Here is a 72,089-nt window from a genome sequence, read left to right as displayed (position 1 = left end):
TAGACAGAGTGCCTGAAGAACTATGGGCGGAGGTTTGTGACATTGTAGAGGAGGCAGTGATCAAGACCATCCCCAAGAAAAAGAAATGCAAAAAGGCAAAATGGTTGTCTGAAGAGACCTTACAAATAGCTGTGAAAAGAAGAGAAACAAAAGGCAAAGGAGAAAAGGAAAGATATACCCATTTGAATGCAGAGTCCCAAAGAATTGCAAGGAGAGATAAGAAAGCCTTCTTCAGTGATCAGTGTGAAGAAATAGAGGAAAACAATAGAATGGGAAAGACTAGAGATCTCTTCAAGAAAATTAGAGATACCAAGGGAACATTTCATGCAAAGATGGGCACAATAAAAGACAGAAATAGTATGGACCTAGCACAGGCAGAAGATATTAAGAAGAGGTGGCAAGAATACACAGAACAACTATACAGAAAAGATCTTAATGACCCAGATAACCACAATGGTGTGATCACTCACCTAGAGCCAGACATCCTGGAATGCAAAGTCAAGTGGGCCTTAGGAAGCATCACTATGAACAAAGCTAGTGGAGATGATGCTGTGAAAGTGTTTCACTCAATATGCCAGCAAATTTGGAAAACTCACCAGTGACCACAGGACTGGAAAAGGTCAGTTTTCATTCCAATCCCTAAGAAAGGCAATGCCAAAGAATGCTCAAACTCACACAATTGTACTCATCTCACATGCTAGCAAAGTAATGTTCAAAATTCTCCAAGTCAGTATGCTAACTGTGAACTTCCAGATGTTCAAGCTGGATTTAGAAAAGGCAGAGGAATCAGAGATCAAATTGCCAACATCCGTTGGATCACAGAAAAAGCGAGAGTTCCAGAAAAACATCTACTTCTGCTTTACTGACAATGCCAAAGTCTTTGTGTGGATCACAACAAACTGTGGAAAACTCTTAAAGAGATGGGAATACCAGACCATCTGACCTGCCTCCTGAGAACTCTGTATAGAGGTAAGAAGCAACAGTTAGAACTGGGCATGGAACAATGGACTGGTTCCAAATTGGGAAAGGAGTATGTCAAGGCTGTATATTGACACCCTGCTTAGTTAACTTATATGCAGAGTACATCATGCGAAACGCTGGACTGGATGAAGCACAAGCTGGAATCAAGATTGCCAGGAGAAATATCAATAACCTCAGATACGTAGATGACACCACACCTATGCAGATATGCATATGACACCACACTTATGGCAGAAATCGAAGAAGAACTAAAGAGCCTCGTGATGGAAGTGAAAGAGGAGAGTGAAAAAGCTGGCTTAAAATGCAACATTCAGAAAACTAAGATCATGGCATCTGGTCCCATCATTGCATGGTAAATAGATGGGGAAACAATGAAAACAGTGATAGACTTTATTTTGAGGAGCTCCAAAATCACTGCAGATGGTGACTGCAGCCATGAAATTAAAAGATGCTTGCTCCTTGGAAGAAAAGTTATGACCAACCTAGACAGCATATTAAAAAGCAGATAAATTACTTTGTCAACAAAGGTCCATCTAGTCAAAGCTATGATTTTTCCAGTAGTCATGTATTGTGGGGAGCAAGCTCCGCCCGTGGCAAAGGTCATGAGGAAGGAGGCTTGACATACGCAAAGGCGGGATCAAGCCTCAGGAGTCTCCCTGGAAATTCTCGAGCAATCTACCCCCAAAACCAGAGTCTGCCTACTTTCTGCTTTGTGCTTTCACCTACACCTCTGACTTTACGGGGGGCTGTCCCCCACTACCTCTCTGAAAAAAGAGTTAGCTTACAGCTCCAGTTAATAATTCCTGGGTGTGACAGTGTTTAACCTACAAACTCCTTTGGAAATCCTCTAGCCTGCCTGAATAGGTTTTTCCGGCCACATGTGATTGTTCAGAGCCTCCCAACTGTGAGAGGCAGGAGATGTTCTAAACTGTCTAAACACAGATTCTTTTGAGTAGTTAAAAGATTGATTAGAAATTGTATTGGTGAAGGGATTTTCACTTGTTGAGCCAATGTTTGCTGCTAAGTTTCCATATCCCTTACCTGCTGTGTCCCTGGCAGTGTATTGATTAATATAATTGGTGTAAGTAGTAGCTTTAATGTTTGTAACCTGGGACCCTTGAGTTAATTCTTTTTCTTGTTATAGCCCACCACACCTTTGCTCTGTAGGAATGCAACTTTACCTAATGCTTTTGGAGGGTGGCTCCTGACCAATCACCTTTAGAGAAAAATAAGTTTTCTGAAGAAAAGGTCTTAAAATGTTAACAGGCCTCCGGGCCAGAAGATGATGCAAATCACCTAAGCTTTTGCATATGATAAGTTTGCAGGAAGAAAGCCTGGTTTGCTGCAAGACTCTACCCCTTCCCCCATTATCCTCTATGCACAACTTAAGGTATAAAAACTACTTTGGAAAATAAAGTGCGGGCCTTGTTCACCGAAACTTGGTCTCACCATGTCGTTCTTTCTCTTACCTTCTGGCTGAATTATTCAGCCTCTTTTCTCCACTGAATTTCCTCACTGAGCTATCCTTATTTCAGCCTCTTTTCTCCACTGAATTTCTTCACTGAGCTATCCTCATTCTATTACTCTTTATATCCTTAATTAACATTTAATTAAGCAATTGTCTCCTGATCTTCGCCTACGCCGTCTCTCCTTCGAATACCCTGGATCAGCCGGGGCTGGTCCCCGGCAATGTATGGATGTGAGAGTTGGACCACAAAAAAAGCTGAGCGCCACAAGAAGTGATGCTTTTGAACTGTGGTGTTGGAGAAGACTCTTGAGAGTCCCTTGGACAACAAGGAGATCCAACCAGTCCATCCTAAAGGAAATCAACGCTGAATATTCATTGGAAGGACTGATGCTGAAGCTGAAACTCCAATACTTTGGCCACCTGATGTGAAGAATTGACTCATTTGAAAAGACCCTGGTGGTGGGAAAGATTGAAGGTGGGAGGAGAAGGGGACAACAGAGGATGAGATGGTTGGATGGCATCACTGATGCAATGGACATGAGTTTGAGTAGGCTTTGGTAGTTGGTTATGGACAGGGAGGCCTGGAGTGCTCCAGTCCATTTGCTCAAAATGAGTCGGACACAACTGAGCGACTGAACTGAACTGATGTGTGTGGAGAAGGATGTACTAATTCTTCAAGGTGTATCTGTGATTGAGATGAGACTCTGTAGTTCACATAGTTTAAGAAGGGAGTTTATCATATAACAAAGCAAGTCACAAAGCTAGTAAGAGACAGAGTGTGGATTTGGTTCCAATGCCTGGAATCTTAGCAACTGAGCTATCCTGGGGCTATTATGGGTACAATTTTTATATTTTCACTAATGTTTTTCTGATTATACTATTAGTTAATAAGAAACTTACATTATACTTTCTTACTGCAGTCAAGTATTTTTCTATTTGTCCTGTTATTCTGATTTTTATTTTTTGCTTTATGTCTTTAGGTGCATATAAATAAAGAATTAGTATACCTATTAAATGTCCCTTTTTATCTGTATGAATGTCCATTGCTTTGAATTCTACCTTGTTTAATATTTAAACAGCAGTATCAGTGTTCTTATAGATACAATTTGCATAATATACCTTTCAGTATTCTCTTAGGTTCACCCATTCTTTGTTCTTATATTCAATGTGAATCTTATAGAACCATCTCATAAATCTTTTTACTGGAACACTAAGGGACAGAATGGAGATTTAAACTCAACTAGAAGTGACAACTTTTAACACTTAGACTTTTAGAGCCTGAGCTATATTACTTCCCTGAATACTGCAAGTCCTCTCTCCTCAGTCTCCATGCTCTCCTTGGCAGATCCCATTTACTACAATTCCACATGTCTAGCTGGAACTACCCTTTGGCCCTACAGACTTTTGTCCAATCTCAAGTGGAACTCTCCTCCTGAATGTCCCAAACTTACCTCAGTCTCAACAGGTCCAAATTTGTTTCACCATTAATTGAGATTAACTCTGTTTGTCCATGAGGTTGCAAAGAGTCGGACAGGACTGAGCCGCTAAGTTCACACTGTTTCTCTGTCTCAGGTTTCCTGCTCAGTGATTTTCTAGTTGCAATGTTAGTTCTGGTCACAAGGTGACCCTGTACTCTACTTTTTAAGTTTCTTCAATAGACATTCAAATTTTGTTAAAAGAGAAAAATAAATCTGCCATTATTAAAAAAAAAAAGTTAGGGGATATTCTTTACCTCACAATACCTATTCACTTTTGAAAATGTGTATGAATCACAAACACAGACAAAATCTACTTGGCACATTTCTTTCCCACAAAATATGCATTCATGCAACTAGTGCCTCTCTTCACCCATTGCTGACAACTGTCTTAATTTTCTACTTAATAGCTTTTCTCTGTGTCCTAGTTTATACTTATGCACAGTTTCTGTTTTCCCTAATTTCATCTTTCTCACAAGCTGGACTTACTATGATTACTTCTCAAGTCCTCAATATTAGGGACTCCATTTTTTTCCATTTTGCTTTGTTTCTTTTTTGATTCCCAGCATCAACAGCCTGATTATCTCCCCCATCCCCAGTTTTATCCAATGAGAGGGAAACATGGCTCCCTTTAGAAGAAACAATAGGATTGGAATTTGCCAGTATGAAAATATCTAAAAAATATATAATTTTGAAATTATATTTAAGAAAATAGGTGGCTGTTACAATTATTGCTTTAATGAATGTATTATTTGTTTTATTGAGAAACTGAGAGCACTGATTCTGGACCCAACAGTTTGGGCTATATCCTGGATTTACAACTTACTAGCTATACAATTTTAGGTAATTTGCTTAATGTCTATATGCTTCTGGAGAAGGCGATGGCACCCCACTCCAGTACTCTTGCCTGGAAAATCCCATGGATGGAGGAGCCTAGTAGGCTGCCGTCCATGGTGTCGCTAAGAGTCAGACACGACTGAGCGACTTCACTTTCATTTTTCACTTTCATGCATTGGAGAAGGAAATGGCAACCCACTCCAGTGTTCTTGCCTGGAGAATCCCAGGGACGGGGGAGCCTGGTGGGCTGCCGTCTATGGGGTCGCACAGAGTCGGACACGACTGAAGTGACTTAGCAGCTATATGCTTCAATTTCCTCCTATGTAAAATGGGTACATTGATAGTACAGCCCTCACAGATTCCTTATGAGAAATGGATTGATTAGTACCTGTAAATAGGTGATAACACTGTCTTGAATATGGTGTACATTAAAAGTATGTTATGAATATTTTTATTATTACTATCATTTTCTGTGTTTAACATGATGACATATATATATATATATATATTCAGAATTGCTTTAATGGCAATAATATTATAACTGTACAAAAAATTAACATCTAAAACTTGGATGTTGAAGTAAATAACAATAGAAAAATTACCTCTTATCACACATCCATTCCCAAATGTCTTTTGTGGTGAATTTCTTCATGACCTTTTCTATTGTGTATGTACATTCCTATATATATTTATGCACCTTACTTTCTTGATTATTAGATTACAGCATTAACAACATACACTATTGATTCATTAACACTTTTTTAAGAAAAAATAACATTATCATATAAAATCTACACATTTTTTATGATATATTCAAATGTGAGAAATGTTGAAAGATTCTAAGAACATTGATCCTAACAGAATAAAACAATTTAGATCATGTGATATATGCATTGCTACAATCCTTGATATTTTGATGTACTTCCTTGTAGTCTTTTTCTAGGCCTAATTTTTGTGTCCCCTTGAAATTCATATGTTGAAATATATCCCTGCTGTGATGTTAAATGGAGGTTGATGGAGCCTTTATAAATGGGATCAGTGCTACTATAAGAAAAGACACTCCAGAAATCTCCCTTGCTTTTTCCAAAATATGAGAACACACAAAGGATATTGCAGTCTATGAATGAGGAAGTTGGCCCTTTCCAGAAACCAAACGTGCCAGTGTTTTGATCCTAGACTTCCTGCCCCAGAACAGGGAAAAATAAATTTCTGTTATTTAATCCATCCATTCTGTGGTATTGTTACTGTAGCCCAAATGAACTAAGACAGTGCTTAATATAATTGTTTCCACTATACTACCAGTGGTTCTTCCTTGTTAGTACATGATCAAAATCATGTTAATAATATATGTTCTGGGGCCCAGTTGAAAAATGTGTTTGATTTATGTAATCCAGGGGAGGACGCCAAAATTTACATTATTAGTAAGACAGAGTGTTACCAAGTCCAAGCTCTTACTGCTTGCCACGGACCAGGTCAATAAATTAAAAGACAAGGCATTGGAGCAAAGAACAGCAACCTTATTTAAAAAGCCAGCAGACCGATAAGATGGTGGACTAGTGTCCCAAAGAACCCTCTTACTAGAGTCAGAATTCAGACTTCCTTTATACAAAGAGGAGAGAGGTTGTGGTTGGTTGTTGCAAACTTATTGGTGGTCACCAGACCCCAGAGGGGATGTAATACTTTGTTCTTGCAGCTATCCAGGTAGGTCTGATCACAATATTCCTGTAAACCTCCAACAAGACAAATGTTATTCTCTGTTCTACAACTTTGAACTCTATATGAATAGAAAGTGTTAGACCTTTAAAGGTCAAGCCTGGAAGACAGAGACTTGAGAAAGAACTGTAATGTATATTTCAGGCTACAGGCAACATTCCTTTACAAAGGTTCAGAGCAAGCATAACTAAGCACAGGTAATAGAGAACAAAAGTTAGAGGTAAAGGAATAGACCCAATATTGAGTCAGGTTTGTTCTTCTCTTTTAAAATAGGAGATTTTAAAACAAGTAGTCTGTATGAGAAATTATTTGTGTTTTGATTTAGCATGCCACCTGGTCTCTACTGGGCTTCCTGGTGACTCAGTGGGTAAAGAATCTGCCTGCAATGCAGACAGATGTGGGTTCGCTCTCTGGGTTGCGAAGATCCTCTGGAGGAGGGCATGGCAACCCACTCCAGTGTTGTTATCTGAAGAATCCTATGGACAGAGGAGCCTAGTGGGCTATAGCCCGACAGGGTTACAAAGAGTCAGACACTGAGCATGCATCATGTCGGTCTCTACTAGGCTCCTTAGGAAATACATGTCTTTGCCTCTAGAGAAATGAAATAACTTACCTGCTGTTCTTTAGTCAAGAGTAGAACTGGGTAAAGGACTTGAGGATCCCCACAGAGTCAAAATGGCTTTATTAAACATTTATTCAACATTTACAATATGGCAAACATTGTAATAGACATTTGGAATATAAGGGTGATAAAGAAACTGTATGTGCTAAGAGAATGGCACAGTTCTGCAGAGGAGTTATTGCTAACACTTTTAGGATTTTTTTTTAATCTTATAAAATATTTTAAACTCTTTTCATGTAGTGATAATATCAGATTTGGGGAATGTTACATAGTTTTGATCAAAAAAGTGAATATCTCTGTAATTTATATATATGTTGCCCTAGTGAATGGGTCTGCCCATTTCTGTGAGAGACTGTAGAGCACTCTGAGAGAGAAGTCACCTCTGGAAATAACATGGCAGGCAGAAAAAGTCAATGTTGTCACCATCTGGAGATTATTCTTACAAATTTTCACTAGTAGAAAAGAAATACAGTCCTTATTATAATTAAGATAATAAGTGGCTGACTCCAAGTGTTCAATTCATTATTTTATTTCATTCATCATTTATGTTATTAATGAAATCTCATATTCATGTTTTAACCCAGAGCTCTCCACCCAAATAGAATCATGTCTGAGTCCCTAGAGAGCAGAGGACCTATAAATAAAATAGGAAAGCCCTGTTTTTACTAAAACCTTTACTAAAATCTGCTAAAAAAAAAAAAAAATAAGATTTTATCTGCTGAGGCACATTTGTGTAGTATCCACCTTCATAAGTGTAACAATAATCTCCTAGAAATCAGGAAGGCTTTGTCATCTTGAGGACTCCAACACGTCAACCACTGTCAGCAGAAGGAAAAAAAAAAAAAAAAGGAGAAATGACAGTAGGGTCTAAGAGACATGGCAGTATCCAGAGGAGGGTGGAACCTACTTCTTAGTTGCCTTAAATTGTTCTTGGGCATAGGTAAGATATCCCTCAGGCTTCCTAAATATCACTGGAATTTGGGGTTTGGAAAGAGCAAGGGAGTTGGGTAGGGTCCAAGCCAACAAAGATTACACACACAGTACCTCATCTGATCCACTCAGAGGCCTTGGACACAAAGAGTATTCCCTTTTCCACAGATGACACCCTTTAAGGGAATGTCAGGGTAATAAAGGTGGCTTCCCTGGTAGCTCAGAGGTTAAAGTGTCTGCCTGCAATGTGGGAGACCCGGGTTCGATCCCTGGGTTGGGAAGATCCCCTGGAGAAGGAAATGGCAACCCACTCCAGTATTCTGGCCTGGAGAATCCCATGGACAGAGGGCTACAGTCCACGGGGTTGCAAAGAGTCGGACATGACTGAGCAACTTCACTTTCACTTTCTTTCAGGGAATAAATACCAGGGGTTTTATTGCTAAAACAGAAATTCTAAACAAAAAATACACCCTTGAAATGTATTTTTTTGTTCTTTTAACAAGTTTAAAAAGCTGATTGACACATTAATTACTTTTATTACACTTAAGGGCACAAGTCATAAATACAAATTTGGGGAAAATACAGTTATCACAGAGAAAGAAATTAAATAATTCATAATTATGCCATCTAAAGATAAACACTCACATTTTAGTATATATATTTTGACTCATTGTTAATATATGTAATACATAAATACATAAGCATTAAAATGAAAGAATGATAAATTTACTCACTGCTTTCTAACTTTTTTTTTTTTTACTTTTGAAACACACAATGAACATGTTTCTATTCAAATGAATGAAAACACCTCTGCTGACTAAGAAAAGCTTGTTGATTTGGTCTGAATTCAAATAGATGCTGATAGTATTCAAAGTTTTGAAGCAACTGAATGAGTAAAATTACACCAAGAAAAGGCAAATAAACAGAAAACAAGATTGAAAAGTATTAACCTCAGAGAAAACCTCAGTATTCAAGGGGTAAGGAAAAGTTCATCGTGATGATGAGGGTGATCCTGCACCCATGCTAAGTAGCTTCAGTCTCATCCGACTCTTTATGACCCTATGGACCATAGCCCTCCAGGCTCCTCTGTCCACGGGATTCTCCAGGCAAGAATACTGGAGTGGGTTACCATTTCCTTCTCCAGGGGATCTTCCCAACTTAGGGATCGAACCTGTGTCTCCTATCTCCCGCATTGGCAGGCGGGTTCTTTACCACTAGCGCCACCTGAGAAGCCATCCAGGGTGGTCCTACTAAAGCTAGATGGACTATACTTAAACTTCAGGGCCCTGAGTTGAACTCTCTCATCTCTTCCGTAAACATTTCCGTATCATCTGCATCCCTATCACGTTATTTACAAACCTAAAATCCTAGGAAAGCAGAGCCCAAGCCCCTCTAATATTGCCTTCAGGCGTCTGGCTTTCTTTCCCTCCTAGAGCTTCCTCTCCATTCAGCACAGGGGCAGGATCCCTTCCTTTTGTGTCTTCCCCCCTCCCCCAGGGAACATTTTCCATGTTGAGATCCTCCCCCCGCCCCCCCATCTTTGGACTCCATTACTTGTAGGAGACAAAATGGGAAAGAAAGGACTGAATGCTTGAGGCAAAGATCAGCACCGAGGACAGAGATCCTACTATACGCCTTTCAAGAATCAGATTTCTGTGGTTTCTGAAATTCTGTTTTTCACACATGAGAGGACTACTGCGCCCTCCAGGAGGCCTCCAGACGGAGCTCCGTCTTCCCGCTTGCTTCTCTTCCCCCCACCCTTTTAAACTCACCAATTTTTCCTTTACATAGACCCTTCCCCAAGCTTCTGAAGGCACAAAAGGGGAGGCTCCGTAGGGGTGCCTCAGATTGAGCTCTGTTCCCGCCCCCCCCCACCCCGCCCACTGTCCCTCGCATAGACTGCGCCTATCTTTGCTGTCTCTGCCGTGTCGCATTCTCACCTCCAGGCGCGCGAGGTGCTTGGTCCTGATCCGAGGACCCTCACACCTGATGGTTGGGGTCAGAGAAGCGGGAGGTGCCGTAGCAAAAACTCGGTGCGGATCTGCCCCTGCCGGGCCCTTCCTGGCCTCTCCCAGCACTGTATTTCCCAACTTTGTCCCTCCTTATCCACAGCCATCCTCAACTTTTGGTACACCTCCTCTTAAATACTCCCAATGGTGGAAGAGGGGTGACTATTTAAAATAAAACTCATTCTCCGTGTGTCTTTGTTTCCTCCTCCTGTGATTCGTTTCTGCACTCCTATGACCAAGATGTTTTGCACCAAAATGGGCGTGGGACATGGGAAGCAGGGGTTGAGTGGAAAGCTTTTCAGCATATTCCCATACTTATGTACTCATAAGAAGAAAAGCTATGACCAACTTAACATACAAAAAGCAGAGACATTACTTTGCCAACAACGGTCCCTCTAGTCAAAGCTATGGTTTTTCCAATAGTCATGTATGGATATGAGAGTTGAACTACAAAAAAAGCTGAGCACGGAAGAATTGATGCTTTTGAACTGTGGTGTTGGAGAAGATTCTTGAGAGTCCCTTGGACTGCAAGGAGATCCAACCAGTCCATCCTAAAGGAAATCAACCCTGAATATTTATTGAAAGGACTGATGCTGAAGCTGAAACTCCAATACTTTGGCCACCTGATTGGAAGAACTGACTCCTCAGAAAAAATCCTGATGCTGGGAAAGATTGATGGCTGGAGGAGAAGGGGATGACAGAGGATGAGTTGGTTGGATGGCATCACCGACTCAATGGACATGAGTTTGAGGAAACTCTGGGAGTTGGTGATGGACAGGGAGGCCTGGCATGCTGCAGTCCATGGGGTTGCAAAGAGTCAGACATGACTGAGTGAACTGAACTGAAACTACTTGCCCCCAGCTCACCCAAAATAGACTTTGGGTAAGGAAGCTGTGACCAGAAAGCAGACTCTGATCCATTTGAGGATTCTGCCCTCAGTCCCCAGCCGTCCTGGTGCCAGGGTTATCCCAGGCAGCTTCAGTCGGAACACAAGCTTACAGTGTTGCTGAACCATTGCTTCCCCATGCCCTCGCGCCTCCCCACTCCACCCCCCACCCCTCCCACCCTGCCTCGTATTCCTTGACCAGAAGCTTTTCCTCCTCTGCCAAGAGGAATGGACCCAGGGCCCAGGTAGACTCCCATCTAGTGACACTGTTGCAGGAAAGGGCACCCCTTCCAGGGCCGTAAAGTGGGCTCTGGTCTAACACTTGGAAATGATTTGAGCACCTCTTCTGGGGCCTGAAAATGGGCTCTGGTCTAACACTCAGAAGTGAATTGTCCGAGGAGACACACGTGCTGACAAAGCAAGAGATTTTATTGGAAAGGGTGCTGGGGTGGAGAGCAGTAGGGTAAGGGAACCCAGGAGAACTGCTCTGCCACATGGCTGGTAGTCTCAGGTTTTATGGTGATGGGATTAGTTTCCAGATTGTCTTTAACCAATCATTCTGACTCAGAGTCCTTCCTGGTAGTGCAAGCCTTGTTCAGCAAAGATGGATGCCAGAGAGGATTCTGGGAGGTGGTTGGACATGTGGTGTCTCCTTTTGATCTTTCCCAAACTCTTTCAGTTGGTGGTGGCTTATTAGTTCCATGTTCCTTACCAGGACCTCCTGACATAAAACAACACATGCAAATGGTTACCACGGTGCCTGGCCAGGGTGGGCAGTTTCAGTCAGTGTGCTTGCCCTAAAACACCAAAAGAGTTCAGGTTCCTAATCCTCCTTCCCACTCAAACTGGGCAGCAGGAACCCTCAACCCTTGATCCTCCTGTCACCCTGGATCTGGAATGTCTGTTTTTCCACCTCAGCATTTCAAGAAGCCAGATGTACTATTTGGCTTTCTCCAATAATGGGTGAGGGGGCACTTCCCAGGTGGCGCTAGTGGTAAAGAACCCACCTACCAATGTAAGCAGACATGGGTGGGTTAAGAGAAGAGGGTTTGATCCCTCCGTAGGGAAGATCCCCTGCATGAAGGCATGGCAACCCACTCCCGTATTCTTGACTGGAGAATCCCAGAGGAGCTTGGCGAACTACAGTCTATAGGGATGCAAAGAATCAGCCTGACTGAAGTGACTTAGTATACAATCATAAGGAAGAGACCACTTAAAATTCTTGTCAGGTTAGCCCTTTCCCTTGTTCTAACCTCTCCTCAACCTGCTCCTTCTCAGAACCTCCTCTCGTGGTATTCTTTTCCCCTGAAGCCCTTACCTGCACCTAAATGGCCAGAAAGCTAGGTATCAGGAAAGAGTGCTGGAAGTGGAAAGTGAAACATTATCTTTCTTCTGTATATGTTCACATTAAATTTTTTAAATTTTAAATGCTTTGTTTTTGCATTTCAGAAAAACAGTACTTACATTTGTAGGGGAGGAAGAATATGGGTATTTATCCTCAGATTTCTCTTTTCGTTGTAGTGCTTTACTATTTGGCTAAATTAACATGTATCAAATAGAAAATATTTTCCATCAGCTACAAAAGAAAGAGCAATTTTTAAAAACATGCTAATTGTTCACAATCTTTAAGACACACTCTTTGGAGAGTAAAGTAACACAATAAAAATAAGATTTTCTACTAAATAGGAAATTCTTCATAACTTGGTCATGTTTATCATTTAAAGAATGCTTCTGGTGATACTTCCCAAATAGTTTTTAAAAATTGGGTGAATTCGTTTGAAATTTTTAAACCTAAATTTTTCTAAAAGAAATCCACATTTTAGATGTTCAGCAAATTAATCCATGTAGAGCCTAGTAAATGTCCTATTTCTGTCTTGTTTTAGAAAAATGAGCTATCTCTTCCACTTTGAGGCATTTTAATCTTTATAAATGTGAATTAGTTCAGTTGTGTCCTGTCAGAGGGATGCAGCCTGCTAGGCCTCTCACCTCTGGCCTCTTTACCTCCAGGAAACCCAGGAGAAGTCTAGCCTTGCAGAAGGGTTGCTGCCTGCCAGCCCATCCCCACCTAGATGGCTCTTCAGCCAGACTTCCAAAGAACTCTCACCCACTAACCATATTAATTAACTTAGACAAGGTGTTCTCAACAAGAGAAGTCTGTGGACCACCTGAAATTCTATGCAAATTTGTACAAGTTTGGGCTAGTGGGGTACATGCACTTTTGTGGGAAGATGGTTTGTACCTTAGGTACCTGAGAAAGCCTATACATTAGCAGGGCAACATGATGGGGAAACTGAAGCTGTGAAGTAGAGACAAGACAAAGGAGGAGAAGGAGATATGAGGGGAAGGGAGAAGAGACTGAGTCCAAAGCTGAGCCAAGTTAATAGTAAAACACTACAGTGCTCAGGTCCTGGCTCCCAGAGTTCCATTCAAAACTGGCTGTCAATTCTCAGATCCCCTTAGGATCCTAGTCTTCTCTCACTTCAGTTCAGTCACTCAGTCGTGTCCAACTCTTTGCGACCCCATGGAACTGCAGCACACCGGGCTTCCCTGTCCATCACCAACTCCCAGAGCTTCTTCAAACTCATGTTCATCAAGTCGGTAATGCCACCCAACTATCTTATCCTCTGCCGTTCCCTTCTCCTCCTGCTTTCAATCTTTCCCAGCATCAGGGTCTTTGCCAATGAGTCAGTTCTTCGCATCAGGTGGCCAAAGTATTGGAGTTTCAGCTTCAGCATCAGTCCTTCCAATGAATATTCAGGGTTGATTTCTTTTAGGATTGACTGGTTTGATCTTGCAAGTCCAAGGGGCTCCCAAGAGTCTTCTCCAACACCAGAGTTCAAAACCATCAATTTTTCAGCACTCAGCTTTCTTTACAGTCCAACTCTCACATCTATACGTGATCACTGGAAAAACCATAGCCTTGACTAGATGGACCTTTGTTGGCAGAGTAATGTCTCTGCTTTTTGTATGCTGTCTAGGTTGGTCATAGCTTTTCTTCAAAGGAGCAAGCGTCTTTTAATTTCATGGCTGCAGTTACCATCTGCAGTCCTTCTGGAGCCCAAGAAAATAAAGTCTGTCAGTGTTTCCATTGTTTCCCCATCTATTTCACATGAAGTGATGGGACCAGATGCCATGATCTTTATTTTTTGAATGCTGAGTTTTAAGACAATTTTTTCACTCTCCTCTTTCACTTTCATCAAGAGGCTCTTTAGTTCCTCTTTACTTTCAGCCATAAGGGTGGTGTTATCTGCATATTTAAGGTTATTGATATTTCTCCTGGAAATCTTGATTCCAGCTTGTGCTTCATCCAGCACCATTTTGCATGATGTACCCTGCATATAAGTTAAATAATCAGAATGACAATATACAACCTTGATGTACTCCTTTCCCAATTTGGAACCAGTCTGTTGTTCCATGTCCAGTTCTAACTGTTGCTTCCTGACCTCTGTACAGATTTCTCAGGAGGCAGATCAGGTGGTCTGGTATTCCCATCTCTTTAAGAATGTTCTACAGTTTGTTGTGATCCACATAGTCAAATGTTTTGGCATAGTCAATAAAGTAGAAGTAGATGTTTTTCTGGAACTCTCTTGCTTTTTTGATAATCCAGTGGATGTTGGCAATTTGATCTCTGGTTCCTCTGCCTTTTCTAAATCCAGCTTGAACTTCTGGAAGTTCATAGTTCATGTATTGCTGAAGCCTGGCTTGGAGGATTTTGAGCATTATTTTGCTAGCATGTGAGATGAGTGCATTGTGTGGTAGTTTGAGCATGCTTTGGCATTGCCTTTCTTAGGGACTGAAATGAAAACTAACCTTTTCCAGTCCTGTGGCCACTGCTGAGTTTTCCAAATTTGCTGGCATATTGAGTGCAGCACTTTCACAGCATCATCTTTTAGGACTGCAAGCAGCTGTACAAGACTGAAGCAACTGAGCACAAGTGAGCACATAAATGACATATAACACTATATTAGTTTCAGGTGTAAAATATGGTGATTCAATATTTGTATATATGGCAAAGTGATCACCATGATAAATCTAGTTCACATTCATACACTATTTTATAGTTTCAAGAACACTTGTGAATAGATGATATAGCTGGAAAAGCAGAATCCCCATCATTGAGGCCTTTCAGAGAAAGGGCTTATGGAAAGGGTAGACTGCCAGGTCAATAGGAGCTCAGAGAAGGCAAAGGCCAGTTAGTCCAAAATAGTCAGAGGAAGCCTCATGGAAGTAAAAGACCTTGACCTAGGCCTCACAGGGTGGGCAGGACGTAGATGGAGGGTGGGAAGGGAAGAGACCAGTCTGACTGTATCCTGACCCCATGTCCTTACCATTACCCTGGCCTGTTTTAAGCTTCCTTGCTGGGTCAGGTTCATTGTTCCTCTTTCTGGGTATTTATGTCTATTGACAGTGTCTATTGTCTGAAAGCAGGTACAGTGAAAGCACTTTTTGACAAGCTCTGCACTACCCCCAAGGACTTTCTCACTTATTTCCAGGTTATAGACTCTGAATTGGTCAATCTTTCTGGATAGTTCTTGAAAGTGAAAGTGTTAATCACTCGGTCGTGTCCAACTCTTTGTGATCGCATGAACAGTAGTCTACCAGGCTCCTCTGTCCATGAAATTCTCCAGGCAACAATACTGGAATGGGTAGTCATTTGCTTCTCCAGGGGATCTTCCCAGGTCTCAAGCACGTCCCAGGTGTCAAGCACTGCAGACAGATTCTTTAAGGTTTGAGCCTTCAGGGAAGCCCTTTAGTTCTTCAGTTCAGTTCAGTCGCTCAGTCGTGTCCAACTCTATGCGACCCCATAAGTCACAGCACGCCAGACCTCCCTGTCCAACACCAACTCCCGGAGTTCACCCAAACTCATGTGCATCGAGTCAGTGATGCCATCCAGCCATCTCATCCTCTGTCATCCCTTTCTCCTCCTACCCCCAATCCCTCTCAGCATCAGGGTCTTTTCCAATGAGTCAACTCTTCGCATGAGGTGGCCAATGTACTGGAGTTTCAGCCTCAGCATCAGTCCTTCCAATGAACACCCAGGACTGATCTCCTTCAGAATGAACTGGTTGGATCTCCTTGCAGTCCAAGGGACTCTCAAGAGTCTTCTCCAACACTACAGTTTAAAAGCATCAATTCTTCGGTGCTCAGCTTTCTTCACAGTCCAACTCTCACATCCATACATGACCACTGGAAAAACCATAGCCTTGACTAGACGGACCTTTGTTGGCAAAGTAATGTCTCTGCTTTTCAATATGCTATCTAGGTTTGTCATAACTTTCCTTCCAAGGAGTAAGCGTCTTTTAATTTCATGGCTGCAGTCACCATCTGCAGTAATTTTGAAGCCCAAGAAAATAAAGTCTGACACTCTTTCCACTGTTTCCCCATCTATTTCCCGTGAAGTGATGGGACCAGATGGCATGATCTTCATTTTCTGAATGTTGAGCTTTAAGCCAACTTTTTCACTCTCCACTTTCACTTTCATCAAGAGGCTTTTGAGTTCCTCTTCATTTTCTGCGATAAGGGTGGTGTCATCTGCATATCTGAGGTTATTGATATTTCTCCCAGCAATCTTGATTCCAGCTTGTGCTTTTTCCAGCCCAGCGTTTCTCATGATGTACTCTGCATGTAAGTTAAATAAGCAGGGTGACAATAAACAGCCTTGACGTACTCCTTTTCCTATTTGGAACCAGTCTGTTGTTCCATGTCCAGTTCTAACTGTTGCTTCCTGACCTGCATATAGGTTTCTCAAGAGGCAGGTCAGATGGTCTAGTATTCCCATCTCTTTCAGAATTTTCCACAGTCTATTGTGATCCACACAGTCAAAGGCTTTGGCATAGTCAATAAAGCAGAAATAGAAGTTTTTCTGGAACTCTCTTGCTTTTTTGATGATCCACTGGATATTGGCAATTTGATCTCTGGTTCCTCTGCCTTTTCTAAAACCAGTTTGAACATCTGGAAGTTCACAGTTCATGTATTGCTGAAGCCTGGCTTGGAGAATTTTGAGCATTATTTTACTAGCATGTGAGATGAGTGCAATTGTGCGGTAGTTTGAGCATTCTTTGGCATTGCCTTTCTTTGAGATTGGAATGAAAACTGACCTTTTCCAGTCCTATGGCCATTGCTGAGTTTTCCAAATTTGCTGGCATATTGAGTGCAGCACTTTCACAGCATCATCCTTCAGGATTTGAAATAGCTCAACTGGAATTCCATTACCTCCACTAGCTTTGTTCGTAGTGATGCTTCCTAAGGCCCACTTGACTTCACATTCCAGGATGTCTGGCTCTAGGTGAGTGACCACACCATCGTGATTATCTGGGTCATGAAGATCCTTTTTGTACAGTTCTGCTGTGTATTCTTGCCACCTCTTCTTAATATCTTCTGCTTCTGTTAGGTCCATAAAATTTCTGTCATTTACTGAGCCCATCTTTGCATGAAATATTCCCTTGGTATCTCTAATTTTCTTGAAGAGATATCTAGACTTTCCCGTTCTATTGTTTTCCTCTATTTCTTTGCATTGATCGCTGAGGAGGGCTTTCTTATCTCTCCTTGCTATTCTTTGGAATTCTACATTCAGATGCTTATATCTTTTCTTTTCTCCTTTGCTTTTTGCTTCTCTTCTTTTCACAGCTATTTGTAAGGCCTCCCCAGACAGCCTTTTGCTTTTTTGCATTTCTTTTCCATGGGGATGGTCTTGATTCCTGTCTCCTGTACAATGCTATGAACCTCTGTCCATAGTTCATCAGGCACTCTGTCTATCACATCTAGTCCCTTAAATCTATTTGTCACTTCCACTGTATAATCATAAAGGATTTGATTTAGGTCATACCTGAATGGTCTAGTGGTTTTCCCCACTTTCTTTAATTTAAGTCTGAATTTGGCAATAAGGAGTTCATGATCTGAGCCACAGTCAGCTCCCGGTCTTGTTTTTGCTGACTGTATAGAACTTCTCCATCTTTGGCTGCAAAGAATATAATCAGTCTGATTTCAGTGTTGAGCATCTGGTGATGTCCATGTGTAGAGTCTTCTCTTGTGTTGTTGGAAGAGGGTGTTTGCTATGACCAGTGCATTCTCTTGGCAAAACTCTATTAGCCTTTGCCCTGCTTCATTCCATATTCCAAGGCCAAATTTGCCTGTTACTCCAGGTGTTTCTTGACCTCCTACTGTTGCATTCCAGTCCCCTATAATGAAAAGGACATCTTTTTTGGGTGTTAGTTCTAAAAGATCTTGTAGGTCTTCATAGAATCGTTCAACTTCAGCTTCTGCAGAGTTACTGGTCGGTGCACAGACTTGGATTACTGTGATATTGAATGGTTTGCCTTGGAAATGAAGAGAGATCATTCCGTCATTTTTGAGATTGCATCCAAGTACTGCATTTCGGACTCTTTTGTTGACCATGATGGCTACTCCATTTCTTTTAAGGGATTCCTCCCCACAGTAGTAGATATAATGGTCATCTGAGTTAAATTCACCCATTCCAATCCATTTTAGTTTTCTGATTCTTAGAATGTCGACGTTCACTCTTGCCATCTCCTGTTTGACCACTTCCAATTTGCCTTGATTCATAGACCTGACATTCTAGGTTCCTATGCAATATTGCTCTTTACAGCATCAGACCTTGGTTCTATCACCAGTCACATCCACAACTGGGTATTGTTTTTGCTTTGGCTCCATCCCTTCATTCTTTCTGGAGTTATTTCTCCACTGATCTCCAGTAGCATATTGGGCACCTACCAACCCAGGGAGTTCCTCTTTCAGTATCCTATCATTTTGCCTTTTCATACTGTTCATGGGGTTCTCAAGGCAAGAATACTGAAGTGGTTTGCCATTCCCTTCTCCAGTGGACCACATTCTGTCAGACCTCTCCACCATGACCTGCCCGTCTTGGGTGGCCCCAGACAGCATGGCTTAGTTTCATTGAGTTAGACAAGGCTGTGGTCCATGGACCACATGTGGTCCATGTGGCTAGTTTTCTGTGATTATGGTTTCATTGTGTCTGCCCTCTGATGCCCTCTTGCAACACCTACCATCTTACTTGGGTTTCTCTTACTTTGAACGTAGGGTATCTCTTCATGGCTGCTCCACCAAAGCACAGCCACTGCTCCTTACCTTGGACGAGGGGTATCTCCTCACAGCAGCCCCTCCTGACCTTGAACGTGGAGTAGCTTCTCTTGGCCCTCCTGCACCCGCGTTTAGTTCTTAGGCAATTGCTAAGCACTTAAATATGCATTCCCTTTGAGCCTGTAAATCCATTCTTAGGTATTCACCCTGAGGTGAACCCACAGGGGATAGGGCTCACTCTCAAGAGGATAGACCTGAAGAAAAGGCATAAAGCAAGTCTTGCATTTCCTCTCCAGGTCCTTTGGACAGAATACTCTAGGGTCCTAGATATCTAGAACATGGTCTAGAAGGATAGAAGTGAAGGTTCCAGGTTGGCATATCTTCTTGCTCTTCGGCTCTTTGGTACCTGGGGAAGACAGCATCCAGAGGAGCAAACTGATTACTTCCTGGCAAATATCACCACTGAGAGAGTCAGTTCCTAGGCAGGTTGATAAGGAGTCTAGGGGTCCCCAAAGAGAGAGGAGTCTGGAATTCTCAAGGAGGAAGAAAGGACAAACTTTTTTTCTTTCTCCACATTCCTTATGATTATATAACAATAATGTATCCTGCCTAAGGACAGTCTTTGGATTCAACCTTCTGTTATCTTAAAATGTAAATTATGTGAGTAGACCTGGTCTTTACAAGGATGTATCTTGCCTGAGGACAGTGTTATCTTAAAATGTAAATTATGGGAGTAGGTCTGATGAGGTCTTTACAACCTCCAGATATTCTTTGGATTATATAACTTCATTGTTAACACTAGCAAGCGGGTACTCTTTCTGCCCCCTTCTGATGCCTATGTCAGAAGCTTTCTCTATCTCCTTTATACTTTAATAAAACTTTATTACACAAAAGCTCTGAGCGATCAAGCCTCGTCTCTGGCCCCGGATTGAATTCTTCTCCGGGGGCCCAGAATCCCAGTGTATTCGCGTGATTCAACAACAACTTTTCACCACCAAGACTCTGGAGTCAAACATGATTTTTTTTCATTTTGAATCCTTTTCCCCAAATGAAATCCTAATATAATTATTTTTAAAAATATAAATATAATAATAGTTTGCACTTCTAAAGCACTTATCATATGCCAGGCACTATTCTCAGGACTGTAAACATACTAACTTAACTAAAGTAATTCTGTCTTTGTTTTTTCCAACTATAAAAGACATGAATTTGTTTAAAAACAAAAAAATAACACAGACCCCAAACTTCATCTCTTGTGCTAAAGCCAATGATACCAAACTTAGACTTAATATCCCACCTAATTGCAGTTTTAGCCTCTTCCCAGAAATGTAATCTTAAATCAACCAGCCTGGAATTTTCTGGTCAAACAACAGTAAGGTAATGTCACATAGGCCCTCTCCATTCCCCAAAGAAAGAAGTAATCTGCTTCATAAAACCCTCGCTGCTCCCTTCCTCTGCTCATGCCAGACTCTATGCAAATCCCTGGACTGTAGCCCACCAGGGTCCTCTGTCCATGGGATTTTCTAGGCAAGAATACTGGAGTGGGTTGCCATTTCCAACTGAGGGATTGAACCCACCTCTCTTGCATCTCCTGCATTGGCAGGCAGATTTTTTTTTTAATTGAAGGATAATTGCTTTTCAGAATTTTGTTATTTTCTGTCAAACCTCAACACGAATCAGCCTAGGGTATGCATATGTCCCCTCCCTCTTGAAGCTCCCTCCCATCTCCCTCCCAATCCCATCTCTTTAGATTGATACAGAGCCCATTTGAGTTTCCTGAACCATACAACAAATTCACATTGGCTATCTATATGGTAATGTAAGTTTCCATGTTACTCCTTCCATACATCTCACCCTCTCCTTCCCTCTCCCCATGTCCATAAGTCTCTTCTCTATGTCTGTCTCCATTGCTGCCCTATAAAATAAATTCTTCAGTACCACTTTTCTAGATTCCATATATATAACAGGCAGATTCTTGACCACTGGGCCACCTGGGAAGCCCGTCCCTTCCTCTCCCCTCCCCCCAAAATTATCCTTGTCTAAAAATAATCTTTTTATTTATTTATTTATTTAAAACTATATCTTTACTTTTTAACACCAAAACATTTTGGCACTATTTTAAATGTAGTTTTTCACTTTACTCAATACTTTCCTATAGTTTTTAAAAAGTAACTGAAAAAACAAAATTCGGCTGAATAAATGTGAGGAACTAATTCGCTTTATAGAACAATTCATGAATAGGGCAGCAACCCACCTAGCAGCTAGCAGAGCGCTGTCAGGGGTTGTATAAAATGGAAGGTTTCTATAGGCTGGCGAGTCGGGCAAGGGAGCCATTAGCATAATAAAAGAAAGGATTGAAGCTATACCCCAATAGAAAAGTATTAACAGTAAAGTTTAAAACTACATTAAAAATAATACTTCTGTCCCAGGCCTCCCCAACTCAGCTCTTCTTTTTTTAAAACAAAAACAAAAACAAAAAACAACCCGCTGCCAAACCAAGCCTGTTCCACAACAGCCAAGGAGCAGATTGCAGATGAAATGGAAGCTGAGGCAGGGGCAATGGATGTAGGTTAGTGTTCTTAATCCTGGGAGCAGAAGGCAAGAAAAAATTCTTGAAGAAAGTAGAAAAGTTTAGGAGCTCCAGAAAAAAAATGCAGCCCCTCCCTAGTAATCAGAGAAAGGCAAATAACATTTCCCCCCTCTGGGATAGGCGAAAAAGATGGACAGGGCAAAATGTACAAGAGGGGAGGGAGCAGAGGACTAGCCCACATCTGCCGCGCTTTTGTTGGGAGTGGAAATTGAGGACCAGAGATCACTGATGACGTAGACCTCATGTGACCAGGAGTCGACGTGTGCAGAAGTCCTGCTAGTCTGGTCCTTGTTCCCTTCTGGGTACCAGCTTCCTTCAGCAGCGGTAGCCGGTGGGGCCAACGGTGGGGAAGGAGAAGGAGTCTACTGGCTGAAATTTTTCAGGTTGGTGGCAAAATAGATGCTGCCTGGGAATTTCTAGGGTGGGGATGGCCTAGAAGCAGAGATTTAAGGGAGCCCTGAAAAAGTCCATCTCTCCACCTCCCACCTTCAGGTCTGCAGAAAATGATGACCCTTGGGAAAGGGACTAGGGGTCCCGGAAGAAAGACAAGGAGACCTGTGATAGTTTAAAAATAATCATCCTTTGCCACCTGAGACCACTTTCCCAACCCCTCCCCTCCCCCCACCCCCAACCCCCAGTTTTAATGATAGTTTGGAAATTTGCTTTTCCGACTCCCTGTCTGATGGAAAATTCGAGCTAACTTGCACTATGGAGAGGGAGAGAAATGAGGGAAACAGAAGGCAGGAAAGTTTCCATAACCGAGAACCTTAACAGGAAAAGTGCGTGGAGTTGATCAGTCCGCCGAGTGCTCACCCCACCCCCACTCTTATCCCCTCCCCCTCCCGTTTCCCGTTGGTCTGCAGGTCTGCTACTCTGAAAAGGCCAGGAAGAAAAGTGATCGGATCCGTACAGGAAGATGAAGGAAATATTATAAAGACCCCTGGGGTGGAGGTGAGCAAAGGAGGGACTGAGGTCATGGGCCCCTATGTTCTTCCCCCGCACCCCTCTTCTCCCAGCTTACTCTGTTCTAGGAGGGTCTTGCGTTCTGCCTTGTGTGAGAGAAATGGTTGAGAAGAACCTTGGAAAAGGCTGGAGGGAGGGACGAGGGAGGTGAGGAGGTGGAAAATGGAGGTGAGAACGACAGGCTCAGGGGAAACCCTGATGGCTGACGTATCCTTCTTGCTTCCTAGAAGTAGTTGTTTTCAAAGAAAAATAAGTAGAAGAAAAGAAAGGAAGAGGGAAAGAAAGGGAGACACAAGATGAAACCCTGTCAAAAAACTGAAGAAAAACCAGAAAATGAGAATGAACCCAAACTTGAAGAAGTACCAAAGCCTGAGGAAAAGCAAGAGGAGGAGGAAAAAACAGAAGGAACTTTTAGAGAAAGACTGATTCAGTCTCTCCAGGAATTTAAAGAAGATATACACAACAGGCATTTAAGCAAGGAAGATATGTTTAGAAATGTGAATGAAATTGATGAGATAAGGAGAGTCAGAAACAAACTTATAGTGATGCGTTGGAAGGTTAATCGAAACCATCCTCACCCCTATTTAATGTAGTTTACCTTGATTTCTGTTTTTTTCTGATGTTGACATTACTTTCTTTTTTGTTGTCCTGTATATCTCTGTCCATCTTTCTGCTTTTAACTTGTTGCTATTAGTGGTTTTAGATGCATCTCATTGTTTATTTCAAACCAATCTACAAGTCTTTGCCTTTCAAAAGGAGAGCTTTACTCATTTGTACAAAAAGAGATTCCTAACAGTATATAAAATGTAAAAAAAGTTACTAATATGTGAATATCGTATTTTTGAAAGGGAAGGGTACATTTGTATATTGCATATATACACAGAAGAATATGTGAAGGATGAAAGACAAAAAATATAATCTGTGGTAGGATTATGAGTGATTTTTTTTTATTCAGTTTATTTGTATTTTTCCTTATTCCTAGAATGTACACACTTTATTGTTAAAAATAATAGAAGTTTTATAACAAAAAAAGGAGTAACCAACAGTAGTTGTTATATTTCTAAAGGCATTGAGACACAATATTTATTAGCAGAATTTTAGAAGTAAATGTGAACTCCAGATTACCACCAGACCTCTTAGCTAGAAAAATAAATTTTATATCTTTTCTCATTTGCAGTATAGAGATAATAATGATCTTTCTGGGATCTCATGAGGACCAAATAAGGTACTGACCATGAGCTATATTTGATAGGCTTTTATTTCCATGTGCCCATGTAGGATGCGAAATCCTTAAGAGATTTGTTTTAGGTATTTTGGAGGGAGAAGGTTAGTTCTCACCTGTGCTTAAGGAAAAATCCAGACAGCTGTCAGGTGGGTACCGCCTTTGTTTTTCTCTCCTCCTGTGCCTGCCCAACCTTCTATGCCCCTCCCCTTGATACTACCACGTGTATTGGATATTTCTGCCCCTTCCTTCAGATTCTGTACCTCTCAGCCCCCTAACACGGCTGATGTGCTAGAAATCTCAAACAGTGAAGCCCAACATATTTCTTTGGAACCTGCTTGATTCTCCAGTCTGAGCTCTACAGAAGTGGGGGAAATGCCCATCTCTTCAGTTTAGATAGACGTTTATGCAGGGCTACTTGGGCTGTGATATCTTACTGATACCTTGGCAACTTTGGGGTTTTAATCAGAGAACCCCTCTTCCGTATAGGACTCAGACACAATGGGTCTGTTTAGGGTTGGGACCAGAAAATAAGTCTGAATAACAGACATTATGCTTTAGTCAGGGTTGCTTCTGAGTCTAAAGATTGGTTTATCTTCCTGAGCCTCGTTTCCTTAGGGTGAGTCATCTCTCCCAAAAGACTGGTGGCCGGCCTCCTCACCAACTCAAAAGACACCCTTAGACTTGTGTAAGTTTTAAAGGGAGATTCAAGTCAGATTTTGGGATATTCCCATTCTTTATTGGAAATGTATAAAAGTGCTGTGTAAGACTTACTGTGTATTTATATCTGCATCCAGATTTTCATAACTATATGTGTATCTGTGGATCACAGTTACACCAACAGTGTGTTATTTTTCCTGTGTGATGCTCTTTTGGGGAGCAGTTAATCACTTCAGACCATTCTTTGAGGTTATGGCAGCTTGATGGATGCAGGTGAAGGTCCAGGAACTCAATTGCCAGCATTATAAGACTGGTTGAATCCAGCCCCATGGCACTGAGGAGTGGCACTGTGGCAGGACATGGAAGGACTCCCCCAAGGCACACCCCTCTCCAAGATGATCTGACATTGGTTTTTCTGCTCCAGCTTGCAGCAGGCACCGACTCTCCTAGGCTGAGGGCCAGGCTGTCCTGGACATGCATACCTGGAGGACAACTGTCCCATTGCAGGTCAGAGCACTAGACTTCCTTTATTCCTTTTTTTCCCTCACAAAAGGGCTTGATGGGAACTTTTTAAAGGAAAAATGTAAGATTTCAAAAGTCACTAACTAAAAACATTGGTTGTGATAGTCTTTGTCCCAGCAATGACTACTCTGGAGGTAATCAGATAACTTGGGATTAAGGTAGAAGGGCCTACTGGAGATGATTTCAGATAATACACAAATATTTTAAGTTGTAATATCCATGTATTTGGGGCTTCCCAAGTGGCATTAGTGATAAAGAACCTGCTTGCCAATGCAGGAGACATAAGAGATGTGGGTTCAATTCCTGGGTTGGGAAGATCCTGGAGGAGAGAATGTCAACCCAGCCCAGTATTCTTGCCTGGAGAATACCATGGTCAGAGGAGCCTGGTGGGCTGGAGTCCATGGGGTCACAAAGAGTTGGACACTACTGAAGCAACTTAGCATGCACACACATATTCATGTATTTATTTGAATGTATATTAATAAATCTTTAAGGCAAACAATGATAGTTTAGATTAAGGGAAAGCTATAAAGTTTCCTTTTCAAAAAAGTACCCAAATTTCCTTTTCAAAAAATATTCAAATTAAATAAGTGAGTCAGTTTGAAGACAAACATGAAGTAGAATACTATGTTAATAGCAAAGATGGTACATAGATATGGCAAAAGTTACCCTAGTGGGAAATGCTGTTGCCACTCTTTTGTAACCCCATGGACTGTAGCCAGCCAGGCTCCTCTGTCCATGGAATTCTCCAGGCAAGAATACTGGAGTAGATAGCCATTCCCTTCTCCAGGAGATCTTCCCAACCCAGGGATTGAACCCAGGTCTCCTGCATTGGCAGGTGGATTCTTTACCACTGAGCCACCTGGGAAGACCGGAAATATTGCCCCAGTATAATTGATTTAGAGAATAATATCTGGAAACACCTGTCAAGAGGGGTGCAATAAGAGATTTTACCCTATCTACAAATTAACAAGTTAATATTAACCTGCTACTGTTTAACCTGCTTTTGCTATGGCAAATGGCACTAGAATCCCAGTCCTAAGGACATTATTACCCATGGTAAAAGCAGTAGCCTTGGCTTCATTTTGGTTTGTATCAGTTCCCCATGATCAAGTCCCATAAGCTGACACAGCCCGTCATGGATGACGGAACATGCAATGCACCGTGTTCTAGGAAAGATGCCCATAGTTTGGAGAACTCACTGCTTTCATAGTAAGCAAAAGCAAGCCTGCTGTGTCCACAGAAAGGAAAAGACATTACCTCATGCCTCAAAGTTGCTTGCTGCAAATAAACTCTGAGAAATGGCCTGCTTGCATAAAGAGTGGTCAGGGCCTTAAGAATGTACAAGGATGCTCAGGACTCAAGGCAGATTGACTCTCCCAGTAACACTTTTCTCTGTACAACAAATCTTAATGTGAATGGTAAGCCTTTCCTAACACCACAAATTTTGATTTATTATTCCAAGTTAAAGCAGATAATGCATTATAATACTGTATACTATAAATATGAAATTTGTAATTCTAATTTTTACTTTAATACATAGGACTTTGAATGAATACTAATTAACTGAATGAAAAGAACATCACCTAAGAAACTACAAGTAAACAATCTATGAGGAACTTTGAAGTTACAGTAAGACATAGCTACTGTGACACACAAAATTAAAGAAATAGAGGAGCAAAAACCATGGGTTTATCAAGATGCTAATAACAGGAAAAATATTCTGCAAAATTTTTCACTGAGAAATTGACAGGAGTGTGTGTGTGTGTGTTTGTAAGTCAGCCCCAGATCCTTTACATATACAATCGTTACTGCCTCTATAAAAGGAAAAGCCAAAAGCTAGGAGGAAAGCTGGTCTGTTCCCTCTATAGGAAAGTTTTGAGGGGGGGGGGACCTTTTGCACATAATGGTATCCTAAATCAATCATTTGATATTTTGACACCAGTGTTTTGCAAGAGCTTCAGAAAAATACAGCTGCATCATTTGCTAGATAATTTACTTGAGTATGGGACATCTTTTCATGTACTATTGGTCATTCAAACATCTTACTTTGAGAAATGTCCATTCAAATATTTTGCTTAAACACCCCCTTAATATTTTCAGTACACTATAGGTAAAGAATCCATTTACAAGGATGAGGTAGCTCCATATGTACTGCATGTTCACCATGCATTATTACAAGAAAAATGAAGGACAGGAGGTTAAGTATAATATATACAGGTGGCGCTAGTGGTAAAGAACCTGCTTGCCAGTGCAGGAGACGTAAGAGACCCAGGTTCGATCCCTGGGTCAGGAAGATCCCCTGGAGAAGGAAATGGCAGCCCATTCCAGTATTCTTGCCTGGAGAATCCCTTGGACAGAGGAGCTTGATAGGCTACAGCCGATGGTATCGCAAAGAGTTGGACACGACTGAAGCAACTTAGCACATACCCACAAATACCAACATAAAGCCCTTCAGCTCACTAAAGGGAGTGACTGTGTCTTTCAAAGTGATATCTTGATATCTCATCAGACCTCTTGCTATCTGATTGTTTACGGAATAATTACTTTTTAAAAATTTCTCCTAATAAGTCATTCTATCATCCTTGCATTGTAACATGTATCCTTGCATGTCAAAATAGTTTCTTGTACTTACACAAAGTCCTTCCCTTTTATGAATTCTGAGTCCTTTTCCAGATATTATGCTATTAACCTACTATTTAACAGAAAAGGAAGCAAGGCTTAAAGAGATTATGTGTTTCGGCCAAGGTCACCCAGCTATTAAATGGAACACCTGCCTAAGGTCAAAGCCCTCACTCCTAATCTCTACTCTGCAACAGTTGGTATTTAATAAATACTAACAACAACAGCAGCAACACTGCTAAATGGATTCCCATTATTTCCTTAAAGCTCCTACTCATTATCCCAGAATAGACGTTACTTCTTTTAAAACAGTTTTATTGAGATATAATTCACACACCATAAAATTCACCCACCTTAAGTGTACAAGTCAATAGTTTTTAGTGTACATTTTCACATCAAAGAGAAATACCATACCTTAGCTATGATCCTGCCCCCACGCCTCTATCCCTTCAGCCCTAAATAAACATTAATCTACTTTCTGTCTCTATAGATTTCCTTTTCCTGGACATTTCATAAAAATGGACTCATAAAATGTGGTCTTTTGTTATTGGCTTTTTTCACTTAGCATATGTTTTCAAGGTTAATCCATTGTGTACCATGTATTAATTTCCTTTTATGGCTGAACAATATTCTGTTGTATGGATATGAACATTTTGTTTATCCATTAGTCCATTGATGGATATTTGGGCTGTTTTCATCTTTTGCTTGTTATGGATAATGTTGCTATGTAGATTTATGTACAAGTTTTGTGAGGACATAATGTCCACCTCATGCGAAGGGTTGACTCATTGGAAAAGACTCTGATACTGGGAGGGATTGGGGGCAGGAGGAGAAGGGGATGATAGAGGATGAGATGGCTGGATGGCATCACCGACTCAATGGACGTGAGTTTGAGTGGACTCCGGGAGTTGGTGATGGACAGGGAGGCCTGGCGTGCTGCGACTCATGGGGTCGCAAAGAGTTGGACACGACTGAGTGACTGAACTGAACTGAATGTTCTTATTTCTCTAGGGTAGATATCTAGCAATTGAATTGCTGTGTCATACAGTAACTCTATGCTTAATTGTTTCAGGGACAGCCATATTATTTTCTAAACTGGCTAACCATTTTACCTGCAGTGTGTATACTGCTGTATACTTACCAGCAGTGTGTAAGGGTTACAAGTTTCCCATATCCTTGGCAACACTTTATTTTCTGACTTTTTGACTGTAGCCATTTTAGCAGAGGTGAGTGATATCTTATTGTGGTTTGGATTTACCTTTCTCTGATGGTTAATGATATTGAGCATCTCTCCATGAGTTTACTGGCCACTAGTATATATTACTAGGAGAAATGTCTATTCAAATCCTTTGCCTATTTTTAATTGGGATATTTGCCTTTTTATTATTGAGTTGTAGGAGTTTTTATATACTCTGAATACAAATCCCTTGAATACATGATTTGTACATATCTTTTCCCATTCTGTGGGTTATCTTTTTACTTTCCTGATAGTATACTTTTTAGAAAATTATTTATTTTATTTATTTAGTTTTGGCTGATCTGGGTCTTTGTTGCTTTGCATGGACTTTATCTAGTTGTGGTGAGTGGGGGCCATTCTCGGTTGCAGTGCACAGGCTTCTCATTGCAGTGGCTTCTCTTGTTGTGGAGCACAGGCTCTATGTGCACAGGCTTCAGTAGTTGCAGGAAGCAGGCTCAGAAGGTGTGGCTTGTGGGCTCTAGAGCATAGGCTTGGAAGTCCTGGTGCCAGGCCTAGTTGCTCTGTGGCATGTAGAATCTTCCCAGAGGAGGGTTTGAACCTGTGTCCCCTGATTGGCAGACAGATTCTTATCCACTGTGCCACCAGTATCCTGATGGTATACTTTGATGCCCTCCAAATTTTAGTTTTGATGAAATTTAATACACATTTTTTATTTTTCTGCTCATTCGTTTGGTATCAAGTTCGTGAAGATTTGTCCCTACATTTTTTCCCCTAAGAGTTGTATCATTTTAAATCTTACATTTAGGTCTCTGATCTATTTCTAGTTAATTTTTTGTATATGGTATGAGATATGGGTCTCATTTCATTAGTTTGCAAGTGGCTGTCTAGTTGATCCAGGACTATTTGTGAAAGGACTGCTTTTTCCCATTGAATGGTCTTGGCATCCTTGTCAAAAATCAGCTGAAACATAATTTTATTTCTTTGGGACTGGAATGAAAACTGACCTTTTCCAGGCCTGTGGCCACTGCTGAGTTTTCCAAATTTGCTGACATATTGCGTGCAGCACTTTCACAGCATCATCTTTCAGGATTTGGAATAGCTCAACTGGAATTCCATCACCTCCACTAGCTTTGTTCATAGTGATGCTTTCTAAAGCCCACTTGACTTCACATTCCAGGATGTCTGGCTCTAGGTGAGTGATCACACCATCATGATTATCTTGGTCGTGCCATGGTGATTATCTTGGTCATGAAGATCTTTTTTGTACAGTTCTTCTGTGTATTCCTGCCACCTCTTCTTAATATCTTCTGCTTCTGTTAGGTCCATACCATTTCTGTCCTTTATTGAGCCCATCTTTGCATGAAATGTTCCCTTGTTATTTCCAATTTTCTTGAAAAGATCTCTAGTCTTTGTTTTCCTCTATTTGTTTTCCTCCATTCTGTTGTTTTCCTCTATTTCTTTGCATTGATTGCTGAGGAAGGCTTTCTTATCTCTCCTTGCTATTCTTTGGAACTCTGCATTCAGATGCTTATATCTTTCCTTTTCTCCTTTGCTTTTTGCTTCTCTTCTTTTCACAGCTATTTGTAAGGCCTCCCCAGACAGCCATTTTGCTTTTTTGCATTTCTTTTCCATGGGGATGGTCTTGATCCCTGCCTCCTGTACAATGTCACGAACCTCCATCCATAGTTCATCAGGCACTCTGTCTATCAGATCTAGTCCCTTAAATCTATTTCTCACTTCCACTGTATAATCATAAGGGATTTGATTTAGGTCATACCTGAATGGTCTAGTGGTTTTCCCTACTTTCTTCAATTTAAGTCTGAATTTGGCAATAAGGAGTTCATGATCTGAGCCACAGACAGCTCCTGGTCTTGTTTTTGGTGACTGTATAGAGCTTCTCCATCTTTGGCTGCAAAGAATATAATCAGTCTGATTTCAGTGTTGACCATCTGGTGATGTCCATGTGTAGAGTCTTCTCTTGTGTTGTTGGAAGAGGGTGTTTGTTTTAACCAGTGTATTTTCTTGGCAAAACTCTATTAGTCTTTGCCCTGCTTCATTCCATATTCCAAGGCCAAATTTGCCTGTTACTCCAGGTGTTTCTTGACTTCCTACTTTTGCATTCCAGTCTGCTATAATGAAATCCAGATGTTCAAGCTGGTTTTAGAAAAGGAAGAGGAACCAGAGATCAAATTGGTGGATCATTGAAAAAGCAAGAGAGTTCCAGAAAAACATCTATTTCTGTTTTATTGACTATGCCAAAGCCTTTGACTGTGTGGATCACAATAAACTGTGGAAAATTCTGAAAGAGATGGGAATACCAGACCACATGACCTGACTCTTGAGAAACCTATATGCAGGTCAGGAAGCAACAGTTAGAACTGGACATGGAACAACAGACTGGTTCCAAATAGGAAAAGGAGTACGTCAAGGCTGTATATTGTCACCCTGCTTGTTTAACTTATAGGCAGAGTACATCATGAGAAACGCTGGACTGGAAGAAACACAAGCTGGAATCAAGATTGCTGGGAGAAATATCAATAACCTCAGATATGCAGATGACACCACCCTTATGGCAGAAAGTGAAGAGGAAAAGCCTCTTGATGAAAGTGAAAGTGGAGAGTGAAAAAGTTGGCTTAAAGCTCAACATTCAGAAAACGAAGTCATGGCATCTGGTCCCATCACTTCATGGGAAATAGATGGGAAAACAGTGGAAAGAGTGTCAGACTTTATTTTCTTGGGCTCCAAAATCACTGCAGATGGTGACTGCAGCCATGAAATTAAAAGACGCTTACTGGAAGGAAAGTTATGACAAACCTAGATAGCATATTGAAAAGCAGAGACATTACTTTGCCAACAAAGGTCTGTCTAGTCAAGGCTATGGTTTTTCCAGTGGTCATGTATGAATGTGAGAGTTGGACTGTGAAGAAAGCTGAGTGCTGAAGAATTGATGCTTTTGAACTGTGGTGTTGGAGAAGACTCTTGAGAGTCCCTTGGACTGCAAGGAGATCCAACCAGTCCATTCTGAAGGAGATCAGCCCTGGGATTTCTTTGGAAGAAATGATGCTAAAGCTGAAACTCCAGTACTTTGGCCACCTCATGCGAAGAGTTGACTCATTGGAAAAGACCCTGATGCTGGGAGGGATTGGAGGCAGGAGGAGAAGGGGACGACAGAGGATGAGATGACTGAATGGCATCACTGACTCGATGGACGTGAGTCTGAGTGAACTCCGGGAGTTGGTGATGGACAGGGAGGCTGGCGTGCTGTGATTCATGGGGTCGCAAAGAGTCGGACACAACTGAGTGACTGAACTGAACTGACCTGAACTGAATTTTATTTCTGGACTCTCAATTCAGTCCTATTGACCTATATGTCTATCATGTGACAGGATCACACTGTTTTGATTACCATGGTTTTGAAGCAGTTCTGAAACCAGGAAACATGAGTCCTCCTATTTTATTTATTTCCAAGGTTTTTTTTGGCTATTTAGGGTGCCTTCCAATGCATATGAATTTTAGAATAAGCTTGTCAATTTCTACAAAGAAATCAGCTGGGATTATGAAAGGGATTGCATTGACTCTATAGATCAATTTGGGAAGCATTACCATTTTAACACTATTAAAATTTTCAATGGGATTTTTTTTCCCGTTTAATTGCATCTTCTTTAATTTCTTAATGGCATCATTTAATTTTCTTCTTTAATTTCGATAATAGTTTACAGTTTTCAGAGTATCGATTTTATGCTTCCCTTATTAAATGTATTTCTAAATATTTCGGTCTTTTTGATACTATTATAGATAGAATTGTTTTCTTAATTTTCTTGTTCTGATTGTTCATTGTAAGTGTATAGAAATATGGCTGTATTGAAATATCTTTATATATTCATCTTATATCTTGCAACCTTGCTGAAGTTGTTTGTTTTGTTAGTTTATCAGTGGATTCCATAACACTTTCTATACATAAGATTATGTCATCTGTAAATATAGTTCTAATTCTTATTTTTCAATCTGGATGCCTTTTATTTCTTTTTCTTGCCTAACTGTCTTGGCTAGAACCTCCAGTTGTAATGTTGGATAGAAATGGTGAGAGCACATATCTTTGTTTTTGCTCCTAATACTAGGGAAAAGATATTCATTGTTTTAACATTAAGTATAATGTCAGCAGGGGGCTTCCCTGGTAGCTCAGCTGGTAAAGAATCCACCTGCAATGCAGGAGACCCCAGTTCAATACCTGGGTCAGAAAGATCCCTTGGAGAAGGATACACTTCCCACTTCAGTATTCTTGGACTTCCCTGGTGACTCAGACGGTAAAGAATCTGCCTGCAGCGTGGGAGACCTGAGTTCAGTCCCTGGGTTAGGAAGATACCCCAGAGGAAGGCATGGCAACCTACTCCAGTATTCTTGCCTGGAGAATCCCCATGGACAGAGGAGCCTGGCAGGCTACAGTCCATGCAATTGCAAAGAGTCAGACACGACTGAGAGGCTAAGCACAGCACAGCACATAATGTCCATGGAGGGTTTTTGTAATAACTTTCATTATGCTTAGGGAATACCTGGTTTGGGGATGTTAAATCAAGCTTGCATTTTGGGATAAATCTTTTTTGGTCATAATGTATAACTGTTTTTATATGTTTCTAGATTTGTTTTCCTAGTATCTTGTTGGGGGATTTTTGCATCCATATTCATAGGCAATACTGGTTTGTAGTTTTTTCTTGCAATATCTTTGCCTGGATTTTGTATCAGGGTAATACTGGTCTCACAAAATAAGAGAAGAAGTGTTTCCTTTTCTTTTTTTTTTTGAACAATTTGTGAAGGATTCTTCCTTAAATATTTGATAGAATTCAGTTGTGAATGGAGAAGGAAATGGCACCCCACTCCAGTACTCTTGCCTGGAAAATCCCATGGACGGAGGAGCCTGGTAGGCTCCAGTCCATGGGGTCTCGAAGAGTCGGGCACGACTGAGCAACTTCACTTTCACTTTTTACTTTCATGCATTGGAGAAGGAAATGGCAACCCACTCCAGTATTCTTGCCTGGAGAATCCCGGGGACAGAGGAGCCTAGTGGGCTGCCGTCTATGGGGTCTCACAGAGTCAGACACGACTGAAGCGACTTAGCAGCAGCAGCAGCAGCAGCAGTGAAGCCATGTGGCCTAGAATTTTATTCGTGGGTAGTTTAAAAAATGTATTACTAATTCAATCTCTTCATTTGTTATAGGTCTATTCAGATGGTTTATTTATTCTTGAGATAGTTTTGGTAGTTTGTGTTTTTCTAGGAATTTGTCCATTTCTTCTATTATCTAATATAAGGGCATGTAATATTTCATACTGTTCATTCATAATCTTTTTTCGTATCTATAAGGTCAGTAATACCAGCCCCTCTTTCATTTCCAATTCTAGTAACTTGACACACATTTCTCTCTTTCCCTCTCACCCTCTCTCTCACCAATCTAGCTGAAGATTTGTCAACATTGTTGATCTTTTCAAAGAATCTGCTTTGGTTTCACTAATTTTCTCTATTCTCTATTTTCCATTACATTAATTTCTGCTCTAATTATTATTATTTCCTTCCTTCTGCTTGCTTTATGCTTAGTTTGCTCTTCTTTCCCAGTATCTTAAAGTGGAAAGTTAGGATGTTGATTTGAGATCTTTCTTCTTTTTTAAATACAGGCTTAAAGCTATATATTTCCCTTTATGCAAGTTTAGCTCTATCCCATCATTTTGAGTACATTGTGTTTCTAAATACCAAAGTTCCACCCCATAAGTTCTGGTATGTTGTATACTATGTTTCATTTTTCTTTAATTTCAAAGTATTTTCTGATATCCATTTTGATTTGTTCTTTGATGCATTGGCTATTTAGGAGTGTTTTGTTTAATTTCCAGATATTTGTGAATTTCCTAATTTTTTTTTTTTCTGTTGTTGATATGAAATTTTATTGAAGTGTGGTCAGAGAACATATCTTGTATAACTAACTTCTAATCCTTTAAATTTACTGAGGGTTGTTTTATGGCCTATTACATGGTCTGCCATGAAGACTGTTCACTGTGCACTTGAGAAAAATATGTATTCTGCTGTTGTTGGGTGGCATATTGTATATGTCTATTAGGTCTAGTTGGTGCATGGTGTTCTGACATCTTCTATTTCCTGGTTGATCTTCTGTCCAGTTGATCTATTTATTATGAAAAGTGGGCTATTAAAGTCTTCCGCTATTACTATTGAATTATCTATTTCTCCCTTTTTTATTGTCAGTTTTTGCTTCATATATTTTGTTGCTCTGTTATTAGGGGCATATATATTTATAATTGTCATGTATTACTTATGTGTTAACTCTTTTATCATTAAATTCCCTCTTGCTTCCAGTTTTTGGTTTGGCATGGAAAAAACTTAGAAGTAGTAACAATAAGTAAAAAGTTGTATAAACTGAAAATCAAGAACTCTTCTTAGATCCATTAAATGACTGAAGTCACAAATCAAATCCCTGCTACAGACAGGTGACAGACAGGCAGATACAGAGAATCACAATTTGCTAGAGTAAAACCTATAAACAGTTTATATTGATAGCATATCAGTACTAATATGCTGCTGCTGCTGCTGCTAAGTCGCTTCAGTCGTGTCCAACTCTGTGCGACCCCATAGACGGCAGCCCACTAGACTCCTCTGTCCCTGGGATTCTCCAGGCAAGAATACTGGAGTGGGTTGCCATTTCCTTCTGATATAGGAAAACCTAAACTATAGTTTACGAATTTCTAGAAGCTCATTGTGGACAAGTCTGAGATTTAAAACTCCAGAGAGGCCCAGTTTAAGGGGTGCTCTCATACTTTCATGAGTTACTTTTTAGAGACCTATGAGGTTCTCACAGTGAATATTAGAGAAAACCTCTTTGTTCTTCTGGAAGGGGAAGGGAAAAGTAGGCACTTTTAAGTGTATCCAGAGCATTCTATTCTTCTTAATAGTCAAGAGAAACTATTTTTTACAAGAGCCTAATCAGAGTTTTATCAGAGCCTAACTGACCTGGAGGAAGGACAATATCCAATCCCAATGCCTCTCTCATCATCCTGTCCCAACTAAATGAGAGTGAGGTGAGGGACTTAAAAGCACTTGTAAAGGCCATAGTCCTGTCCATATGCAGTTGTTAGGCTCCTATTATGACTGAAGTGACTTAGCATAGCATAGCATAGCATTGCCAGTTGATTAATCTACTATTTTTAAACAGTGTTCTTGGGCATCAATTGTTCTGCAACCTAATTCAATCAAACTGGGGCTCCCTTGCAGGAAAAGTTCCAAAGGTCAGTGTTTAATATTTGTTCCAAACAAGGAAGGAGAACTCCCCACAGCCATCTTCTTACCTGGCTTTTAAAAAAAAAAAAAATTTATTTATTTGTCTGTGTCAGGTCTTAGTTGTGGCACTTGGGATCTTCATTGTGTCATGTGAGATCTTTCATTGAGATGCATGGACTCTAGTTGTGGCACACTGGCTTAGTTACTCCAAGGCATGTGGAATCTTAGTTCCCCAACCAGAAATCAAACCCACGTTCCCCGTATTGCAAGGCGGATTCTTAATCCCTGGACCACCAGCGAAGTCCCCTTACCTGACTTTTTAAAACAATCTAGCCAGTTTACAGCTAACTGGTATCTTCACCAAACCCCTGAATCACTTCCCAATTGCCTCCACAACAACCATTCTGTTTTTAGAGCAAATTTGGCTTGAATGCCTCCATACTTTGTTGCAAATAAAGTAACTTCCATTGGGAAAATTTTAGTACCTATATGATTCATGACTTTCTTCTCTCCCCAGGAAAAATCTCTGAGCCAGGGCTCTGGATCTGGGGGTGGAGACAATGGCACTCTTATCTTTGAATGACACTTGTGCTTTAGCACCTGATGTCTTAAGTAGGCAGAAAGGAAACAACAGCCTGATGTTCTCTCACCTTGCTTCTCATAGTGTGGAACCACACCTTACAGCCAAACCAAGAGTGATAAGGACCCCAGCAGTCTCAGTGGTACCACACCCACAGGACAATTTCCATTCTATTAGTGAGGAATGGTTGGAAGGAAAGAACCCCCACCTCTCAGTTGCACTCACCTGGAGCCTAACCTCGCAATCTCAGTAGTTGGGGCAGGATAAGAAATACTGTTATATTCCTCTTCCGAGAAGGAAATCGCCATGGCTGTGAGCTGCAGGAAGAGGATATCCCGTGTTCTTGGCTGATAGTTAGGAGAGCAATTTTGCTTCCTTGACATGGGAGTGAGGAAAAACGGAGAGGTCTAGGTTCAAATACCACAGACTCATATTTCTTGTGAAGTTTTTATAGATTTTCTTGAATAGTTTTCCACTTAATGGTTTCCTTAAAACCTTTCTAGAGCCTTTAAATTGTTTTGCCTTTTTTTTTTTTTTTTAATGAATTTCACTAGTTTCAAAGGAAAGCAGATCCACAGAGATCCTCATATTGTCATAGCAGAAATTGACCTCCTGGACATTTCTTCTTCCTGGAAGACTTCACTGGCAACTGGGTTAAGTCCTCTTACTCAGTGCTGTAATCTCCCCTTCACTACTTATCACACTCTCCTTGTTTCCTCCCACTAAACTATCTGCTACATAACAATATGAAGCCTGTATCTGTCTTATTGCTTTTTATATCTCCAGGGCCTGGAACACAGTAGATGCTTAATAAATTATGATTGAATGAAAAGTATATTTCTGATATTTTAATTAAGTGGAAAGAACTATGTCCTGGAAATCAGAAATGTAAAAACAGTACTGAGATTGAGATGTGGAATGGGCAGGCAGTGCCTGGCACAGAAAAGGGCTCAAACAATACATGGATAAAAGAAAGAATGAGAAATAGATTTGGGACTTTTAAAAATTATTTATTTATTTCATTTATTATGTTTTGGCTGCATTGGGTCTTTGTTGCTGCACGTGGGCTTTCTCTAGCTGCAGCGAGCAGGGGCTACTTTCCATTGTGGTGCATGAGTTTTTCATTACAGTGGCTTCTCTTACTGCAGAGCAAGGCTCTATGTGCATGAACCTCAGTAGTTGCAGCATGCAGGTTCAGTAGTTGTGGTACATGGGCTTAACCGCTCCATGGTGTGTGAAATCTTCCTGGATCAGGGATCAAACCTGTGTCCCCAGCACTGGCTGGCAGACTCTCAACTACTGGACCACCAGGGAAGTCTGGGACTTATTAATAAATGAAACTGAGTAGAGGGCAAGAGCATGGAGTTAGGAACTAAACTGTATGTGTTTGAATTCCTGCTCTACCACTTCTTATCTGTTGCATAGGCTTGCTGTCCTACAATACTCTTATTTGTAAAATAGGGGATTATATTAGCACCTACCTCATAGAATTTGGTGGAGAAGGCGATGGCACCCCACTCCAGTACTCTTGCCTGGAAAATCCCATGGACGGAGGAGCCTGGTAGGCTGCAGTCCATGGGGTCGCTAAGAGTCGGACACGACTGAGCAACTTCACTTTCACTTTTCACTTTCATGCATTGGAGAAGGAAATGGCAACCCACTCCAATGTTCTTGCCTGGAGAATCCCAGGGATGGGGGAGCCTGGTGGGCTGCCGTCTATGGGGTTGCACAGAGTTGGACACGACTGAAGTGACTTAGCAGTAGCAGCATAGAATTTGGGGGAGGATAAAATGCAATAATGAATATACATATATAACACTGTTTGATATATACCAGCATTTATGTAAGTGCTGTTTTATTTCATTTTCATCACTATGTATTTTTAAGGAAACTAGGATAATTCTGTATATACTATTTCATAGCCTGAATTTAAAAGAAAAATAATTAACAATTTTTCCCTTCTACTTACAAAAAGAATACCTTGTCCTCTGAGATAATTTAGAAGATAGAGGTAATCACCACTTAATGCCCAGCATTAGAAAAACATTTTTAATCTCAAATATGAGGACAAGTACAATAAATGGGAGGGGATGAGGGAGGAGTGGGAGTGGAGGAGGGGGTCATCAAGTCACCAGGCATAAGTCTCTAAGTGTAAAATATGGCTCAAGATACTGTCATGCTACAAATGCCTAAGTCTTAGATTTATGGTGGGAAAAGTAGCCCCTGACTCAGGAACTGGGGCAGGGGTGTAACACGAAGAAGAGGAACAGAGGAAGGGAGGAGTGTATGAGTGTGCGTGTGAGAAAGACAGAGTATGTGTTAGCTTACTGTTTAGTTATAGATAAACTTGGGGTTTCCCTCGTGGTTCAATGGTAAAGAAACCACCTGCCAAGCAGGAGATGTGGGTTTGATCCCTGGATCAGGGAGATGCCCTAGAGAAGGAAACAGCAACCCACTCTGGTATTCTTGCCTGGGAAATCCCATGGATCTCTAATAGATAGTGAGGTCCTGAATATTTGTTGATTTCACACTCAGATGTCTTAGCCTTATGGCTTTGTAATTATTTAATACAAGATCTCTTGAATGAAATATTGAGTCCATTATCTTTCAAATGTTCCAAACTCTTAAAGTAACATCTTTAAAATTTTATCAGGTCTGTTCTCAGTTCTTCAAAGTTCTTGGCATCAAAATTATAATGGCCATAGCTTATTGGGAAGCTAAAGTAGGCATAATTTCCTAGATTTTTAATACATTAATTTCAATTTGTTAATACATGCTTACATTTAGGAAAAAAGAGAGAAGCACAATAGGACTGTAGTACTGAAGCATCGGGATGACCCATAGAGAACTATTCTAGGCAGGAACAGAGATATCCACACCCACAGAGCCCACCATGTGCCAGACTATCTGCTTTCAATCCTTGCACTCACCCATGAGAGTATAACGAGAGGAAAACAGGACAATAACTACAATCCAACTGGGTACCTTTCCAGCTAAATACATGTGAGCTATATATCATGGCAACATAACAATAACCCTGTATGCGAGACAGCAAAAGAGACACAGATGTATAGATCAGTCTTTTGGACTCTGTGGGAGAGGGCGAGAGTGGGATGATTTGGGAGAATGGCATTGAAACATATATAATATCATATATGAAACGAATCACCAGTCCAGGTTCGATGCATGATACAGAATGCTCAGGGCTGGTGCACTGGGATGACCCAGAGGGATGGGATGGGGAGGGAGGTGGGAGGGGGGTTCAGGATGGGGAACATGTGTATACCCGTGGCAGATTCATGTTGATGTATGGCAAAACCAATACAATATTGTAATTAGCCTCCAATTAAAACAAATAAATTTATATTAAAAATTAAAACACTGATAATCACTTTTGATTCAGAATCCTCCTCATCCTTCTAGGAAATCTATCTATCAGTTATCGATTAAAAGGTCTATGCTGCTGCTAAGCCACTTCAATCTTGTCGACTCTGTGCGACCCCATAGACGGCAGCCCACCAGGCCCCGCCATCCCTGGGATTCTCCAGGCAAGAACACTGGAGTGGGTTGCCATTTCCTCCTCCAATGCACGAAAGTGAAAAGTGAAAGTGAAGCCTCTCAGTCATGTCCGACTCTTCGAGACCCCATGGACTGCAGCCTACCAGGCTCCTGCGTCCATGGGATTTTCCATAGACTGACTATAAGTCTATAAGCTCACATGGTTATGTAGCCTGGGAAGTCCCATGATGTGCTGTCTACAAGCTGGAGAGCCAAGAAAGCCAGTGGTGTACTTTAAAAGCCTGAGAGTTGGAGAGCTAACATGTAGGTGCCAGTCTGAATTAGAAGTCCTGAGAACCAGGAACACCAAAGACAGGGAAAGATCAAAGTCTCAGCTCAAGCAATCAGGCAGAGAGTGAATTTGGCCTTCTGCTTTTCTGTTTTATTTAGGCCCTCAGAGGTATTAGATGATGTCTACCTGCATTGGGGAAGTCTGCTTTACTCAGTTTTCCAATTCAAATGCTAAACTTTTCCAGAAACACCCTCACAGACACACTCAGAAATATTATTCAGTCAGATATATGGGCATCCAATGGCCTGTTGGAGACATAAAATTAACAATCACACCCTTTTCCCTGTGTTTACTCAAATGACTTGAGAGTTTGAAGAAGAGGGATATAAAGACAACTCTTATGTGAATACCTAAGGTAAGATTGCTATCCCACATGATTAATCACCACTGAAGCTCAAGCTTGATTTCTAGAGAACCTGCTGCTAAGGACTCACATCCAAGCATTTCCCTTTCAAGTGTTTCCTTGGAAGACTGGGCCATATCTTGTATGTGACTCTTACCTCATAATCCTCACATGAAATTCCTATAATTCACAGGTCTCTTTGTGCTAGTCTGTATCAATTTCTGGTAAATCTGTATCTCAATAACTCCCCTCTTCCCAACTCTGGAACCTGTAAGCATGGTAGGATTTACTTTCACACTTATCCAGAATTGGGAACTTTGGTAGGGGATTAATCTTAGCCCTTTCTCTACCTGGCCACACCACAACATAATCTTTCAAAAATGTTCTTTCCAGGCTCCCATAGCATTTGCTGCTAAGTTGCTTCAGTCGTGTCCAACTCTGTGCGACCCCATAGACGGCAGCCCACCACTCTCCACCATCCCTGGGATTCTCCAGGCAAGAACACTGGAGTGGGTTGCCATTTCCTTCTCCAATGCATGAAAGTGAAAATTGAAAGTGAAGTTGATTAGTCGTATCTGACTCTTTGCAACCCCATGGATTGCAGCCTACCAGGCTCCTCCGTCCATGGGATTTTCCAGGCAATAGTACTGGAGTGGGGTGCCATTTCCTTCTCCGCCCATAGCATCTAGTTCAAAATCCCAATGGTAATGCAGATATCCAGCAGAGGAATAAGTGAACCTTAACACATGATGCAAAGAATTGACTCATTGGAAAAGACCCTGATGCTGGGAAGGATTGAAGGCAGGAGAAGGGGACAACAGAAGATGAAATGGTTGGATGGCATCACTGACTCCATGGACATGAGTTTGAGCAACCTCTGGGAATTGGTGATGGGACATGGAAGCCTGGTGTGCCACAGTCCATGGAGTTGCAAAGAGTTGGACACGACTGAGGGACTGAACTGAACTGAATATCTTGTATATATCCCTAAACGTTATGTACTGTTCTTTTGGGATCCCATCTCCTCGGCTTTGGTGAAGGAAACCAATCAAGTGGCTGGTTCCACTATAATTATAGGAGATAAGGAAAGGAAATAGGTTCTCTTCATAAATACTGCACTTCCCCGAACATAAACACAGGCTCCTCCTTTCCAGTACTATACTACTCTTCTTATTATTTTAGGGTAAAAGTCATCACACCAGTTCACTCTCTCTGTCCTTCAGGGCACATGAGTCCCAAATTAAGACTCTTATATCCTTCCAACTCAGCCTTAGAAATTAAAAAAATTTTGTTCTCAACAGGTTGTTACCTACCTTCAACTCCTCAGAAAACACCAAGGACAAGAAAAGATCTCAATCAACACCTCACAACACTTTAGTGAAGACAACATCATTACAAGGACAAATTTCACCTATCTTTATTATTTTTAACTAATTTATTTTTTAATTGAAGGATAATTGTTTTACAGAATTTTGTGTTTTTTTTTTTCTGTCAAACATCAACATGAATCAGCCATAGTTCACCTATCTTTAAAATATCACTTCATTACAACCAACCTCCCATGTAGCATAGCCTCTAACCTTGAAAAATACACAAATGCATGCTTTCATCCAAGAAAATTTGGTGGTTTCAAGCAAAAGACTAATCCAAGATGGATCTAAAAGATAGTAGCAAAGAACTGAGCCACTGAGAGAACCAACAATCTACTTTTCAAATTTTGTATTCAATGGTTACATGTGTGCTCACTCGCTCAGTCATGTCTGACTCTTTGCGACCCCATAAACTGCAGCCCACCAGGATCCTCTGTCCATGGGATTCTCCAGGCAAGGATACTGGATTGGGTTGCCATGCTCTCCTCCAGGGATCTTTGCAACCCGGGGATTGAACCAGCATCTCTTACATCTCCTGCATTGGCAGGCGGGTTCTTTACCACAAGCACCATCTGCGGAGGCCATTCAATGGTTATGTCATAGCAATTTGTCTACTTTCAGGGGATTCTTTCTAGGTAATTCCTAATTTTCATAAAAGTTTTTCTATATTGCTCTAAATATAGTCCCCTGAATGAAAAGCAACCTATTAGCCTCAGTATGCATGCTGCATGCTAAGTCGTTTTAGTTGTGTCTGACTCCTTGTGACCCTATGGACTGTAACCCGCCAGGCTCCTCTGTCCATGAGATTCTCTAGGCAAGAATACTGGAGTGGGTTGCCATTTCCTTCTCCAGGGGATCTTCCAGACCCAGGGATTGTCTCTTATGTTTCCTGGGTTGGCTGGCGGATTCTTTACCACTAGCGCCACCTGGGAAGCCCCATTAACCTCAATAGTGGATATATCAGTCAACAAATATTCACCAATCACCTACTTGGTACAAAGAATTCTATAAATCACTGACTTTGCAAAGTAGAAGACAGAAGATGTGTTTGGGACCCTCACAGATTTTAAAGACAAGCATATCTAGCTAAGGACAGAACTATGCTTTGCCCACTCTTTAAACCTTGTTAGAAACCATCTAATAATAGTAAAAAAAAAAAAAAAAAAGTAATGAATCAACTTTCATTGATGAATCTTTAGGCTCTGTGGTACATACTTGAAATATGTGATTTACTTCTAATAATCCCTGTTTCACAGAGGAAGCACAGAGACCTTGATAAGTAACTGACCCAAAGTCATACATCAGTACAAGTAGCAGAAACACGATTTAAACCCAGACATGTCTGATACCACAATTCATGCCTCTAATTGGCATGATTCCAACAGGTATCATTAATAGAGCTACCTATATGAAGAGTTGTTAATTGTGAGACAGAATTCAGGAATCACTAGCATTCCTTTCAGAGAAGGCAATGGCACCCCACTCCAGTACTCTTTCCTGGAAAATCCCATGGATGAAGGAGCCTGGTGGGCTGCAGTCCATGGGGTCGCTAAGAGTCGGGCATGACTGAGCAACTTCACTTTGACTTTTCACTTTCGTGCATTGGAGAAGGAAATGGCAACCCACTCCAGTGTTCTTGCCTGGAGAATCCCAGGGATGGGGGAGCCTGGTGGGCTGCCATCTATAGGGTCACACAGAGTTGGACATGACTGAAGTGACTTAGCAGCAGCAGCAGCATTCCTTTAAAAGACAAGTATTTTTTAATTTGAGCTTTTGAAGCAATATATCAATATTTCTTTATATCTCTAAAATTAGTAAATATATATGTATATATATATGACACATATATATGTCATATATAAATAGATAGATACATGGGCTTCCCCAGTGGCTCCTCAGTAAAGAATCCGCCTGTAATGCAGGAGATATGGGTTCGATCACTGGGTCAGGAAGATCTCCTGGAGGAAGGAGGGCAAGGCAACCCACTCCAGTATTCTTGCCTGTAAAATCCCATGGACTGAGGAACCTGGCAGGCTTCATGAGGGTTCCATGAGATTGTCATGGTTTTGACATGTCTATAAGGTCAAAAAGAGTCAGACATGACTGAACATGCATGCATATATACATAATTTTATATATTTCAAACTACATATGCAGTAGGCATATACTCTTCCTTTATTCAGTGTCCCAGCTAGTTTAGCAGGATGGGAGATTACATAGGAGTTTGGAGCCAAAGGGCTTCCCAGATGGCATAGTGGTAAAGAATCCACTTGCCAATGTAGATGACACAAGAGAGGCAGGTTCAATCCCTGGGTTGAGAAGATTCCCTAGAAGAGGAAATGGCAACACACTCCAGTATTCTTGCTCAGATAATCCCATGGACAGAGGAGCCTGGCAGGCTACACTTGATGAGGTCTCAAAGAGTCAGACACAACTGAAGCCCCTGAGCACCTGAGCAAAACTAGAGGCAGTTAGCATTTGCCTGGCCCCTCTGGCCTCAGTACATATAACTCTTGGTTCCTTGAACACAACCAACACTTACTAAGTATTTTTAAATAATAATGTCATTTTCCTGGAGAAGGAAATGGCAACCCACTCCAGTGTTCTTGTCTTGAGAATCCCAGGGATGGGGGAGCCTGGTAGGCTGCCGTCTATGGGGTCACACAGAGTCGGACACGACTGAAGTGACTTAGCAGCAGCAGCAGCAGCAATTCCATTTTCCTAAAGGCATCTCTATTTTGTAACCATGATTTTTAAAAATAGTTTTCAGTTATTTCAAGTTGAAAAAATGAACAGTTACACTCAAGATGAGTTTCAGGTTTAATTGCTTCACATACCCCATGCCTATTTCTAATATTTTTTGGAAAAATTCACATTACAAAAAACATGTCTTTGGAACTAACTTTTACCAGTTGTATACTTAATTCTGAGATCACTCTAAGGAAGTATGTGTAGGAGTGCTTTGCCAAGTTTGGAAAGGAAAGCAGAAAATAAACAGGCTCCTTTTTTTTTTTTTTTTTAAGGCTCCTTTCCTCCGAAGACTGTGGTAGCAAAAACATCACATAAATTTACATAAAATGGTCAAGGTCTGACAACTGGACTTCTACCTCAAGATTTACTTTACAGATCATTTTGAAAACACCAACTGTATTCGGGAAGATACTTGTATTTTTTCAAAATAAGATTTCAAAATAAAATGTTTCCAAAATGTTGTTGATGTTGTGTGGTGGAGTCCAAAGAAAATATTTTCTGGGTAGTACAGGTGAACAAACAAATCAAACAATGAGGCTTTTTCTTTCCGCAGGATGAAGCATTTCTTTCAAAAATGAAATCTTGTAATTTTTAATTTTTTGATGGCATGCTTTTTAAAAAAAGAAATAAAGAGAAATTATTAGGAAGGATATATACAACCCATTCTACCTTCTCGCCTGTCTGACAAGTTTCTTGCTCCCTCCCCACCCTAACCTTCAACCTAAATGTCCTAGAAGAGTATGAATTCAGGACACTTGGTGGGCAATGGCGGGGCGGAGTGGGGGTGGGGAAAGACTTCGGTCAGCGAGAAGAGGAAAGAAAGCAGAAAAAGCCAAGGCCAAGGCCTAGGGGCGGAGAGGGGGTAGAGGGTGTTGTAGACCCTCCCTTATAACCAGAGAAAGGCAAACTCTAACCGCAGGGAGGTGATGCCACTCGTGGGCAGTCAGATTGGAGAAGAGCGGGATGATTGATTGACAGGGAGGTGCGCGCTGTGGCCCAGCGCACAAACAGGCGGTTGTCCGTGCTTGTGCACGAGGCGGAAGTGGGGCGCTCCTGCTGCACTGGCCGCCGGAGTTGGGGGCGAGCTCGGCGGTGACGTGGGGTGCTCACGTGATCGCGAGCTGCAGAGCGACGCAGCCTTCGGTGCAGTCGTCACTCCTGTCTGGGTACCAGCTCCCCACTCCCCTGCGCACGGCGGGTTGGCATCAGGCCCGCAGCAAGCGGAGCAGGTAAGGGCCCCGGGGCCGCGCGCTGACGCCAGGGAGGCAGCTGCCAGCCAACCCCAGAGGCCGGCACAGGGGTTTAGCGCGACGAGTCCCAGCAAGCCCTCTCCACATCCCGGCTTTCCTGGGAACAGAAATAGTGGCCCCCTGGAGTGGGGGTGCAGGGGGGCAGGTTTCCAGGGAAGGCAGGAAAGCAACTCAGAGCGATGGGAAATCATCCCTGAGTCACCTGGGAGCGGGGCGGGGATGGGGGCATCTGAGGGGGGGGCGGGGACTCGGGGCGGCTAGGCGCGGAAAGGGGGGTTGGTGGGAGTAGGGGACGCGGGGTCGGGAAGGCGCCAAGCGCCCGGCTGCAGCAGCCTCCTGTCCCCACCCTGGCCCTTTGCAGGTCTGCCGAACCAAGTGTGGCGGCGGCGCACTCGTGGCGAGGATCAGAAGGAGCAAGAGACAGCAAGGATAGGCCCAGGTCAGTGCCGGGAACAGTGCAGGGGAGGAAGGGGACTGGTGCACAGCCCAGCCTGAGATCCCTTGCTAACTTCCCCAGACCCCATGCCCCGTCCTCCATTTTGGTGCCTGCTGCGCTCTGGGAAAGAATCCTGGGAAAAGAAAAATGGTGGGCTTTGGGTTTGAGGGAGGGAGGGAAAAGGAGAGCGCTGGGAAAGAGGTCAAATTGAAGGCTCCCCAGAAGGAGCACGAAGCGCCTGAGGTGGGAAAAAAAAAATTTTTTTTTTAATCTTTACTATCAGAACTCTGAATCCTGCTGGTCAGTGCACCAAGCACTCAGTGTCTCTCCTTGCCTTTGTCTTACTTGTTCAAAGAAAAATAACCGGGGGAAAAAAATCTCATCATGGCTAATATCCACCAGGAAAACGAAGAAATGGAGCAACCCGTGCAGAACGGAGAGGAAGACCGCCCTTTGGGAGGGGGCGAAGGCCACCAGCCAGAAAGAAATCATAGACGGGGACAGGCTCGCCGACTTGCCCCTAATTTCCGATGGGTTATACCCAATAGACAGGTCAATGATGGGATGGGTGGAGAGGGAGACGATATGGAAATATTCATGGAGGAGATGAGGGAAATCAGGAGAAAACTTAGGGAGCTGCAGTTGAGGAATTGTCTGCGTATCCTTATGGGGGAGCTCTCTAATCACCATGACCATCATGATGAATTTTGCCTTATGCCTTGACTCCTGCCATTTCCATGAGATTAATACTGTGATTTCCACTGTTGTTCTGTTTTTCCTTGCATTTTCCTGATAATGCCTTTACTGATCCGTTTGCTGTGAACCTTATGTAATTTCAGTGTGTCAGGTGGGTTCTGTGTTACCAGCTTCTAATTACAGATTGCCTTGGCATCCAATCTAAGTTTCTGTCAACAGTAAAGTTTCACCCATTTGCATGGAAAAATGTAAAGTTAATAAAGTAATTAAAAAGCAATTTATACATTTATTATTGTCTGATTAAAGAAAAAATACATGAACCCTTCAAAAATCTGAAATCACATATCCCAGGATGGTAATTGGAGCACATTTCTCTGTGGTTGGATAATACATGACTTTTTTTTTCATTTATTATCTGGGATTTTAGAAGCAATGAGAACAGTTTTTCAATGAGTCTGTGATTGAACATAATTACTGGTTCAGCAGACTTAAAGAAAATTGAACTTTAAGTATCTTCCAGCCTTAACTGGAAGTAAACCCTCCCTTTATTACAGATACATTCCTGTAAAGAGTCAGTCTTCTCTTCTGTGAAATGGGATAAATAATTTCTGCCTTAGAGGGCTGCCGAATGGAATACATGAGGTGTGGAACTGTTGGCCTGCCTCCTATGCAACTCCCCAGCATTTAACAGGACCCTGGCTCTCATCAGATCCTTGGGCAGTACTAAGGGGAATTTTCACCCAGGCTCACAGCAGGAAAAATAGGTGGGTTCCACTCTGTCATTCCAGTCATATTTGCAGTACCCCTACCTCCCTGATTACTGCCATGTCAGTTGGGCATTCTTTCCCTTCTGCTGACTCCTATTTCAGTTCATGTTGACGATGTGCTGGAGTCCACAAGGTAACAAAAACCTACTGATCTGTCTGTAGTGCCTGGTGAGATAAATCCCCCCTTTGACTTCTATAAAAGTTGTGGGAGAAAGCCTTCATCCTCACTTTGGAGTTATATTTACCAGTGAGTACAATTCCCATGGTTCTTGTTCTTAACATTGGTTCTGAACAAGACCCTTTTGGTTTTACTCTGTCCATGGGATTCTCCAGGTAAGAATACTGGAGTGGGTTGCCATGCCCTTCTTCAGGGAATCTTCCTGACCCAGGGATCGAACCCACGACTCTTAAGTCTTTTCCATTGGCAGGCAGGTTCTTTACCACTAGTACCACATGGAAAGCTTCAACAGATATTTAATTATTTTAACCGATTCATTAATAGAGTTCAGAAACCAGCTTAATACTGTTCCTAAGTGGCTGTCCTTAATTAAGTGGCCTAGTGAAAAGTGAAAGTGGCTCAGTCATGTCCAACTCTTTGCAACCCCGTAGACTATACAGTCCATGGAATTCTCCAGGCCAGAATACTGGAGTGGGTAGCCTTTCCCTTCTCCAGGGGATCTTCCCAGCCCAGGGATCGAACCCAGGTCTCCCAGTTGCAGGTGGATTCTTTACCAGCTGAGCCACAGGGGAAGCTCAAGAATACTGGAGTGGGTAGCCTATCCCTTCTCCAGCAGATCTTCCCAACCCAGGAATCGAACCAGGGTCTCTTGCATTGCAGGTGGATTCTTTACCAACTGAGCTATCAGGGAAGCTCAATCACCTGAAGGAAATGTTAAAAAAAAGCTTTCACTTGGGTGCCCCAAGGAACCCTGTGTCATTCCTTGAATCACCTGATCATTAACTACTGTTTTGACAGTTGCTCAGGTGATTCTGCTTCCCTGGGGGCTCAACAGTAAAAGAACCCGCCTGCTAATGGAGGAGGCACGGGATTGATCCCTGGCTTGGGCATATCCCCTGGAGAAGGAAATGGCAACCCACTCCAGTATTCTTGCCTGGAGAATTCTATGGACAGAGGAGCCTGGTGGGCTACAGTCCATGGGTCACACAGAGTCAGACGCGATTGAGCACACATGCAGGTGATTCTGATGCATCTGAGTTTTGCCAGCATAGGCATGGAGAAACACTGACAGTGATGACACCATTTTACAAACATTGTGATCTGATTGGCTTATTTAATTTCACAAAGAATGTACCTTTCCAAATTTTAATATTTCCAAAATTGGGATTGCATTAAACAATGTATGTCTGTATTTAAACCAGTACCTTTTTTTACATTCTTTTGTTCCCTGTGCTGTACAGAAGGACCTTGTTGCTAAACCAGTACTGTTTTTTTACCTTTCCAAATATCCTGTTAAGTTAATGCATTATTACAGTTTATTATTAATAATAATTATATGACTGTTAAATAAATTAGGCATTATCTTTTCTGTGCAAGCCTGTGCCCTTTTATAACAATGCTTTTGTCTTAATTACTCTGGAGCTCAATTTCCAGCAGTGTCTGATGTAGATATTTAATAACATAATAATGCATTTAATTATTATTAAAGCTTTTAGCAATTATAACTTATCTAAAATAATATATAGCAACAATTAACATTGGTTCTTTGTGAGTTGTTTCTTTCTTTACACTTGTTTTAAAAGTTTCTATGAGAAACATTTGAAGATGAAATACTTTTTATAATTATTTGTGTTATACAAGGTGATTAGACATATTTGGATTATGCAGAAATATAAAGAAAAATATAAACAAAACCATAATCTAATTATCCAAAGAAAGTACAATTTACAAAAATTATAAAATTTTTTATTATCATCCTATACTAGTCATGATTAAACCAGGTTTAGTCATAATTAAACTACTCATGATTAAACTTAGTCATGATTAGACCTCTTAAGAGAAATATTGCCTCTTTCACAGCCCCTGCCAAGGAGACATGTTTAACTTGTTATGTTTATTTTTTGTCTTCTTACCACTCTTCAAAGCTAATTGGATCATATTTGACCTACTTTTCAGTTGTTGTTCAGTCACTCAGTCATGTCTGACTCTTTGCGAAACCATGGACTGCAGCACTCCAGCACGCTAGGGTTCCCTGTCCTTCACTAATCTCCCAGAGTTTGCTCAAACTCATGTCCATAAATTGATGATGCCATCCAACCGTCTCATGCTTATCACTCCCTTTTCCTCCTGCCTTCAATCTTTCCCAGCATCAGTGTCTTTTCCAATAAGTTCGCTCTTTGCATTAGGTGGGCAAAGTATTGGAGCTTCAGCATCAGTCCTTCCAATGAATATTCAGGCTTGATTTCCTTTAGGATTGAGTGGTTTGACTCCTTGCTGTCCAAGGGACTCAAGGGTCTTCTTCAGAACCACAATTTGAAAGCATCAATTCTTTGGTGCTCAGCCTTCTTTATGGTCCAACTCCGACATCCGTACATGACTACTGGAAAAAGCATACTTTTGATTATATGGACCTTTGCCAGCAGAGTGATATCTCCACTTTTTAATACACTGTCTAGGTTTATCATGCTTTTATTCCAAAGAGTAAGCGTCTTTTCATTTCATGGCTGCAGTCACCATCTGCAGTGATTTTGGAACCCAAGAAAATAAAAACTTTCAATTAGCTCCTGTTTTTCAAAACTGAAAATAACAGTCATGTTTCAGCAAGCCAACTCTCAGTGGGCAAATTTGGGAACATTACATGAATACATTTAGTTAATAGAACTAATTTATTTCTATATGAAATTTAAAAGTTGTCTAGTGAGTAGAAAAAGGACTGATTACAGGAATGAAATGGACAAAATCCTATGTCTATTCCCTGTCTCCTTCCCTAATATCATGTATTTCATATAATAAATGTGCTGATTTTGTTTAGAATGATCTCATTTAAAAATTTTCATGCATATAACATGAAATGTAATTGCTGTCTTGTGTAACCAGTTAAAATGCTTTCTAAGTAATATAAACATACATAACCAAATGAATAAGGCATCTCTACAAATTTGAAAATCTTAACATTTATTTGTATTTTTAATTTTGCTCAAACATTGTTTTAAAAGTTATGATTAGCCTGTTCAGGAATTTACTCTTTCCTGTGTAGCCAATGGAAAATATTTTCCATTTAGTTCCCACAAATGGAATGAGCATTATTATGTTTCTGATTGTAAAATATGCCTTCTAAAGTGGTTTTGTTGTTGTTGTTTTGAAACAGAAGAGAAAATTTATTAAGAAGACAAATTTTAAATCTTGATTTCAGCACCATGTTTCCTTTACTGAAATCACATGCGTAGATTAAAGTTTTTATCTAGTTTTCCTAAATTAGCAAGATTACTTAATCTCTGATTAAAGTTTGATTTTTAAAAGAGGAAGCAGGAATTCCTGGGTTGTCTAGTGGTTAGGTTCTGCACTTCCACCGCAGAGGGCACAGGTTTGATCTCTGGTCCAGAACTAAGATCTCACATGCTGCATGGCTAAAAAAATAAAAAACAAGAGGAAGCAAACTAAATGTATCAGTCAACTTAAAGACAATGAAAAATTTGATGAAAACTTGTTGAAAAAGCACCAATAAACAAGAATAATGAATTTCAAAATATTTTTGAATCATTTAGCTGGCAATATGTTGTTTACTCACTAAGTTTTGTCCAGCTCTTTTGGGACCCCATGGATTATAGCCCCGCCAGGCATCTCTGTCCATGAGATTTCCCGGGCAAGAAATCTGGAGTGGGTTGCCATTTCCTTCTCAAGGGATCTTCCTGAGCCAGGGATTGAACCTGTGTATCCTGTGCAAAAGGCATCTCCTGCATTGCAGGCAGATTCTTTACCCCTGAGCCACGTGGGAAGCAGCTAGCAATATAAACAGTGGTTTTTATCATGACAATGCCTCAGTTATTTCTCTCTATTTATTAGTAAAATGGAGACAATAATTTCCAGGGCTGCTGTGAGAACCAAGATAGGTAAAGAGCATGTGAACTGGCACAGGCAGGATTCACGTCCCTCAGATTCCCCTCCGTTGCTGGAAGTAGCATCCAAACTGAGTGTCACAAGCCCACTCCATTCCTCTGCTGTGGGGAGCCACCTCCACCCTCCATCATTACAGATTTCTCTGGACAGCTCAGTGTCCCAGTTTGTCCCTTATAGAGTTGTGCATAAAGATCCTCTACCTGACTTAGAATTGTACTAGCTTAGGTGAGTACTATCTTAATGATGCTTGGACCATGGTGTGTTGTATATTTTTAGCAAAAAGTTCTTTTTCTCAGTATGTGTCTATGGTTTATTGTGTATGCAACAAGCCCTCTCTTCTCCATAACGTTCAGATATTAAGGGCTCAGTCTTGCTTTTTATTCACTCTGACAATCTCTATCATGTCATTAGAGGGCTTAGACAATTTTCATTTAAATGATTATCAATATAGTTGTCTCACAACTCAGTAATGCTTGTTCATTTTTAAATTGAAATACAATTTGTGCCTCAGCTTGTAAAGAATCTGCCTGCAATGTGGGGGAGCTGGGTTTGATCCCTGGGTTGGGAAGATCCCCTGGAGAAGGAAATGGCTACCCACTCCAGTATTCTGGCCTGGAGAATTCCATGGACTGTATAGTCGATGGGGTTGCAAAGAATCGAAAACGACTGAGCGACTTTCATTTCACAACTGATTTACAGTATTATGTTAGCTTCAGGTGCACAGCATAGTGATTCAGTATTTTTACAGATTATATTCCATTCAAAGTTATTATAAGGTAATGGCTATAATTCCTTGTGCTGTAAAAATAAGGGTATGGAATTGAGATCTATTCATTTTTAAAATCTTTTTCTCTCTACATTTCATTTTGAATTGTTTCTATTCCTATGTCTTCAGACTCACTAATCTTTTCTTCTGTAATATCTAATCTGCCATTAACCCCATCTAACATATTTTTTAAATTTCAGACATTGTAGTTTTTATTTCTAGATGTTCAATTTGGGTCTTTTTTTTTTTTTTTTAACATTTTTTGTGTTCTATGTCTCTACTAAACATCTTCAGTCTTTCCTCCAGCTTCTTGAACATAGGCAGTGCAGTTATATCTATTTTAATGTCCTTGTCTAATTGTACCATCTTTATCTTTTCTTGGTCAGTTTTGATCGATTGATTTCTTTTCTCCTCATAATGGGTTAGATTTTCCTGATTCTTTGCTGACCTGGCAATTGTTGACTGGATACCAGGTATTGTGAATTTTACCTTTTGAGTGCTACATAGTTTTATATCTCTGTAAATATGATGGTTTTTATTCTGGAACACAGCTAAGTTACTTGTAAACAGTTTGATCTTTTTAGGTTTTTATTTTAACCTTTGTAAGATGAGAACAAAGTACTGTTTAGCTTAAGCTTAATTGTACCCCATTAATGAGGAAAAACTCATCCAAACACTCTTTCTGATGTCCTGTGAATTATGAGATCTTCAAATCTGACTGGTAGGAGCAGGCACTATGTCCAAACTTCTATGCACTTAAGAAATTATTCTCTTTAATCCTTTTGGATGGTTCTTTTCCTGATCTGGGATCATTTGCTCACAGGTGTGTAATCAGTACTCGGATAAGTAGTCAAGGGCTGCTGCTGCTGCTAAGTTGCTTCAGTCATGTCTGACTCTATGCAACCCCATAGACGGCAGCCCACCAGGCTCCCCCGTCCCTGGGATCCTCCAGGCAAGAACACTGGAGTGGGTTGCCATCTCCTTCTCCAGTGCATGAAAGTGAAAAGTGAAAGTAAAGTCGCTCAGTCGTGTCCAACTCTTAGCGACCCCATGGACTGCAGCCTACCAGGCTCCTCGGTTCATGGGATTTCCCAGGCAAGAATACTGGAGTGGGGTGCCATTGCCTTCTCCTTAGTCAAGGGAGACCCTCTGTAAATCTCGAAAACTTTTTCTCCGTGGGCTCTTTCCTTTTTGGTACTCTGTCTTGCAATCTCTAGCTGCTTTGGACTCCCCAGATTCCCTTCTTATCCTAATCTATAGTATACCACCAGGCTCTCCACGGATTCTCACTTTCTACACTGTGGCCTGAAAACTTTCTTCAGGAAGTAGGCTGGGGCAATCATAAGAATAATCTCACTTTTTCCCAGTCTTTTAGGGACCACTGACCTCTGTTGCTTAATGTCCTGTGTCTGGAACAGGACAGTTCTTAGAATGTCTTGAACAGTTTGTTCATAGAATGAAAGGTGATTTGTTTGTTTCAGAATGAAACACTCTAAGTTACTTTATCCTGATCAGGAGCAGAAATTCTGATATATCTTGAATAAATGTTTAAAGTAGCCATTATGACTGTGTGGATCCTTAAGTCCTTAGCCTAATTCTACCCATAACTAAAGAATAACAGGCAAGTCACTTCATTTCTCTAGAGTCAAAGACTTGAATTTCCCAAGGAGCCTAGCAGGGGTAGTATGACACAGCAAATTAAAACATGAACAAAAATTTTATGTTATATTATAAAAGAAAAATGCCTTTTACCTATTAAAAACAGTAAGAAATACTTGACTCAAGATTATTGCAATAAGGATCAAAACTATTGCAATAGGGGAGAGAAATTAAACTCAACTGTAAATACGACAGGGACAGGTAGGGATTTATGGCCAATGGGAAAGGTGCAGGAGAGGATGAAAAATTATGAAGAGGAACTTGGTTATGTATCAAGCTTGAATAGATATCAAGGTTGGGAGAATTCTTGATAAATTGCCTAACCAGAATGTCTTGCTAAAACTGGACTTAGCAGGCCAAAGCCAGAACTGAGGACAAGACCTCATTGAAAAGAAAGCCAGAGAAGCCTGAGTAAAATTTTGGTCCATGAGGGAGTCCTTGTCAGTATGTATCAGTGATTTTTTGCAGCATTTCCCAAAGACTACTTGCTTCAGAATCTTCTATCTCCCTTGTTAATAATACAGACTTTGGTACTCCTCTCCAGATTTCATGAGTCAAATCCACTTCCAACTGGGCCCCAAAATATACATTATTATCATGTTCCCCTGAGAGATTTTAATGCACACTAACACCTGAGAACCACCAGCAGTATGGCGGAAATACAATTATATTGAATACAAACGTGCCTAGAGAAAGGCTACAAGGAAATACATCAAAATGCCAGAGATCCTAACTGCATATATCAAATGACCTAAATTGTCTTATTCTGTGTTAGGATCAATTTGTTTTTAATTTCAACATTTCTCATATTGGGCTACATCATAAAATACATGTTATGTGATCAGTTTATTTTTCTCAAAAAAGTATTTCTGAATAAATGGTGTATGTTGCAGATACTCTAATAATTAAAAAAAACTAAGGTATGAAATATATATGGGAATGTGCATATAAAAGCAGAAAAAGTCATAAAGGAATTCACCACAAATGACATATGGAAATAGATGTGTGATAAAATGTAATTTTTCTGTTATTTACTTCAGTGTCAGGTTTTTAGATTTTAATTTTTTGTATAGTTATATTATTGCCATAAAGGAATTCTGAATATGTCATCATGTTAATTTGGACTACACAGAAAATTATGATACTAATCCAGTATTCGTAACATAGCACTACTTTTAGTGTGTACTATATTTGAAACAGTGTCTTCAGCTATTTACAGGTACTAATCAATCCATTCCTCAGAAGAAATCTGTGAGGGCTGTACTATCAATGTACCCATTGTACATAGGAGGAAGTTGAGATACATAGTGATTAAGCAAATTACCTAAAATTGTACAACTAGTAAGTTGTAACGGAGAAGGCAATGGCACCCGACTCCAGTACTCTTGCCTGGCAAATCCCATGGATGGAGGAGCCTGGTGGGCTGCAGTCCATGGGGTCGCTACGAGTCAGACACGACTGAGCGACTTCACTTTCACTTTTCACTTTCATGCATTGGAGAAGGAAATGGCAACCCACTCCAGTGTTCTTGCCTGGAGAATCCCAGGGACGGGGGAGCCTGGTGGGCTGCTGTCTATGGGGTCGCACAGAGTTGGACACGACTGAAGCGACTTAGCAGCAGCAGCAGCAGCAGCAGTAAGTTGTAAACCCAAGATACAGCTCAAAATGTTGGGTCCAGGACCAGTGCTCTCAGCATTTCATAAAACAAATAATAAATCCATTAAAGCAGTGATTGAAACAGCCACCTATTTTCTTCAATATAATTTTAAAATAATGTTTTTTAAGATATTTTAGTAGTAGCAAATTCCAATCCTATTGTTTCTTCTAAAGAGAGACATGTTTTTCCTCACACCGAATAAAACTGGGTATGAGATGAAGTGAAGTGAAGGTGAAAGTGGCTCAGTCGTGTCTGACTCCTTGCAACCCCATGGGCTATACAGTCCATGGAATTCTCCAGGCAAGAATACTGGAGTGGGTAGCCTTTCCCTTCTTCAGGGGATTTTTCCCAACCCAGGGATCAAACCCAGGTCTTCGACATTGCAGGTGGATTCTTTATTAGCTGAGCCACAAGGGAAATCCAAGAATATTGGATTGGGTAGCTTATCCCTTCTCTAGAGGATCTTCCTGACCTAGGAATGGAACCTGGGTCTCCTGCATTGCAGGTGGATTCTTTACCAACTGAGCTATCAGGGAAGCCCAAGGGTGGATATAGTGGAGATAATCAGGCTATTGATGTTGGGAACCAAAAAGGAAAAAAAGCAAAAGGAAAAAAATGAAGTCCTTAATGTTGAGGACTTGAGAGGTAATTGTGGTAAGTCCAACTTGTGAGGAAGATGACATTAGGGGGAAGAGAAACTATGCGGAAGTACAAACTAGGACCTAGAGTAAAGCTATTGAGTAGAAAAATTGAGACACCTGTCAGCAATTGAAGAATGGCATTAGTTGTATGAATGCATATTTCACGGGAAAGAAATGTGCCAAGTAGATTTTGTCAGTGTTTGTGATTCATATACATTTTCAAAAGTGAATAAGTATGAGGTAAAGAATATCCCCTAACTTGTTTTTTAAAATAATGACAGGTTTCTTTTTCTCTTTTAGCAAACTTGACTGTCTATTGAAGAAACTTAAAAAGGGTCACCTCTGTGACCAGAGCCAGCATTGCACTTTGAACACCACTGAGCAGGAAACCTGAGACAGAGAAATAGGGTTAATCTTAATGGTGGAACATATTTTGACCTGCTGAGATTGAGGTAAGTTTGAGACATTCAGGAGAGTTCCATTAAAGTTCAGACAAAAATCTACAGGGCCAAAGAGTAGTTTGGGCTAGACATATGGAATTGTAGTGACAAATGCAGAAATGAATAGGATCTGCCAAAGAGAACATAGAGACTGAAAAGAGAGAGGACTTGTAATATTCAGGGAAGTGATATAGCTCAGGCTCTAAGAGTCCAAGTGTTAGAACTTCTCACTTCTACTTGGGTCTAAATCTCTACTCAGCCCCTCAGTATTCCAGTAAAATACAACTATGAGATAGTTATGTAAGATTCACATTGAATATAAGAACAAAGAATGGGTGAACCTAAGAGAATGCTAAAAGGTATATTTTGCAAATTGTATCTATAAGAATGCTGATACTGATTTTTAAATATCAAACAAGATTGAATTCAAAGCAATTGACAATTATATAGATTAAAAAAAGACATTTATAAAGAGAAAGATCAATCCACTAGATGGTATTCTAATTACTTATATGTGCCTAAAGACATAAAGGAAAAAAATCAGAATAACAGAACAAGTATAAAATGCATAATTATAGTGAGAAGGAATAATACAAAGCATTTTTTTGGTAAATAATAGTATTATCAAAAAATATCAGTAAGGAACTCAAAGATTTTACAAAATTCTTAACATATTTGACCTTATCATATATATAGAACACAGTGAATAACAACTATTGAATAACTGGGGAACTGAAGTTTGAAACAGTTCCAGAGCTTGCACAGGTGGGGAATAATTCAGTCAAATTGCAGTCTTTCCGAATACTGGCTTTCCCAAGTGGTGCTAGTGGTAAAGAATTTGTCTGCCAATGCAGGAGATGCCAGAGACACAGGTTCAATCCCCAGGTTGGGAAGATCCTCTGGGGGAGGAAATGGCAACCCACTCCAGTATTGTTGTCTGGAAAATTCCATGGACAGATGAGCCTGAAGGGCTACAATCCATGGGGCCACAAAGAGTCGGACACAACTGAGAACACACAGACAAAAGTGAGCATTCACACACCAGGAGCATTCAGTAGAGTCCTCAGAAGGAAAATATTTGAGTAGTAGTAATAAATTAACACTAGAGTAAAACCTGCTGTAAACATGCCTGATAAAGTTTAAAGAAAATCCTCAAGAGTTAAGATGATCTGCCTCCAAGAACAAAATCCTGCATTCTTTAAAGGAAGAAAACATAATCCCAATATTTAACCACGTAAAATTCACAATGTTCATCATTTAATAAAAAGTTACTAGTAATACAAAAGTAGTAGGAAATTATGACCAATAATTAAGAGAGAGAAATACTCAGTATAAACAAAACAGAAATTATAGCAGCATCCAAGGTGAGGTTAACATCCACAGATTTAAAACAGCTATTATAAATATGCCCAAGGATTAAAGGAAAGTATTATTATAATGAGGAGTTAAACGGCAGATATAAATGTTCCCAAATGAAGCTTTGAATGAAAATAGTATTTGTTGAGATTAATGGTAGACCTGACACTCACTGAAAGCTCATTGAGTTGACAGCCCTAGGAACAGAAACTATCAGGAGCTTCTTCATTGATCTGTGCGACAGTACCAAGATGTCTAATGTATCTATAATTAGGGAACAGTAAAAAATTTTTGAAAAAAATAATGGCAGAATGTTTTCCAAATTTAAGGAAAACTGAAAACTCAAAGATTCAAGAATCTCAATGAAGCCAAGCCGGAAAAACAAATAAGGCCACGCCAAAGCATATAATGACAAAATATCCGAAAACTAGTAATAAAAAGAAAATCTTAAAAACAGCTGGAGATATAATATCATATATGAAACGAGTCGCCAGTCCAGGTTCGATGCACGATACTGGATGCTTGGGGCTGGTGCACTGGGATGCCCCAGAGGGATGGTACGGGGAGGGAGGAGGGAGGAGGGTTCAGGATGGGGAACATGTGTATACCTGTGGCAGATATATGGCAAAACCAATACAATATTGTAAAGTTAAAAAATAAAAAAAAAGAAACACAAATGTAAAAATCACCGTGCATGGTTTACTTATCAGAAATGGTGTAAGCCAGAATATGACTGAGTCATGTTTGAAGTACTAAAAAAATAAAAACTGTCAAACTAGAATTTGCTGTTCTCTGTAAATATCCTTGAAAATAATGATAAAATACTTTCAGTCAGTTCAGTCGCTCAGTCGTGTCAGACTCTTTGTGACCCCATGGACTGCAGCACGCCAGGCTTCTTTGTCCATCACCAACTCCTGAAGCTTGCTCAAACTCATGTGCATCGAGTCGGTGATGCCATCTGACCATCTCTTCTTCTGTCATCCCCTTCTCTTCCTGCCTTCAATCTTGCCCTGCAGCAGTGTCTTTTCAAATTCCATCAGGTAGCCAAAGTGTTAGGGCTTCAGCTTCAGCATCAGTCCTTCCAAAGAGTATTCAGGACTGATTTCCTTTAGTATTGACCAATTTGATCTCCTTGCAGTCCAAGGGACTCTCAAGATTCTTCTCCAACGCCACAGTTCAAAAGCATCAATTCTTCAACACTCAGCCTTCTTTATGGTTCAACTCTCACATCCAGACATGACTACTGGAAAAACCATAGCTTTGACTAGATAGATAGACCTTTGTTGGCAAAATAATGTCTCTGCTTTTTAATATGCTATCTATGTTGGTCATAACTTTTCTTCCAAGGAGCAAGCGTCTTTTAATTACATGGCTGCAGTCACCATCTGCAGTCCTTTTGGAGCCCCCCAAAATAAAGTCTGTCACTGTTTCCAATGTTTCTCCATCTATTTGCCATGAAGTGATGGGACCGGATGCCATGGTCTTAGCTTTTTGAATGTTGAGTTTTAAGCCAACTTTTTCACTCTCCTTTTTCACTTTCATCAAGAGACTCTTTAGTTCCTCTTAGCTTTCTGCCATAAGGATAGTGTCCTCTGCTTATCTGAGGTTATAAATATTTCTTTAAATATTTCTTTGAATACTAACAAAGCCTGAAAGAGTTTGTTGCCAGTTGACTAGCAATATAAGAAGTATTTTTTAAAATGTACTTCAGACTGAGGGGAATAATGCCAGATGGAACACTGAATCTGGGCAAAGGACAAAGAACACCAAATATGGTAAATAGGTAAGTAAATATACTTTTTCTCAGTTTTAAATATTTTTTTAAAAACTAAAATAAGATAGCATATTAAAAAGCAGAGACATTACTTTGTCCACAAAGGTCTGTCTAGTCAAGGCTATGGTTTTTCCAGTGGTCATGTATGGATGTGAGGGTTGGACTATAAAGAAAGCTGAGCACTGAAGAATTGATGCTTTTGAACTGTGGTGTTGGAGAAGACTCTTGAGAGTCCCTTGGACTGCAAGGAGATCCAATCAGTCCATCCTAAAGGAGATCAGTCCTGGGTGTTCATGGGAAGGACTGATGTTGAAGCTGAAATTCCAATACTTTGGCCACCTAATGCGAAGAGCTGACTCATTTGAAAAGACCCTGATGCTGAGAAAGATTGAGGGCAGGAGAAGGGGACGACAGAGGATGAGATGGTTGGATAACATCACGAACTCAATGGACATGGGTTTGGGTAGACTCCGGGAGTTGGTGATGAACAGGGAGGCCTGGCGTGCTGCAGTTCATGGGGTTGCAAAGAGTCAGACACTACTGAGCTGCTGAACTTACTGAAAATAAGATAAATACATTATGTAATTCATATGATATGTACAGTAAAATACATTACAAAAATACCACAATAAGGGAAAATAAAATAAAATATGATTATTGTAAGATTCTTACATTTATATGTGAAGTGCTAAAATCAGTGTTTAAAAGTAGATAGAAGTTAAAAATACAGTGTGCAAATTCCACCGAAACTAGTAAAAATAAAATAATGTGTACTAATAAGCCAACAGAAGAGATAACATAAATTACTAAAAATGGTCAAGTAATTCAAATGAAGGCAGGAAAAGATCAATTCAAAAAGAGATACAAATAGAAAACAGCAAAACATCAAATTTGAACCAAATTGTTTTGAAAATTACATTAAACATAACTATTATGAACATTCCAATTACAATGTTAGTTTGTCTGATTGGATGAAAAAGCAGGACCCAAACATACGCTCTATAAAAAATAGACTTTATTTTAAAAAATTATTTACTTATTTGGCTGCATCAGGTCTTAGTTGCTGCTCTCAAATTTAGTTGCTGCACAGCATATTGGATCTTAGTTCCCTTCCCAGAGATTAAACCCACATCCTCCACATTGCAGGGTGGATTCTTAACCACTGGACCACCTGGGAAGTCCCAGAAATAGATTTTAAATATAAAAATACATATAGGCTAAATTCAATGGGTACAAATGTGTATTAAGAAAAATGCTAAGGCTTGTCATTATATTAACATTAGACAAAGTATACTTCAGAACAAGGAATATTACTTCAGAAAAACAAAAGTGTTTTTATAATGCTAGATTAATTCATCAAGTGAAAATGAAAATAACTCAGTCGTGTCCAACTCTTTGAGATCCCATGGACTATACAGTCCGTGGAATTCTCCAGGCCAGAATACTGGAGTGGGTAGCCTTTCCCTTCTCCAGGGGATCTTCCCAACGCAGGGATCAAACCCAGGTCTCCCACATTGCAGGCAGATCTTTACCAGCTGAGCCACAAGGTCACAGAAATCCTAAATATGCTGCACCCAATAATATGCTTCAAAATGCTTAAAGCAAATCCTACCACTGAAAAGATACATAGACAAATCTGAAATTATAGTTGTAGATGTCAATGCTTCTCGCTCAGTAATTAATAGAGCAAGTAGACAAAAAAATTAAGGGTATAAAAACCTGAACAGTAACACACAAAAATCTTCACACAAATATTTATAGCAGTTTATAATTGCCAAAATGTGGAATCAACCAAGATGTCCTTCAATAGATAAATGGATAAACAAACTAGGGTTCATCCATAAATGGAATATTATTCAACAATAAAAATACATAAACTATCAAGTGACAAAAAGATATAGAGGAAACTTAAATGTGTATTTCTGAGTGACAGAAGCCAAACTGATAAGGCTCCATACTGTATGATTCCAAGTATATAACATTCTGGAAAAGGCAAAAGTAAAAGGCAACAGTAAAAAGATTGAAATATTTCAATGATTTTATGTACATACTAATTGAAATTTGTAGAACAATCTAAATAACAACAGCAAAATAAGTATTTCTGAGTAAACACGGAATATACAAAAGCATTCAAACAAAAACTGGAATGCATTTGTGCTGCAGACAAAGTCCTTCAGGCTCCACTTCCTTTTTGGTAAAACAGGTATAAAAGGTATAAAAACTTGTATAAAACCTACCTCGTAGACTTGTGCTGAGGATTAGATGAAGCAAGAGAGACATAAGAGACACAAGTTCGATCTCTGGGTCGGAAAGATCCCCTGGAGAAGGAAATGGCAACCCACTCCAGTATTCCTGCCCAGAGAATCCCATGGATAGAGGAGCCTGGCAGGCTCCTCCATGGGGTTGCAAAGAGTCGGACATGACTGAAGTGACTTAGCACACATGTACAGTAAAGCTCACTTACAAAACCTGTACAAGATGAGAAATTTCAGGTAATAATGACAAAAAAAATGCAGAGGCATAGACAAGGAAATTTGCTGATTTTTATGTTTTTTGTTATTTTTTCATATGGCGTGGAAATCCGTGGTCCTTTGAGAAAAGCGAGAGCCAGCTATTCAATACCAAAAGGTGATGGTAATGGGCTATACGACCTTCTCTTTATGGCTATTCTTTGTTCTTTTCTTCTGAGAGTTGAAGATACCAATGAAGTTTGAGAATTTTTCATCGTAGAGAGGCTGCACCTCCTGCAGTTAAGTTGCCCAAAGTTGTTTCCAGATTTGAAAGGCCATGCGGGACACTAATGTAATGAGGAGTAGAAGAGAGAGGATCAGCTGCAACATGAAACAGTGATAGGGAATCATGTCTGACCAATTGCCCATTGTAATGGACAGGTTTTCACTCAGAGAAGACCCTCTCTTCACTTTTCCAACAGTGAGTTCATAATTTTTAGGTGTCAGAGAGGAGCCATCCCACAGTTATAAATTCTCTGGGTTGTTGTTGCCTTTTTCATCCAGTCTAAGTTCACAGATAGGTGATTTGGGCAAGAGGCTTAAAGGGAGTATGACCAGAGGAGTTCAATGGCTGTTGACCTGGCAACTGGGGGCTTCATTATTACCTGTCTCTTTTTCCCCCTCTGAAACTTTATTACCCTAGCACTCAGAGCTGCTTATCAGTCTTGGTTTCCACTTCAGCCTTGGGTGGAAGAACTACTGCCAGTTTCCCTAGAAACTTTATTCACTGACTAAGTTATTTGGTGTTTCCCATTTCGTACTGAAAAAATGACTTGTGATTCTTTTCTGCCAGTATTATCAGATGGGAAAAGAAATGTTGAAGCATTCATCAAAAGTGTCCAGCCACTGCTTTGTCACATGTAGTCGTCTCCTTCTGGTCTCCACCATAAATCCTTACTCTTGTTTTGGGTGTATTATGCTCGACATGGGATTATTTGTCCCCCAGGGCCTTCAAGGCAAGAACTCATCCAGGGGTCCTCTTTCCACCCTGCTTTCCAATTAGTCTCAGAGAGGAGGTCATTTCTCAGAAACCCTTTGTCTGGCCCTCATCAGAGGCAGCTGCCTTCACTTTGCCAGAAGACCTAAATTAACTCCGTTAAGAGAATCTACCACATGAAAAACCTTACTCTGTGACTAAGTCTCTGTATATCTAAAACTGTTGGAACTGAACAGAAGCTATGAGTTCTAACTCTTGCCTAGAAACAGCCTTCTCCCAAAGGAGGATCCTGCCACCACCCTGCTCTCCTGGAGTGATGGCTCCACCGGTATCAGAAAGATGCTCGTCAGGAGACATCAAGTGCCCTGGGAATGTGAGGACAGTGCAGTCACTATCTGACTTGGGGCCTTGGTCTCATTCCCTTCCAGCCTCAATGGGCCTGTGAAGATAGCACAGAAGCTTCTGTGAAGACAGAAGCTGAGTCATATGTTCAAAGGGAAAAGGAAGAGGGATTCACACTTCTTAAGGACGGATCCGCTGAGAGTCAGGAATCTGGTGGAGCTTTATCTTCCTAGAAGCGGAGGGGGCAGGAGAACTACAGATGTGACTGGTATTTGAAGGGTAGCATGATCTGGAGAGAAGGAAAAGAAGGAAAAAAGAACAGGAGAGAAGGAAAATATTTACATATTTCTGTTTTGACTGTGACTAAATGTCATTTTGGGCTTCCCAAGTGGTGCAGTGGTAAAAAATCTGCCTACCAATGCAGAAGACGCAAGAGACGTGGGTTCGATCCCTGGGCCTGGAAGATCCCTTAGAGGAGGGAATAGCTATCCACTCCATTATTCTTGTCTGGAGAATCCTACGGACAGAGGAGACTGTCAAGCTACAGTCAATAGGGTCACAAAGAGCCAGACATGACTGAACTTAGCACACATGCATGCAATGCTGTTTTATGTGGTGGAATAAGTGCCCTGATGGGGCTGGGGAAGAAAAGAAGGTGTCTATACCATTTCCATTCAACTGAGTCATGTACCCCATGAATGGAGACTGGAGTAAGGGAGTGAAGTCACCATCTACCCTATTCCCCATGTTTTCCTTTCCCCTTAGCTTACCCTCTTGTTTTACATAGGAAAATAGTATTTTCTTTGAGGTCCTGAAAAGTGAGATCAAAGTCTAATACTATGTCTGCCAGACAGGACACAAGACACTGGAAAAAGAGATACAGGAGACTTCCCTGGAGTAACTGTTCATGTCTGTAAGACACCTCACCCCTCTTAGTCTCACTTGGAAAATATATATTTGTGTTATGTATGGGCTTCCCTTGTGGCTCAGCTGGTAAAGACTCTGCCTGCAGTGTGGGAGACCTGGGTTTGATCCTTGGGTTGGGAAGATCCCCTGGAGAAAGGAAAGACTACCCACTCCAGTATTCTGGCCTGGACAATTCACAGTCCATGGGGTCACAAAGAGTCGGACATGACTGATCGACTTTCACTTTCATTGCTATGGGGTAGAGTGATGGCACTGCAAACATAAACAAGTAGAACTGAGAGCTTGATGGATGAGCCAAGAACCAGGGCATATGCTTCGGTATCTGTGTTTCCTGTTGTACCATTCTGGTTGTCAGGCATCTCCCATCTTTCTGTCCTTCTCTCAGCGCACCCCAGATTCACTAACCCTAACTTCTGTCTACATTCCTGTCATGTCACAAAGGGCTGGGCTGGAGCAAAGGATTTCAAGAATGGGAGCAAAGAGGGATCTCCTGGAAAACCTGCTGCTTTCCGCTCTCCTCCCCTGGAGAAGTTGAAAAGGAAGAAAACCATCATCCTGTTTGTTCTTGTGTCATGTGCTATTATGTTCCCTTACTTCTCCCTGCAGATAACTTTAGGGAAATACTTCTCTGCTGAACCTTTGAAAGGTAAGGTGATACATAGGATCAAAGGCTATTTGTGTATTTTGTATGAGACCACACAGTACCAGCCAAGAGCTCTCCCTGGGCCCCAGTGACAGACCTCACCTCATAACTCTAGGATGACATTGAATAAATACTGGCCAAAGAAGAGGTGGTCTCTCCTGTCAAAGAGGATCACATCAGCTTCTTCTCCCAGCCAGCTAGGTCTGGGCCAGAGACTAAAGTCATTTCCATCCAGCAAAACACTTTGAGTTTCTAGACGGAAGATATTTTTCAATGTAAGTCCAAGGAATTATTTTAAGACTCATGCTGTAGGCTCTACATCTACATTCAGTCTCTATATATGATTTCAATTCAGTTAAAAATTCACTGAGTTCCAGACTCTGGGTGAGATTATAGAGACATTTGTTGTTTCATGATAGGGTACTTTCATAGTTAGTATCAGTGGGCTTTATTTAATACCATATAGACCTGGGAAGGGCCATCCCTCTGTCTCCTACTATGTGAGCTAGACAACTTTTTTAACCTCCCTGTGCCTTAACTTCTGATTCATAAATGGTGATAAAACCTTAAAAGGATGTTTTGAAGATTAAATATGTTAGTATCATCAAAGTACTTAATACGGTGTCTGGCATAGAAATGTAGGCTACACTGGACCTTCACTCTTTTGTTCTTCCATCTTAATGTTGAGTTCTTGCTCTGGCTTTACCTGGTGGTAGCATAACCCATTTCAACATGTTCTACCATTTCAAATACATTCCTTTCACAAAGAGGAAAAAAGCTAATAATTGTTGGGTTGAAAATGTAGATTTTGATAAAGCTTATGAGAATGATCCTGCTTTAGTTTGTAGAACTGGTATAAGGATAGAAAGACTTTATGACTCAATTTTATAAGCCATTTGCATTTTTAACAAATATTTTGGGGGTATCTGTTACATCCCAGGCTCGGTAAGCCTACAGATCATGTCTTCATCTCAGAACTTCCTTATAGGCTCCAGATCCATGTATCCAACTACCTGTCAGAAATTTTATACCTAGAGCAATAGTTCTCAAATGGTGTTGATTTCATTCCCTGGCTCCAGGAGACATGTGGAAATATCTGAAAACACTTTCAGTAGTCACAACTTGGAGTACTACTGAAATTTTGTGGGTAGAGGCTAAACATCCCACAATGCATAGAACAGCCTTCACAACAAAGAGCTCTCTGAACCAAAGTGTCAACAGTATTGAGACAAAGCTCTCTAGAGCAAGGTAAACGTTATTACCCACCCTGTGTGCACAGATACAGGGTAGAACCCAACTTTGGAATCTAACAACCCTGGATTAGAATAACTATGCTGCCTATTCCCTGGCATGCCCTTGAAAAATGTATGTAACCTCTCTGAGCCTTTGTAGAGTGTGCCATGGCAAAAAACCACTACAATATTATAAAGTAATTAGCCTCCAATTAAAATAAATAATTTTTTTTAAAAAGAAGAATGAGTTATAACAGGGAATACTGATACCTACAGTCCATGGGGTCGCAAAGAGTCAGACATGATTGAGCGACTTCACTTTCACTTTCAACTTACTGAACAGTTGTAAGAAGTTGTAAAAACAGTATGTGGAGTTCCTAACACAGTGTCTGGCCAGTAATAGGCCATTGATTTGTTAGTTTCCTTCCCACCCCACTTCCTAACTTCTGCTTCCAAGATTACTTTAACCTAAACGATGTAGCCCTACACAGCATAACTATGTCTTGAAGGGCTTCTGGAACTACAACAACAAGAAGGAAAATAAGTTCACACAGACCCAACTTGTGTATAAGAGTTGGTTCCACTTTTGTGTTGTATGTATAATGGAAGTGGGCTATGGGGAAAAATTGTCACCCCATTTCCAGGAAATCAGTGTGCCGTTACTGAGCTCTTATGGGGCCATCTTGGAAAGTTAACACAGGAATGCCCACTAACTGGGTATGTGGGTTCATCTTGTGGCTCAATAAACATAAACACCCAGAGAAGCACAAAGCCCAGGCATTTTGGAGCAAGGCCATAGGAATAATTGGGAGCCAGCCAGACACAGAAAGGGGAGAACTGTGGGCCAGTCACCTTACAACTGGGCAGAACAGAATGTGAGCTCCATAAGGGCAACTCACCACCAAGAGTTTTGAAGGAAGCTGACCTGAGCTGTGCAATTAGTTCTCCTTCTAATCTCACTAATTAGGTAAGTTGTTCCTGTAATAGAGAAGAAATGAGTGTATAGAAAGGCTAGAAGTGCTTTGGTCATGGATGACCCATCATATGGAAGAAATTAATGAGAATGGAGGGTCAGAATTCCCCAGGACAAACCAATGTATGGCCCGATAGACTAAGTTTCTGCCTTGTGCATTGTGCTAAGTCACTTGTGTCATGTCTGACTCTTTGCAACCCTGTAGACTGTAGCCCGCCAGGCTATTCAGTTTTGAGGATTCTCCAGGGATTGAATCATTGTCTCTTACATCTCCTGCATTTGCAAACATGTTCTTTACCACTAGGGTCACCTGGGAAGCCCAAGTTTCTGCCTACTAAATAACTAATATTCTAGGCCTGCTTTCTTGAAATAATTCCTAAATTGCCTAATGACATTTATTTTGTGTGTTCCTTGATCATTCAGTCACATGATTACAGTCAGTCTCTTAGTTTTCTGCCACAGATGGCTACCTGCTTAGCTGTGGTTTTACACATTCACCCTGCAAGGGCTAGTTCACCTCCAAGAACCCTCCGTGGATTTCATTATATTGATGATACTTTCACCCTGTCTCATTTTAAATAACGCAAAATTCCTGATGACAGGCATTTGCTTTGTGAGAATAGCTTGGGCAGAGTTCCACCACCACCCAGCTCCCAGTCTATATTGCCTTTATTTCTCTGGTGACAACATAAAGAGCAAAAGTGCTCTGCTTTCGGGCTTCCCTTGTGGCTTAGCTTGTAAAGAATCTGCCCACAATGTGGGAGACCTGGGTTTGATCCCTGGGTTGGGAAGATCCCCTGGAGAAGGGAAAGGCTACCCACTCCAGTATTCTGGCCTGGAGAATTCAATGGACTGTATAGTCCATGGGGTTGTGTCCATGGGTCACGACTGAGCGACTTTCACTTTGACAAGCCAATGGCCCTGTAGTTATTGTGGGATCATGAACGTCTGTATGAATTCAGGCAATTTTTATTGCTTTTCCTCTTTGTTGTTAAGAGATAGATGAGAAAAGGAGAAGAAAAAGGCCATGGTGTGAAGCTCATTGTAACATCTGGTTGTTATTATCACTACCCAATTGTTTCAATGTCATTGTCACTAACCCAGTGCCTAGTATGGTGCAGGGCATGCAGTTACACCGGTAAACCGTGGTGATTGCTGGATGTGTCTCTCCCTGTGCAGCCCTCATGCCAGTGGCCTTTCTCATCAGATGTCTGAAGGAGACAGATTCTGAGGATCAGTGTCCTGTTGACTGATGGAGCTTCTACTCCAGGTTCAAGGGCAGCGGTCCTCAGGAGACCCCAGCACTTCACATCTTCAGTTGGATATGACACCTGACTCAAGTGAGTTCATAGATCTGATAAAAGCATATTGTGGGATATCTCTGTAAGGTTCACAAACTAGCCTAAAAGTAAAGAAGCTATTTTGATCTCATCATGGAAGAAAAAGGTTAGCAGGTGGCATTTAATTTCTTCATCAGCTAATGCTTTATAGTAGCCCTTGAGGTCTATTAAAGATGTCTTCTTTTGTCTGAAAGCAATTATTTACCCAACCTGAGGGAGGAACTTGATCTTTAGCATGCATTTGGAATAAATATACCTAAATTGTTCTCACTGGGTAAATATTATTCAGTGATCAGCATGTTTCTCTCAGGTGGTTGTTGAAATATGCATTTGGTTAGAAACTCTTCCTAGTGATTTGAGATTGTAATATAGTTTATTCCCTGGAAGCTGCATTCTTTATCTATTCTATAATGAAAAGTCTTAAGATGCCAGAAAATTTCCAAATGTTAGTTAAAAATATCTTTTACTGGCAGGCTACAATTCATGGGATCACAAGAGTTGGACACAACTTAGTGGTATCCTCAGCTTTCAACTCAGCTTTAAAAATTTATATATTTAAATAGTTACTTTAGAGTGTCTTATTGATCTGCTAAAATAACCATGTAATCTTAAATGTAGATATGTTTACCTTCCCAGTACATAATAATTTCAGCTCTTTATTACCTTGCCTCCCCCCTCCTCCCCCTTGCAGTGTACCCAGGCAACCACTGATCTTCTTTCACTATAGATTACTTTTCATATCCTGGAATTTTATTCAAATGGAATCATAAAGGATTTTCTTTTTTTTTTTTTGGTCAGTTGGTTTTGGTTGACTGGCTTCTTTCATTCAGCCTTTTGGTTTTAGATGTATCCATTTTGTTGCATGTATCAATAGTTCATTCTTTTTTATTGATGAGTAGTGTCCTAGTATGAGCTTCGTCTATGACTCAGTGGTAAAGAATCTATCTGCCTGTAATGCAGGAGCTGTGGGTTCGATCCCTGGGTCAGGAAGATCCTCTGGAGAAGGGAATGGCAACCCACTCCAGTATTCTTACCCGGAGAATCCCATGTACAGAGGAGCCTGGCAGGTTGCAAAGAGTCAGACATGACTCGAAGTGACAGCATGCACACACGCACACATCGCAGTATACAGATATACTCTGATTTGTTTGAAATTTGCTGTTGTGTTCTAAATTAAATCTTCAGTGAATTTTGCATGGATTTGTTTACTTTCTCTCAGGTAAATACTTAAAGAGTGCAGTGTCTGAATAATATGGTAGATTTAAGATTAACATTGTTAAGAAACTGCCAAACTGGTTATACCATTTTTCATTCCCTCAAACACTTTGTGAGAGTTCCACTCTCCTCAACCTCGCCAGTGCTTGGGATGGTCAGTCTTTCTAATTTTAGCCATTCTCGTATGAATATAGTGGTATCCGATTGTAGTTTTAATTTATAATTCTCTAATGATATTGAGCATTTTTTCATGTGCTTATTTGCTGTTTCTGTATCTTCTTTGGTGAAATTTTTATTCCAAAATTTTCCCTATTTATTTATTGTAGTATCTTTTTTGCTTCTTAAATGACTTTTGCTAGATTTTCTGTATTCTGGATACAGATGCTTTGTCAGATATATAATTTGCACATATTTTCTCCCAGCCAATGCCTTGACTTTTCATTCTCTGAGTAGTATCTTAGGAAGGGCAGTTTTTAACTTGAAGTCCAGTTTTATGTATTAGTTTGCTTATGGATTATAGTTTCAGTGTTTGTGAAATCTTCACCTAACACAAGGTCACAAGGATTTTCTCCTATGTTTCCTCTAGAAGGTTGAAAACTTTAGGTTATATTTGGGTCTCTGATGCATTTTGAGTGGACATTTGCATATTATGTGATATGTGAATCACTTTTTATATTTGTATATATGATATCCACTTGTCCCAGCACCTTTTGTTGATAAGACTATCATTTCTCCACTGAACTGCCTTTGCTTGTTTTCAAAAATCAGTTCTCCATATATGTTTGCATCTATTTCTGGATACTTTATTATTTTCCTTCAATCTGTTTGTCTACATTGATTCTAATACCACACTTCCTTGATTACTGTAGGTTTATAGTGAGCACCCCACTCCAGTACTCTTGCCTGGAAAATCCCATGGATGGAGGAGCCTGGTAGGCTGCAGTCCATGGGGTTGCTAAGAGTCGGACATGACTGAAACGACTTAGCAGCAGCATAGTGAGTCTTCAGAAATCTTGGAGTCTTCATCCTTCAACCTTATTCTTCTTTTCTCAAGGTTGTTTTTCATAGTCCATGACCTTTGTGTTTCCATATTAACTTCAGAATTGGCCCATAAATTTCTTTTTAAAAATATTTTCTAGGATTTTTATTGGTATTACACTGAATATATAGACCAATTTGGGAGAAGTACCATCTTAACAATACTACATCTTTTGACCCACAAAGACAGTTGTCTGTCCATTTATTTAAGTTTTCTTTAATTTTTCTGAGCAATGTTTTATAGTGTTCAGTGAACAGGTCTTGCTCATTTTTGGACAAGTTGTTCATACGTATTTCAGACTTTTTGATGCTATTCTAAAGAACACTGTTTTGTAAATAAAATTTCCAGTTATTGTATTTTCACTGTACTGTCAGCAGCCAAATGTTTAATAATAGCCACGCAGGGACTTTTTGGTTGAAAGAACAGGCTACTCTAGGATGTAAAAACTATTTGATGTGTAACATGCTTTTGACTGTGTTTCTTTATCAGCT

General features: G+C 40.7%; 2 protein-coding genes across 6 annotated transcripts; both read left to right on the top strand.

The window, feature by feature from the left end:
- Positions 1-21,847: 21,847 nt before the first annotated feature.
- Positions 21,848-45,384, top strand: TCEAL9 (transcription elongation factor A like 9). 3 transcript variants are annotated; one of them, XM_059883466.1, is made up of 5 exons: positions 21,848-21,952; positions 22,433-22,520; positions 22,763-24,442; positions 24,839-24,921; positions 45,196-45,384. In XM_059883466.1, the coding sequence occupies exon 3, from the start codon at positions 22,829-22,831 to the stop codon at positions 23,123-23,125; it is 297 nt and encodes a 98-aa protein (XP_059739449.1). In that variant the 5' UTR covers positions 21,848-21,952; positions 22,433-22,520; positions 22,763-22,828; the 3' UTR covers positions 23,126-24,442; positions 24,839-24,921; positions 45,196-45,384. The 3 variants fall into 3 exon arrangements, with proteins under 3 accessions (XP_059739449.1, XP_059739448.1, NP_001192924.1); XM_059883465.1 differs by having other exon boundaries at positions 22,760-24,442; NM_001205995.1 differs by lacking the exons at positions 24,839-24,921; positions 45,196-45,384 and having other exon boundaries at positions 22,760-23,564.
- Positions 45,385-46,077: 693 nt separating this feature from the next.
- On the top strand, positions 46,078-47,582 carry BEX3 (brain expressed X-linked 3). 3 transcript variants are annotated; one of them, NM_001163777.2, is made up of 3 exons: positions 46,078-46,152; positions 46,535-46,612; positions 46,965-47,582. In NM_001163777.2, the coding sequence occupies exon 3, from the start codon at positions 46,994-46,996 to the stop codon at positions 47,330-47,332; it is 339 nt and encodes a 112-aa protein (NP_001157249.1). In that variant the 5' UTR covers positions 46,078-46,152; positions 46,535-46,612; positions 46,965-46,993; the 3' UTR covers positions 47,333-47,582. The 3 variants fall into 3 exon arrangements, with proteins under 3 accessions (NP_001157249.1, XP_059739226.1, XP_005227891.1); XM_059883243.1 differs by lacking the exon at positions 46,078-46,152 and having other exon boundaries at positions 46,530-46,612; XM_005227834.5 differs by lacking the exon at positions 46,078-46,152 and having other exon boundaries at positions 47,012-47,582.
- Positions 47,583-72,089: the final 24,507 nt, after the last annotated feature.

Source organism: Bos taurus, chromosome X, assembly GCF_002263795.3.
Source record: "Bos taurus isolate L1 Dominette 01449 registration number 42190680 breed Hereford chromosome X, ARS-UCD2.0, whole genome shotgun sequence".
Lineage (NCBI taxonomy): Eukaryota > Metazoa > Chordata > Mammalia > Artiodactyla > Bovidae > Bos > Bos taurus.
Note: the sequence above shows the minus strand (reverse complement) of the source record. Positions and strands in the feature narration are given on the sequence as shown.

Coding starts and splice junctions, on each gene's coding strand:
- TCEAL9 (XM_059883466.1), top strand. CDS start 22,829: ATGAAACCCTGTCAAAAAACTGAAGAAAAACCAGAAAATGAGAATGAA.
- BEX3 (NM_001163777.2), top strand. CDS start 46,994: ATGGCTAATATCCACCAGGAAAACGAAGAAATGGAGCAACCCGTGCAG.